The 72,089-nt window shown below is 35.3% G+C and overlaps 1 pseudogene; it reads left to right on the plus strand.

Annotated features, from left to right (window-relative positions):
• Positions 1-27,799: 27,799 nt before the first annotated feature.
• On the plus strand, positions 27,800-27,919 carry LOC124509734 (uncharacterized; annotated as a pseudogene).
• Positions 27,920-72,089: the final 44,170 nt, after the last annotated feature.

Here is a 72,089-nt window from a genome sequence, read left to right on the forward strand (position 1 = left end):
TACTTACACATCATAAAAGCCATTTATGAAAAGCCCACAGCTAACATCATCCTCAATGGGGAAAAACTGAGAGCTTTTTCCCTGAGATCAGGAACACGACAGGGATGCCCACTCTCACCGCTGTTGTTTAACATAGTGCTGGAAGTTCTAACATCAGCAATCAGACAACAAAAGGAAATCAAAGGCATGAAAATTGGCCAAGATGAAGTTAAGCTTTCACTTTTTGCCGATGACATGATATTATACATGGAAAATCCGATAGACTCCACCAAAAGTCTTCTAGAACTGATACATGAATTCAGCAAAGTTTAGGATACAAAATCAATGGACAGAAATCAGTTGCATTCTTATACACTAACAATGAAGCAACAGAAAGACAAATAAAGAAACTGATCCCATTCACAATTGCACCAAGAAGCATAAAATACCTAGGAATAAATCTAACCAAAGATGTAAAGGATCTGTATGCTGAAAACTATAGACAGCTTATGAAGGTAATTGAAGAAGATTTAAAGAAATGGAAAGACATTCCCTGCTCATGGATTGGAAGAATAAATATTGTCAAAATGTCAATACTACCCAAAGCTATCTACACATTCAATGCAATCCCAATCAAAATTGCACCAGCATTCTTCTCGAAACTAGAACAAGCAATCCTAAAATTCATATGGAACCACAAAAGGCCCCGAATAGCCAAAGGAATTTTGAAGAAGAAGACCAAAGCAGGAGGCATCACAATCCCAGACTTTAGTCTCTACTACAAAGCTGTCATCATCAAGACAGCATGGTATTGGCACAAAAACAGACACATAGACCAATGGAATAGAATAGAAACCCCAGAACTAGACCCACAAACGTATGGCCAACTCATCTTTGACAAAGCAGGAAAGAACATCCAATGGAAAAAAGACAGCCTCTTTAACAAATGGTGCTGGGAGAACTGGACAGCAACATGCAGAAGGTTGAAACTAGACCACTTTCTCACACCATTTACAAAAATAAACTCAAAATGGATAAAGGACCTAAATGTGAGACAGGAAACCATGAAAACCTTAGAGGAGAAAGCAGGAAAAGACCTCTCTGACCTCAGCCGTAGCAATCTCTTACTCGACACATCCCCAAAGGCAAGGGAATTAAAAGCAAAAGTGAATTACTGGGACCTTATGAAGATAAAAAGCTTCTGCACAGCAAAGGAAACAACCAACAAAACTAAAAGGCAACCAACGGAATGGGAAAAGATATTTGCAAATGACATATCGGACAAAGGGCTAGTATCTAAAATCTATAAAGAGCTCACCAAACTCCACACCCGCAAAACAAATAACCCAGTGAAGAAATGGGCAGAAAACATGAATAGACACTTCTCTAAAGAAGACATCCAGATGGCCAACAGGCACATGAAAAGATGTTCAGCGTCGCTCCTTATCAGGGAAATACAAATCAAAACCACACTCAGGTATCACCTCATGCCAGTCAGAGTGGCCAAAATGAACAAATCAGGAGACTATAGATGCTGGAGAGGATGTGGAGAAACGGGAACCCTCTTGCACTGTTGGTGGGAATGTAAATTGGTGCAGCCGCTCTGGAAAGCAGTGTGGAGGTTCCTCAGAAAATTAAACATAGACCTACCCTATGACCCAGCAATAGCACTGCTAGGAATTTACCCAAGGGATACAGGAGTACCGATGCATAGGGGCACTTGTACCCCAATGTTCATAGCAGCACTCTCAACAATAGCCAAATTATGGAAAGAGCCTAAATGTCCATCAACTGATGACTGGATAAAGAAATTGTGGTTTATATACACAATGGAATACTACGTGGCAATGAGAAAGAATGAAATATGGCCTTTTGTAGCAACGTGGATGGAACTGGAGAGTGTGATGCTAAGTGAAATAAGCCATACAGAGAAAGACAGATACCATATGGTTTCACTCTTATGTGGATCCTGAGAAACTTAACAGGAACCCATGGAGGAGGGGAAGGAAAAAAAAAAAAAGAGAGGTTAGAGTGGGAGAGAGCCAAAGCATAAGAGACTGTTAAAAACTGAGAACAAACTGAGGGTTGATGGGGTTGGGAGGGAGGGGAGGGTGGGTGATGGGTATTGAGGAGGGCACCTTTTGGGATGAGCACTGGGTGTTGTATGGAAACCAATTTGTCAATAAATTTCATATATAAAAAAATAAAAAAAATAAAATAAAAATATGAGATGCAGTTACAGAAAAAAAAAATAAAAAATAAAAGTCAAAAACACGCATATAGAAGTGGTATTCTTCATTATCTGTAGCCATTCCTTGCTGTGACAAAATCTTTACAAAACAGTGGTATAAGACATTTTTATCTTTATGTTAATTTTCAAAGATTGCATAAAAAAGAAGGTAGACAGGGGCGCCTGGGTGGCTCAGAAGGTTGGGCGCCCAGCTTCGGCTCAGGTCATGATCTCGCAGTCTGTGAGTTCGAGCCCCGCATCGGGCTCTGGGCTGACAGCTCAGAGCTTGGAGCCTGTTTCAGATTCTGTGTCTCCCTGTCTCTCTGACCCTCCCCTGTTCATGCTCTGTCTCTGTCTCAAAAATAAATAAATGTTAAAAAATTTTTGAAAATAAAAAAAAATTAAAAAAAGAAGGTAGACAAAACATGCAAATTCTAGTCTTAACTTCTGTAACACTAATATAAATACCTAACATTTATTGAGTATTTGCTATTTGCAAGGCACTATTCTAAGGCGATTATATCTATTTTCTTAGTCAATCCCTACATTTTATAGATGAAGGCCTGAGGCATGAAATAATTAAATAACTTTCCTTTAACTAATAATTGGTGAAGCAGGCCTCCAAAATACATTTCAAACTAGCCAGAGTGAGAACTAACACTTATTAAAACTATACTTGTTTTGTAGTTCTGGTAAGTGGTTTATACACTTTATCTAATTTGTTTTCCATAAAACATTCTAAGATTGGTATTATTGTCCCCATTTTTTAGATTAACAGACTGAGAGATAAAAAGTGATAACTAGTATGTGATAAAACTGGAATTCAAATCAAATCTACCTATATACAACATGATACCAGATATTACATATCTCCACTAATAATGATGCATTCTTTAGGCCATGCCTTTTCCACATAACAATGGTGATATACTATTAATACAATAATGATAATAATACACTAATTCAAAAAGATATCTGTACTCTCATGTTCATTACAACGTTATTTATAGTAGCCAAGATATGGAAAAAAAAAACTAAAAGTCTATCAATGAATGAATGGCTGAAAAAATGTTGTATGTTTATGAAATGGAATATTTTTCAGCCATAAAAGAGAAAAAACTCCTAGGCCACATCAAGGAAGGACGGAGCTAAGATGAAGGCATAGTAGGAGGATTTTAGGCTCCTCTGGTAACTCAAACACAATTAGATAACTATCAAATCATTCTGAATACCCAAGAAATTGACCTAAGGACTGACAGAACAAACCACACAACTACAGAAAGAGAAGAGGACACACTGAAGCAGGTAGGAATAACAGAAATGTGGTTTGGGTGCGATAGTGATGCTGTGCAGGGGATGGAGCCCAGGTCACAGAGAAAGGTGAGAGGGAGAGAGAGAGAGAGAGAGAGAGAGAGAGAGAGAGACAAAGAGAGAGAGAGAAACACACAGGGGAAAGCACAAAGAGAACACTTCCACAAAGCCGTTGGCTGGGAAATCAAGAGGGACTGGTTTTCATGAAGTGTTGCAACCAGCAGGGCTTGACTGGAATTTTAAAGGCCTGTGGGCTTGGCTGAGATGGAGCCATGAAGGCGCTGCGATACTTCTAGAGAGGACAGGCAAACAACCCAGGGGAAGATGATGGGATCTGAGGAACAGCTAAGTCACACAATGGGTGATTTTTTGGTCTTCTCAGAGCACATTTGTGAGAGGTGGCATTCACAGAGATATGTCTCTGGGGAAGAAAGAGCCAGGGGGCACCACTTCTCTTCCCTGCCACTCATCATAGACATAGAGCCACATGCAAAGGACACCTCAGCCTGATACTGGCTGCCTAGTCTGCTTGCTCCAAGTCCCATGTCTCTGCACTGTGGTGCAACTGCTGTTCTCAGACAAACCTCAATCAGTCCCAGCAGAGTGAGACCCTCCCTGTGAAGACCAGTGTAATCCCTTTTAACCATTTTTTTCATGGTCACACACACACACACACACACACACACACACACACAATTTTAAATACTGTTTAATGTGTTTATGGATATCCCCAGAAGCCCATCAATTGGTACACACTAGTAAGAGACCTGAGAGAAGCTAGGACAAAGACAATGAAATTGTGCCACTGAAAAAGCATTGTGGACTTTTTCAAAAGCATGTCTCTGCTAATTCCCTTTTCTTTAATGGCTATCCATTATACATGATTTATCCAGGCAAATGTGATAATACACCACCAATTTTCTCATTATTCAATCACATGATTTGTATTAAGTTTTTAAATTTTGCTTCCAGTATAATTAACATACAGTATTACATTAGTTTCAGGTGTATAATATAGTGATTCAACAATTCCATACATCACCCAGTGCTCATCACAAGTGTACTCCTTAATCCCCACCATATATTTAACACATCCCCCGACCCACCTCCTTTCTGATAACCATCAGTTTGTTCTCTATAGTTAGGAGTCTGGTTTTGGGTTCATCTCTTTTTTCTTGGTTCATTTCATTTTTTTTAATTCCACATATGAATTAAATCATATAGTATTTATTCATCTTTCTGTGGAAGACTTATTGCACTTAGCATTATATTCTCTACATTCATTGATGTTGTTGCAAATGGCAAGATTTAATTCTTTTTCATGACTAATATTCCACTGTAATTATACATAACATTTCTTCATCTATTCATCTATGGATGGACAGTTGGGATGCTTACATAATTTGGCTATTGTAAATAATGCTACAATAAACAGATGGGTGCATATATTCTTTTGAATTAGTGTTTTTCTATTCTTTGCATAAATACCCAGTGATTACTGGATCATAGGGTATTTATAACTAACTTTTTAAAGAATCTTCCATATTGTTTTCCACAGTAATTGCACCCGTTTGTATTCCCACCAACAGTGCAGGAGGATTCCTTTTTCTCCACATCCTCACCAATACTTGCTGTTTCTTGTATTGTTGATTTTTGCCATTCTGAAAGATATGAGGTGATATTTCATTGTAGTTTTGATTTGTATTTCCCTGATGATGAGTGACACTGAGCATATTTTCATGTATCTGTTGGCCATATGTATGTTGTCTTTGGGGAAAAGTTTGTTCATGTTTCCCTGCCCAATTTTAAATGGATTATTTGTTATTTTGATGTTGATTTTTATCAATTCTTTACATATGTTTTGGAAACTAACCCTTTATTTAATACGTTTGTTTGCAAATATCTTCTCCCATTCAGTAGGTTATCTTTTAGTTTTGTTGTTTCCTTCATTGTTCACAAGCCTTTTACTGTAAGTCCCAATAGTTTGTTTTTGCTTTTATTCCCCTTGCCTAGGGAGACATATCTAGAAAAATGTTGCTATGGCTGATGTCAGAGAAATTATTGCCTTGTTTTTTTTCTAAGATTTGTATGGTTTCAGCTCTCACATTTAGGTGCTTATTCCATTTTTCAGTTCATTTTTGTGCATGGTATAAGAAAGTGGTCCAGTTTCATTCTTTTGCATGTAGCTGCCTAGTTTTCCCAACACCATTTGTTGAAGAGACTGTATTTTTCACACTAGATATTCAAGCTTCTTTTGTTGAAAATTAATTGACCATGCAACTATGGGTTAGTGTCTGGGTTTTCTATTCTGTTCCATTGATCTATGTGTCTATTTTTGTGACTGTATCATACTGTCTTGATCACTACAGCTTTGTAATATTATTTGAAGTCAAGAATTGTGATGCATCCAGCTTTACTTTTATCTTTTTAATGTTGTTTTGCCTACTCAGGGTCTTTTGTGGCTCCATAAAAATTTTAGATTGTCCTAATTCTGTGAAAAATGCTTTTGGTATTTTGGTAGGAATTTCATTAAATTAAATTTCATTAAATCTCTACATTGCTTTAGGTAGTATGGACATTTTACAATATTTATTCTTCCAATCCATTAGCATAGAATATATTTTCATTTGTTTGCTTCATCTTCAATTTTTTCTTTAATACTTTACAGTTTTTAGAGTACAGATCTTTCACCTATTGATTAAGTTTATTCCTAGGTATTTTATTATTTTTTGTGAAGTTGTAAACAGGATTGCTCTCTTAATTTATCTTTATGTAGTTTCATTAGTGTATAAGAAATGCAATTGATTGATTTCTGTATATGATTTTGTATTCTGTGACCTTAATGATTTCATTCATCAGTTTTATAGGTTTTTGTTGGTGGAGTCGTTAGGGTATATATCATCATGTCATTTGCAATAATGAAAGTTTTACTTGTTTCTTACCAATTTAGATGACATTTTTATCATGAATGGATGCTGTACTTTGTCAAATACTTTTTTCTGCATCCTTTAAAAAATATATGATTTTTATCTTTTTTCTTATTGATGTGTTGTATCACATTGATTGATTTGTGAATATTGAACCATGCTTGAATCCCAGGAATAAATCCCACTGATTGTGGTGAACGATTTTTAAAATACATTTTGGGAGTCAGTTTGATAATATTTGTTGAAGATTTTCTAATCTATGCTCATCAGAGATACGGGCCTGTAGTTCCTTTTTTCAATTCATTTTTGGTTTTGGCATCAGGGTAATGCTGGCCTCATAGAATGAACTTGAACATTTTCCTTCCTCTTCTTTTTTTCTGACATATTTTGAGAAGAATGGGTATTAACTTTTCTTTAACTTTTTAACTTATTTAACTTTTCTTTCTTTTCTTTATCAAACACTTTAAGTGTTTGATAGAATTCATCTGTGGAGTTATCTGATCCAGGACTTGAGATTGGGAGTTGTTTGATTACTGATATGATTTTGTTTCTGGCAATTGGTCTGTTCAAATTTTTCTATTTTTTTCTGATTCAATTTGAGAGGTTATATTTTTCTAGAAATTTATTCATCTCTTCATGATCATCCAAACAGAAAATCAACAAGGAAACAATGGCTCTGAGTGACACATTAGACTAGATGGATTTAACAGATATATTCAGAGCATTGTATCCTAAAACATCAGAATACACATTATTTTCAGGTCCAAATGTATCATTCTCTAGAAAAGATCACACATTAGGCCACTAAAAAAGTATCAACAATCAAAAAGACTGAATTCATTCTATGCATCATTTCTGACCACAATGCTAAGAAACTAGAAAACCATAAAAAAAATTGGAAAGACCATCAATACATGGATGTTAAATAACATGCTACTAATCAATGAATGAGTAAGCCAAGAAATCAGGGGAAATAAAAATATATAGATACAAATGAACACAAAAACACAACAGTCCAAATTCTTTGAGATGCAACAATATCTGTTCTAGGAAGGCAGTTTATAGCAATGCAGTCCTACCTCAAAGAGCAAGAAAAATCTCAAATAAACAACCTAACCTTACACATAAAGGAGTTAAGAAAAAAGAATAAACAAAACCAAAAAGCAGTAGAAGGAAGGAAGTAATAAAAATTAGACCAGAAATAAATTAAATAGAAAATTAAATCAAATAACCGCTTGATGAAACCAACAGCTTGTTCTTTGAAAAGAACAATAAAATTGATAAACTGTTATCTATACTTATGAAAAAGAGAGAGGGGAGGGAGGACTCAAACAAGATCAGAAATTAAAGAGGAGAAATAACAACCAACACCACAGAAGTAGGACATATAAGAGAATATTATGAAAATTCTATCACATACTTTTATACAGCTATTATGTATAAGCACTATGTTGCGCTTTGGAGATATAAATACATATTATGCAATCCTTCCCTTAAAATTGAGTGAAGAAATTAAACACACACACACACACACACACACACACACAGAGAGAGAGAGAGAGAGAGACAAAGAGGCAGAGTATACAGATAGAGAAACAGAAACAGAAGGAGGCCAAGAAAGAAGCAGGAAGAGAGTATGAGAGAAAGAGAGACAGAGAGAAACAAATTGGCTATTAAAAAAAGGTTATTACAGCTTGCTATTGAGGTCTCTAGAAGGGTGACTTTTTAACAAGCATGAGGATTTCAGCATTCATCTACAATTGAGCAGTAAATACAACTTTCACCAAATAAACAAACAAACAGACAGACAAACATGAGTAACTGGCTACATTTTATGCCACAATAACATGAAGTTGAAGAATGACATAATCAGAACCGTGTTTTACAATAATTTAATTGGCAGTATTCACAAGTTAGTTGTGTCAGGGTTAGGGCAAAGAAAACAATTAAGAGACTGTCATAATAATTAAAAAGAAAGTTAGGATCAAGTGAACTACTGCAGTAGCCATATTACTGAAAAGGAGGGGACAGATGAAAGAGGAGTAGAATCAACAGAAGTTGAATGTGGAAGGTTACAAAGATGGTGGACTCAAGATTCTTAGCTGTTGAGCCATCATGACTGAGAGGATGGTGATATTAAGGAAGCTTAGAAAAGGAGCTATATTTATGAGCTCCACTTTGGGCCTGTAGAATTTGAAATATCAGCAAGAAATACCAGATAGCAGTCAATTGCAAATGCAGTGAGTCTATGTGGGAGGTTTGTTGAATCTTCTTCTTAGAAGTGAGAACTATAGGGGTGCTTGGGTGGATTAGTTAAACATCCAACTTTGGCTCAGGTCATAATCTCACAGTTCCTGAGTTTGAGCCCTGTGTCAGGCTCTGTGTTGACAACTCAGACTTTGGAACCTGCCTGGGATTCTGTCTCCTTCTTTCTCTTCCTCTCCTCCACTCGTGCTCTCTTTCTTTCTCTCTCTCTCTCAAAGATAAATAAGCATTTAAATTTAAAAAAAAAGAACTGAGAACTATAGCCAATCATTTATCCATTTATTAAACCCAGTGATATATGAAGTACTATACAAGGCACTGAAGAAAAATGAATATGACACAACAATTTGCCTTTGAAACCTTGGAGATGTGTGGTAGCTTGTCATAATTAATTATTTCCCTTTCTATATATGTGTATAACATCCCCTCATTCAGGAGCAGTGTTCATTCCTCCCCTTCTCTTAAATGGAGGCTAACTTAAAAACTTCTTTACCAATTAAATGGGGAAGAAGTGATGTTTTAAGAGTTTTGAAGCTCAGTCATAGAAAGTCCTCCAACTTCAGCCTGGGCCTCTGGGAACACTTACTCTGCAGGAAACTAGCTGCCATATAAGAAGCATAATTACCCTGTGGCTATCATGCTGTGAGGAGCCCAAGCCTCATGCAGAAGTCCTGAAAAATGAGACCATTTGAAGAAAGAAATAGAAGTCAAGGAGCACCAACACAACAGATACTTTTGTGAAGAAGCCATTTTGTAAGTAGGTCCTCTAGCACCAGGTGCCATATCAGGAAGAATTGAACCACGATCTTGCCAAATTACTGACCCACAAATCCATAGAATATACTATTACTACTACTGCTACTATTATTTACAAATGTTGTTGTTTTAAGCCACTATAGACAATTAACTTTTGGAGTATTTTTTATGCAGCAATAAATATCCACAACAGAATGTGAGAATAAACTAGATGCCACAGTATATTTGGAGAAGCAGACATGCAGAAATTAATAATGCTGTGTGATAAATGTAATCTCTACCAAAGTGAGAACACAAAGAGAGAAAAAAGCCCAAAGACTATTTTTGAAGGACCAAAAAAAAAAAAAGACACATATTAGCAAGATATTCTAGATGTTTGTAGAATCTATAATGTTACAGAGATATATATTCACTCACTTTATTTTTTTACTTATATAGTTTCCATTCATCTTCACTTCCACAATAAAGGCAATCCGTGGTCAAAGAAAAATTACAAACTATTAGGAACATGTAAAAAGCTGAGTTGATTATGTCAATTTAGGGGTATAAATGCAATTTGTGAGTTACATTTCTAGTCAGTAACAATACAGTGGGAAGATATATAAAATTCATAGGAATTTGAAGACAAATGAGGTCTAAATAGTTTTAGCTAAGCTTATGTATATCTAACTATCATGTAATTAATCTTTATTTCTTTCATAAAATATCTTTATGAATAGGTCAGCTCTACTGTATATATGAATAGTTCAATTCTACTATATAAAACCCATTAAGGTTAGTAATATTGCCTACAAAGTGACACACAAAGTGTGATCAATAAATAGTAAATCAACACTGTATATATATATAAAAAGAACAAGGACATCTTAGTCTTTATGTTCCTTGTGTATTGTCATCTGAGTCTTAATGCAACATAAATCAGGTATCGACTTATTATTTTCCACAAGCCCATTGTTGGTTCAATCCTAAATATGAGTATTTTTATTAATTTTTTTTTTCAACGTTTATTTATTTTTGGGACAGAGAGAGACAGAGCATGAACGGGGGAGGGGCAGAGAGAGAGGGAGACACAGAATCGGAAACAGGCTCCAGGCTCTGAGCCATCAGCCCAGAGCCTGACGCGGGGCTCGAACTCACGGACCGCGAGATCGTGACCTGGCTGAAGTCGGACGCTTAACCGACTGCGCCACCCAGGCGCCCCAATATGAGTATTTTAAAATGTAAATCTTTAGCCTCCAAATTCTCTATGATTTACCTTAATAGACTAGGGCACAATTTTCTAAAGAACACAAGAGTCTAAGACAAAAAGCTTCTGATAACATAGATTTTATTTACATGAAGCAAAGAAATAAAAGCTTTGTAAATATAAATCTGCCAGGAATATTTCCTGTGTTAATAGATATTATCTTTACTTGGATGTTGAAACAAAAGTAGAGTGCTATCTTTCTTTAACAGAGAAAAGCCCTGTCTGAGAATGTCCAAGGGTTGGTTGGTAAAGTGCTTCAGCATTTCCTGGGTACTAAGGATTTAGATTAAGATACCTACTGAAATATTATTTAAGTTTATTACCATGGTTAATGATCTTGCCAAGCAATCTTTAATTTTGGATTCATTTATATACAAGGTCAAGATCTGAAATGAGTGGCAATATTATTAAGCCTATTTTTCATGAACCATCAAAGATACATGTCTAAATTGAAATTTCTCTCACCTCTATTTACTAATCTATCAACTAACTGTTTCAAGGGAATCTTTTTGGTTGATTAAGAGATTCTATTTTGTGTATATGCCAACTCTTTTTTTAATCTCAGTCATTTCTATCTCCCCAATTCCTTTCCCCCTTTGAATCCAAAAACCCATGGGGGTTTCTCTGTCAGAAACCTGAATCAAATAAATATAAGCCACATCGATAAAGGCATACTGTATTTAGTTGAAGAAAAATTAAAGACCTCTGTTTCAAAGGACAATTTAGGCAACTAAACTATGAAGCCATTTCAACTTCAGAGGCACTAAGAACATATAGCTGGCTTTCCTGCTAATCTGTGACAAGCCTATCTAGTTTAGCTATCTTGTGAATTCAGAGACCTTAATCACCACAGCATCTAGGATCTTCAATAAGGAAATGGAAAAGGAAAGAGGAAAAGGGAGTCAGATAAGGCTGATTGAGGAGAACAAATAAGCACTGTCATATGCAGAAGAAAATGCAAGAAGATAGAAAGGGAGAGGAGGGAAAGAAGATGAGAAGAGTATTTCAAGTAAAGATGTTGATAAACCTAAATAAGACAGATTTTTTAACAAGAGAATAAGTCTTAAATGTGTATATTTAGGGTGCTATAAAACCACAAATGTCAAACTTTAAGCTGCACATTTTCTACATCAATCATTAATATTCAAAAAGTTATGCCTTGTCTTATATAAAAAACATTCAATTGGTAGTGGCATCCTGAGGCATGTTATGACAGTGTAAAATAATACTGTGAAGTATGCACAAAATGACACAGGTTAAGTAAAATGAATATTATCATTTAGTATTATCATTTAATATCAGAAAATGTTGTTACTCTCTTTTTTGATAGTCCTTAATCTCTTCCAAAAAGGGACATGATACTCTGTATATATTTTAGATTGTTTTCTGATGATCATTCCCTTTGTTATATAGATTAAAAACATTAAATATGTATCTTTCAATTAATTTTTCTATATTATGGATTGTTTAAGAAACAAAATTAAATTAAATAGACTTATAGAAGTGCTCTCTGGACTGCAGAAGGGTATTAAAATAGGAAGCATGTTTTTAATAAAACATGAATTGTCCTCACACCATCTTTTACTCAGCACAAGCAATGAGCTTACATACTTAACTGTAAGTAAGTTATCTCTTAAGTCATATTTTTCAGGAAACATTTTTTATGAGTGCCTTTCTTAAACACATTAGTACAAAGAAAACATTATTATCTACTTCCCATATCTGCAAATAAAATTGAAGAGTCCATCATAAAATACATTATGGATAAAAGAGAGAGAAACTTTGGGTTCTACTACTACTTTTATCACTAACTGGCTCCTTTAAAAATGTTTATTTATTACTCGTGTGTGTCAGTAGGGGAGGGGCAGAGAGAGAGGCAGAGAGAGAATCCGAAGCAGACTCCATGCTCAGTGCAGAGTTTGGTGTGAGGCTTGATCTCATAAACTATGAGATCATGATCTGAGCAAAAATCAAGAGTTGGATGCTTAACCAACTGAGCCACCCCAGCACCCCTGTCACAAACTAGCTTCTGTGGACTTCATTTTTTTCCTCTGTAATTAGATCACCTTCAAAGTTCTTCCCAGCTCCAACATGCTATAATGAACACATTATACATTTTACAAACAGATTTGGGCATAAGCACATGATTAAAGTTGGATCATGCCACTTGGTCATGTTTACCTAATGGATTTATGTGGATGAGAACTAGGAATTTTGAGGTATCCTATTTTACTAGTTAGCAAATAAATTATCTAAGAAGTGATGGTAAGGGGATATCTGCAGGTGTTCAATTTTGCTTTTGTAAGACTTTCTCACTCCAATTTTATTTTATTTTATTTTATTTTATTTTATTTTATTTTATTTTATTTTATTAATGTTTATTTATTTTGAAAGAGAAGAGTGAGAGAGATATTGTGAGCAGATGGAGAAGAGAGAGAATCTCAAGCAAGCTCCACACTGTCAGCACAGAATCCACACAGTGCTCAATCTTACCAACCATGAGATCATGACATGAGCCAAAACCAACAGCCGAATGCACAACCGACTGAGCCACCCAGACACCCCACTCACTCCAATTTTAAAAGTGCTTATTATATTACAGCAAATGTTTAAGTAATTTTCCAAAATTAGTAAAATCTCTCTTCAATCAAAAACATTAGCAAGAGATCCATAGGTGAGTGACAGCCCTATGTTTTAGCTTCCCCCCGCCCCACCTCAATGGATTGTTTCCCATATGAAATAGGGTTGTACAACAGTGCTTATTACTAGATCTAATTTGACTAAATAAAGTAGTCAAACATCCACATTATCTGGTGCAAATTATTTTGTTTACAACATGGGAGATGCATATCCAGAGCTGGTGTTTGCAGGTTGGACTGAGGAATACAAAGGAAACAATACTATGTTTCTATTAAATGAGGTGGAATGCATGTGACCCTATTTGAACATTAACTGCCTTTTGTATTTACTGATTATACACAGTAATAAAGAGTAGTTCTGTTTCTTTGTGAGTTATATTAACAAAGAGCCATGTCTGCATGACACAAACAAAATATCTTCAGCTATAAAAACAACCACCACCACCACCACCACCCCTGGAGATAAAGTGACCCTGTAACTTAATGAAAAACCATCTCTAACCATCTCAATATATCCTCAAAAAGACATTTTTTTATATTTTCAAACCTTTACAAAATATTTTATCATGACCAGCAATCTTAGAATGGATTTTTCCTTGTTATATATATTTGCTTGTATGGCAAAGACCAGTCCAAGGATTTTTGCTGGTTGTACTTCATTTCAGGCAAACATTTCCAAATACATAGGCTGACACTTTTGCTATATTTCCCTTAAACTTTGGGAACATTCAAAATAGTGCAGTCCTCATGATCTCTCCATGTTATATCAACAAAATCACCCTGCAGTATTTCCAATTCCCAAGATTATATTTCATTGTTAAGGAAAGAACTTAGGTGCTTTCTTTCAGGCTAAGTTGGGTGAATAACATCTGGGTCTGAATCCCAATTCTGCCAGCTATGTAACCATGTGCAAGTCATGTCACCTCTCTGAACTTCTGTAGCATAATATTTAAATTGGAGATAACAATAACAATAATAATGCTTACCTCACTGGCGTGTTGTAATAATTACATAAGCTAATGTTGTAAACTTCCTGCCAGAGAATAGGAGTCAAATACAGAGTATTTATTGTTAATATTAAGTCTGAAATGTCATTCAAATTACATTTTCCCCCACTATTAAAGATGCTTTTGCAAATAGATTATTCATTTCTCACTCCCCAGTACTTCTTACCTATCAAAGATGTGGCCATATCAAATGCTATTTTTTTTTCAGTAAAGTCACACAAAATACTGCTTATTTACTAAGACATTAAATGTATACTATTGCAATTAGTGCAACAAATTGTAATATACCAGTGAAGAATTTTAATTTGTGCATATAATATACTTTTAACAAAATGTTTATTATTTATTTTTTGTGTGTGAAAGAGAAAGAGTACGAGCCAGGGAGAAGCAGAGAAAGCGAGACACAGAATCCAAAGCAGCAGATTCCAGGCTCCGAGCTGTCAGCACAGAGCCCAACTTGGGGTTCAAACTCAGGAACTGTAAGATCATGACCTGAGCCAAAGTCAGACACTCAACCGACTAAGCCACCCAGGTGCCCCTATTATATACTTTTATATGTTTCTTTTTTTTCTTCAGATAGATTCTATCTTCTCAAACTGGCCAATAAAAAATTCAGTAAATCTTTGTTTTTCCTTTTATTTTCATTCTGAATATAACACAAGTTTGCTAGACAAATGCCTTCTAACACAACTATCTGGAATAGACAATGTATTCAATGGAGATAAATGGAAAGGTACAAACACCTACATTTTAATATCATGGAATCCCTTTGAGAATAGCTTCATCTCAAGTCTGCATATGTGTGCATACATGCAGGTACAATAATTTGCCATCGACTGAGACCAGTATCTGTAGTGAAAATTTTATACAAATTGTTAATGTTTCTTGGGAAATATATATGATATGCTATTTTGTCATAAATTTGCTATTGCTCACGGTGAAACTTCTTAGTGTTTCTCTATGACTGTTAGAAAGTGTAAGCCAAGCTATTAAACTATTGTACAGGAATATGATAAAGCTTTTCTATTAAGATAAAATATTAGAAAGAGAACCTGTGTTTTAAATATGATTTTTTTCTTATAGCTAAATGGACATTTATCAAATGCTTATTAAGGCAGCTTAAGAACAAGATAAAAAATGATAAATCCTTTATGCAAAGTATTGAATTTTTTTCTTCTTTTAACAAAGTAACAATCATCATTTCATCCTTCTTCTCCTATACTCCTGTTTCCTGTTCAATTGATGCCTTTAGATTTGGATTTTTGCTTATTCATCTTATTAAGTGAGATGAATGAAATCAATACCCCTACAGGAAAAATGAGTTTACTAATATTTATATTTGTTTTATTTCTTTCTTTTCAGACTCCAATCTGTTACCATACTACATACCTTCTAAATGACTCTACAATGCTCTCTGATTAACAGTGAATCAATAAAATTTTTAGCCGTTCTTCCTTTAATGCAAATGAGATGCCTTATTAGTGACAATGTTGTAGACCAAAATGAAAACCAAATATAAGGAGTTTTGAAGAGAAATGATAGGGACAATATTAGTGAGTTATTGAAAACAAATTAGAGCAGACAGACTAGAGTTTAACAAATATTGCATGCAATGCATATATGATTGAACTTTTAAAGGTAATGCCACTGTTTCCTGAATAAATTCTTATTGTGGCAATTTATTTTCCTGACATTTTGTGGCTGCAAACAGATATATCTTTGTAAGCTTGTTTCCATTGATTTTTTTATTCCAAATTTAAATATAAATGCTTTTATATGCTTTTTTGGTTTAATATGCTATCTTAATATAAAAGGTTTCATCTAATTTTAAAACATTTCTTATGCACTTAAAACTTGAAAATAACAACAATGTTTAAAGGAAAAATGATCACATTTGGTTCTTTAATTGAATTGAACATCTTTAAGATTATAATTGTTGATATTAAAACCTCTAACAAGGAATAAATATACATTATTAATTCACATTCAACTAATAGTGCAAATGAACATAGTGATTTTGTATGGCTTTAATACTAAATTTAAAATTCCAAATTATTCTATTATTTTATCTTAAAAGAGTTTAATCAATGCCCTTTGACATTTATTTGTATTATTTAAGATATCATAGAAATGATCTTGATCTTTCCCTCTGAAAATGTTTCTTTTCTCTTAAATGCACTTAATTATGAAGTAAAAATGCCACAAAAAATGGGTCAGAGATGATTCTGACAAGGATAAATATTTTTTAAGAAGAAGAATATTAATGGAGTAACTATTTATTTATTTATTTATTTATTTATTATTTTAGAGAGAGAGTGTATATGCATGGGGAGACAGGCAGAGGGAGAGAGAGAGAAAATCTTAACCAGGCTCCAAGCTCAGTGTTTGGGCCCAATGAAGGGTTGATCCAAAATCCCTGGAATCATGACCTGAGCCAAACCAAGAGTTGGACATTTAACCAACTGAGCCACCCAGGTGGCCCTCAATAATTTTAAATACCCAACTAGCATTTAGATAGTCACTGCATAAGCATGAATCCATGCCCCCTCTTGATCCCAATGCCAAATTCATACTGACAGTGTTTTTTGTTTGGTTGATTGGTTAATTGTGTGTGTATGCATGTGTGTGTGTGTGTGTGTGTGTGTGTGTGTAAGTCCAGTGTAAAACTTTCTTTGGTCTCCCTATAATTTTTTTCTACACTGATTAACCAAATGAATGGTTTTAGTCAGGTAGCAGTATGGTTTCATACCACCCCACCCCTCCCCACCATACCAGCTCAATATTTATAAATTTTAAATAACTTTAGTTTATGATGATATAAAAGTTGCATTTAAGTCTAAATAAACAATCCTATGAAATATAAGTGTAACCAGAATTTCCTCAGGACTTCCCAACTTGCATTGCATAAAAGGTCATAACATTAATGCTCAAATCTCACTAGCTTGTTATATTAATCCACCTTACATTAGATCTCTAACCCCCACCAATTCCTTCCCCAGTATGTCTGGAAATTTCTGGGAGCCTCTCCTCTAAATATACACACATATCTATATATAGGGAAAGTCTTTTTTCTCATGTTAATTTCAGTACTTTTGTCCATGAGCACTACTAGTTAAAACCACTTGTGGATGATATGTCCTTTTTGGCAATGTTGTCTCCCTATCTTCCTTAAAGCTGCACAACAATTTGAAGTGAAAACAAGTCAATGTCCTATATTCAGGCCTCGCTACTCAGGTGTCAGATGGAGCCATAGTGTGTTCCAACCAAAAATGTAGAAAATGATTTTTTTCAACTCTGTGGCATTCTAAGGTTGGTGTTCACCTCATTCTCTGAATTCCTCTCATGAAAAGAGTTGCTTCTAACTCAGCCTATAAGTGCTCCATTAATAGGACTCCAAAGAATCCTCTCCATATTCCAAAGGGCCTCATGTCAACTGAATGCCTTTCTCTTTTAGCTAAAACAATGGATAATAGAACAAAAATGAAATTTCTCATACTGGAAGGAAACCAACATAATCATACTTGTCATTTCAATTAGCCTTGATAGGAACTACTATAAGCTATTATCCCTTATCCATAATTCCAAGATCCAGAATGCTCCAAAAACAAAGAGATTCCCCAAATTTGGTGCCCAACTTATTTGGTTCAGCAAAACCTGAAGTTAACTGAGGTTTCTATCCCATAAACCTTATGTTTCTTATTTACTGTAAATATTTGGATGAGTTGCTGCTTCAGATTCACTTGAGCCATTGCCCAATAAGTATATACTCAATATAACTTGTTTTAAATTAAAAAAAACTTCAGAATTTCAAAATATATCTGTCCCCATGAGATTTTATACCTGCATGCATATGTATTTTGAAATTATATGTGTAGTATTTATTGTAAGAAAGTATAAATGTAATACATGAAGACAGAAACAAAATTGCTGAATAAAATGATAAGAGTCTCTAGCATTTATTAATTTACTCACTTATTCATTCAGAAAACTTTTATTAAACCTCATTTTGTGGTATCTGGCCTACAAAAGGTTATAGATTCCCAAGTACCATATCTATACTCACTCACTGATGATTATCATTGTTGATACAATTGATTGCCAAACAACAGATTAACCACTGACTAGTCTATCAAAACTAGTCTCCTTATAAATACCAGAAATTTAGTTGTTTTAAATGACTATTATTTTTTGAGTTCCTAGACCTAATTCTAACATGTCTGGAGGCTTCTGCACACTCAATAGGGTGTCCAAGAATCCAATTCAATTCTGACACTATTTACGCATAGATAGTATCAGATTCCACAGGTAGAGAGCTCAGTCCCACAATACCACCCTTCACTTCAGATGCTGTTTGCAAGCCCAGGTTGTTACTTGTACTTCTGACCAACTAGCTGCAGACTGGAGGTTCCAAAAACCCCTTCCAAATCAAGATGCCAATCACAAGTCCAGATGGTTAACTGTACTTCTGACTGACTTTAAATCAGAGGTTCCCACAAACCCCTACAGGGGTCTGATTAATTTGTTAGAATGGCTCAGAGAATTCAGGAAACCCATTTACTTACTTGATTGACAATTTATTGCAAAGAATATTAAAGCATACAAATCAACACCCAGATGAAAAGATATATAGAACAAGTTCTCAAGCAAACTAACATCTGTCCTGGAGGAGCTTGGAGTCCAACAGAGTGGCACATGAAAGTGTTCTGGTTCCTGAACCTGTAAACTCTCCAAATCTTTTCCTTCTGGGTTTTTATGGAGGCTTTATTACATAGATATGGCTGATTAACTCATTGGCCATTGGTGATTGATTCAACTTATAGCCCTTCTGTGCTGAAAGTTCCAAACGTCTATTCATGGTTGGTTCCCCTGGTAATGTTAATGAGTCCCCAACCTTTCGTGCTTTCCAAAAGTCATCTTCATTAATATAAACCCAGTTGTGGTGGAAAGGAGCTTGTTATGTATAATAAAATACCCACTTTACATTTATGGCTCTGAAACAGTTTCAGGAAATGAAGACAGCAGACCAAATGTAACAAAATATGTTCTCATTGCTCTTAATGCTCAGAAAATTCCAACAGTTTGGAGAGTTATGAGCCAAGAACTGAGGAAAAACACAAAATATATACAAGAAATATTTTGGTCATCTGAATGACCATATATATATATATATATATATATATATATAATTACTTATAAATCACAATATAACAACTATTAATGAACATGTAAACAAAATACCAGCACACACATAGAAAAGCATTTTTTAAGTTTATTTATTTATTTTGAGAGAGGAAAAGAGCATGAGCTGGGGAGAGGCAGAAAGAGGGAGAGGTAGAACCCTAAGCAGGCACAACACCATCAGTGCAGAGCCCAAGGTGGAGCTCCCACACACAAACCATGAGATCATGACCTGAGCTGAGATCAAAAGTCTCACACTTAGCAACCCACGTGATTATCTTGAACTGGCCTTTGATTCATTACAAAGTATGTTTTTGAAAATTCCTTCATTTAATGACATTTTAAATTATGAGTCAGTTAAGCATCTGACTTCAGCTCAGGTCATGATCTCACAGTTCATGAGTTTGAGTCCCAAGTCAGGCTGTGTGCTGACAGCTCAGAGCCTAGAGCCTTCTTCAGATTCTGTGTCTCCCTCTCTCTGGCCCTCACCCACTCATTCTCTCTCTCTCTCTAGAATAAATAAACATTTTAAAAAATTATCCTAGATTTGGTTCTTTTACTGGTTAGATCTTATATCTCTACAGTATATAATTTTATATTCTTTTTTTAATTTTCTTAATGTTTATTCATTCTTGAAAGACAGAGAGAGACAGAGCACAAGCAGGCGTAGGGCAGAGAGAGAGGGGGACACAGAAACCGAAGCAGGCTCCAGGCTCTGAGCTGTCAGCACAGAGCCCGACATGGGGCTCAAACTCACGAACCGCGAGATCATGACCTGAGCCAAAGTCGGATGCTCAACGACTGAGCAACCCAGGCACCTCTATAATTAAATCTTCTGCTGTTAGAATTTTTAAGATACTGTTTTTAACTAAAATTAGAGATTTTAAAGCATAGAAGTAGCCTAGGAAGTGTATCTTACAAGTCGTTGGTGGGTTTATTTTTTTTTCAGCAATGGATAAATTAAATAATTCTTTCACCCTACCTCATATATGTGTCTCTGAACGTGTACTGAAGAGTAGCTGAAAAAGTTGTTGTGGAGCACACATTTCTAATTGACTAAAACAGTCCTTCCTCAAAACAATACCAGTGTAGCTTATGTCTTTTGTGTGTGTCTGTGTGTGTGTGCTTTTTAAACCTTCTTTCACATTTATATAACATTGTTTAACTTGTCAATATTCTTCCTTATCTTTTAGTTCATTTTGTAATCATTAATACAATATGAAGTAATTAAAGTAGAAATGCTTTCCCCTTTTTACAAATGAAGAAAAAACTAAAGTCAAAGTAGGGAATTTTGCCTACATACAGAAAGGCATCTGTTGCAGAGAGTAGATGGGCATGCAAAAACCATTCTCCTATACAACCCTCCTTGTCTGTTTTCTGGTGGTATTTCTATAAATCAGGTTGCAGTATAAATATAATGTTTTTAAAATTATTTTCCTACTTTCAAAACAATGACTTTTCTTCACCTTAATATTTGTGCCAAAGGACACTATTCATTACTGCAGGCATTATCTCCTAATTAACCACCAGTTATATTTTTTTCACCATTTTATGTAATGTACTTTATTACATCATTAGAATTTATTTTTATAGGGGCGCCTGGGTGGCTCAGTTGGTTGGGTGGCCGACTTCGGCTCAGGTCATGATCTCGCGGTCCGTGAGTTTGAGCCCCGTGTCGGGCTCTGTGCTGACAGCTCAGAGCCTGGAGCCTGTTTCAGATTCTGTGTCTCCCTCTCTCTGACCCTCCCCCATTCATGCTCTGTCTCTCTCTGTCTCAAAAATAAATAAACGTTAAAAAAATTAAAAAAAAGAATTTATTTTTATATTCATAATTGTTGATAAATACTGAACTTTTTAAACATGAAAGTAGAATTGACTCATTAAAAATGGATAAAATATTGAAGACAGAAAGCTAAGTAATTATTTCATTTGTAGTTTTAAGATCAATAACAGGGATCCAATTAAAATGTATATTACCTGTTATAATTTGGAAATAGATCCTGAGATAGAGAATACCTACTAGAGTTTAAGTAATGAACTGAGAGTCATGCTTGGAAGTAATACCATATCAGAAAAAAAACAGCATCTTCATTTTTAATTCTTTATAGAACTTGAGGATAATTTTTAAAAAAAGTTTTATAAAATGGGTGATTCAAAAAAAGTACTTATAAAATAATAGAATTATTATCATCCTGCAAGGACATAGTCCTCTGAAGATAGACTTTTCCATGTTATAGGGGAACAAAATTTGCCACTCTAAGATATTCCTTTTTAGTATATTCTAAGCTGTTTATTTTTTAAGAAAATGCAGACAGAATAAAATCTCTGAAAACCAAGTAGAAATTACCCTTTTGTAAGAGACATTTACAAATACTGGGAAATCTCCATCAGTAATGATGTCTCTGTCTATATGGTATAAGAGGAGAATGACTCTAAATCTCTAGAAACTCTTATCAATGGATAAGGCAAGGATTTAAATCTTCATAACCTTACCCTTGTTTATTGTACTTTTCCTGGTAATTTCCCATAACTGACTTTTCATCCCCAACATCTTCTTTTGTCTTTAGCTGGAGATGGATTTTGAGGTGATGGTTCTGGCCATTTTAGTAAGTTTATCAGTTTTCCTGAGTCTCTTCTATGCATACAGGAGGTATACATGTTATTAAACTTTGATTTTATATTTATCTGTCTCTTGTCAATTTGATTCTTAGACCAATTAGAATAACTCTCAAGAGTAAAGAAAAACTTTTTTCTCCCCAAAAATATCAGCAACATCCATACCCACTGACATTTTAAATACTTACTCCTAAGAACATCTACTTCCGTGCTTTCTAAATACTTACTCCTAAGAACATCTGTTTCCATGCTTTCTATTAGAATATGCAATAGTGATGCCATAGTTGTCATTAACACTAGCAAAAATCTGCACCCACTGTGTTGGCATCTAAAGAGTCCCAAGAATTTTTATTTGAAAGGTGGGTGTCCTAGGTATTATGCTAGTTGTTGTTTTGGATATAGAAATTAACTTCCTATTGCCTCGGCTCATGAAGAACTTATAGTCAATGGTAAAATAATGCAAAAGATGATCAATTATGTAGGAAGAATAAACACAGTAATATAAGTTTATCAGGAAAAGGATTCATAAAAGATCAGAAAGTAATGTTGAAATGAACGTTGAACAATGAGTAGAATTTCAGTAGGTAAAAATGAAGAAAAATAATGAGTAAATGCATTAAAGTGGAAAAGCAAGGAAATGACAAAAATCCACCTTGGCTACAGTATTTGTAGGAAGATATGACAAAACTTGAAAGTCATAAAGACAATAGTAGTGAAAAGTAGTCATTAAAAAATCCAAAAAAATATCACGATAAGAATTTTGTTTATTGACAAAAAAGATTTCAAGGGCATCTGAGGAATGATCAGGCAAAAATAGCAAACGGATATCTGAAAAAAAAGCCAAAATGTTAAGATATATTATAAATGTAAAATAATTTAAAATATACTAGTACAAGAAACTAAAATCAGATTAATGGTAAAATCAGTCTAACTTTGAAATAAAACCTAGCATACGTTGGTATTTAACATGTAAAGAGAGGATATGTAACAAACAAGAAGTTATGAACCAGTACCAACAAAATGCTATTATAGGAAATCAACTTATAAAAAGTTATATATTCTTATCTTACAAAAAATGAAAATAAATTGATAGATGAAAAATTAATTGTTGAAACATAAACATAAAATTCCAAAAGAATATTTAAGCTAATATTTAACTTTAGATATGGGAGGATTTTCTAAGTATAAGAACAATGAAACAAAGGATTTAAAACTTTAAATACACAAACGCTTAAATTTCTGAATAGTAGGAGCACCATAAGCAGACTCAAACGGGAAAAGGCATGTTGGGCAAATATTTACAACATTTATGACTAAGATGTGATTAATATTGGTAATCCCTCTCCTATTCTCTTCACCTGTGCAAATCTTACTCCACACTTGATCTTAGCCAAAAGGCCAAGAAGTAATTGCAAATCTTATTTACACTTTACAAACTGAATTAATTGCCACTTCCTCCATACTTCTGTTTCTAAGTATTCCAGCCCTTTTCTGTGCTCCAACACTTGCAATTGTCTATTAAACATTGTGGTACTTAATTATACATTGTCTTGTATAACTCCTAGTGGTAGATGTGTGTGTCTTCTCTGCAGGTCAGATAAGATCCTTGAGGCAAGAACTGGATTTTATAGATTTCTGCAACGTCTAGAACTCAGGTCTAAATGCTAAATGCATAGTAGGCGTGGGATAATTATTCATGTATCAGTTGACTGAGTAAATCATCCTTCCAAAATATAAAACAAGGAATTATAAGCGGGTAGAAACCCACTCTCCTCAATGGTCAAAAGAAAATCAGTTTCTACTTCTTTCAAATAGAATTGTCAAAAGTACATGAAATAAGTTACTTAAGTAATGAAGTTTGTTTGGTAAAAGTGTAAAAATCACACATTATATTTTAAGATAAAAACAAATAAAATGTAAGTATTTGCAAAACCTGATCTGACCAAAACAATTTAAAAAGCTCTGTTTAGAGCTTTTGCTTTTTTTTTCCTGCTACTTTGCCCACATGCATTTACTTACATAAACCTTCCCTTTCTTAATCATTGTATATTTAAGCTATATGTAGTGGTAGACTTGCTTGATTGCTTACTATTCGAAAGCAATGTCAAGCCAAATTTTCTCTTTATAGTCCCTAGAAATCAGCCAGGGACTGACTTTAGTTAGTCTTTCTAACTAATGCTAGCTGTTGCTCTCTCTCTCTTCTCTCTCCTGGCTGAGAATTTCTTGGTGTGTATGGAAACAGTAGTACTAGAATTCATTAATAATTAAAATAAGCAATTGTGTGTTAATATACAATGATGATTCAGGCTGATGGATCACATGCATCTCTATCACACATGTATTCCTACCACTGTGGGGAATAAGCTTAGAAATTCCCTGGGTTTACACCAATAGGTTAACAAGGCATAAAGAAATACAAAGCCATAGGATTCTCACACCCAAGTTTGGGTAAACAAGATTAGCACCCCAAGAATAGGGAGGTGTAAAGGCACCCCAGAATAAAGAGGGGATGCAAAGCTCCGAGAATAGAGAGGGGGGCAAAAGTCCCAGGATAGAGAGGATCGCAAAAGCACCCAATACAAAGATATATGAGGTAAGCAAGATTAGGCATTCAGGGCAGAAGCACCCCCCAAATTTAATAATATAGCAGAAAGCTGCCTTCACAGGAGGGACGATCCAAGTTAGGTAAACAGGTGAATTGTGTTATAGACCGCTGTGCTGCAGGTGAATCAGCCCAGAGCAGAGATGGTTAACAAAAGAAAAGTTGCCTTATTAACTCTTAGGTTATTTCCCCTGTCTTATCTCCTAGGCTAGCTAAGATAAACAGACATGACACCTCCTGTCTGCCCTTAACAACCATCTGCCGATCTGTCTGGCACCAGGATTTTGTTTTATATTGACCCAAACCCCAAACACTGTATATCTTCAAAACCCCCTTTTCCCTCACGTCCCCAAGTTAATGTTCCCACTTTCTTTGTCTCTTTGTGCATGCCCATCACATTTGTAAGCTTTCTGATCCTAATAAATATGGGACAAGGACCCTGATTCGGGGCTCTTGTCTTTTCCCGGACATTAGCCATCTCTCAGTTTTCATCCTGTGTCCTGCTCTTTTGCTGGCCAAAAGAGAACATCAGACTTAGAGTCTACTGCACACCACCATGCCCATCTTCTCCTCCCTTATTATCTTCATTTTTCCATGCTTATAATCTCTCCCACATTGGAGAATAAGCAAGTTTAGCTTTGGTTTTTATATCTGTTCCCAATGTTCAACAGTTCTATGATTCAAGTAATGAACCAGTCTAATGTTTCTAGACTATGATTTCAGTGCTTTAGATACTGTAGACTATGATTTCAGTGCTTTGGAGACTACAGTAAGGACTCTGTGAGCAAGGCATTGGATATGAGATAAACTATACTCTCCTTCTAGAGTACATAAAAACAGAACACAGTTAGCCAGAGTATAAATATAAAAAGTGCAATGGTCTGAATGTTTGTATCCCCCTAAAATCCTTATGTTGAAATGTAACCCTCAGGGTGATGGTATTAGAAAGTGGTTATTAGGCCATTAACCTGGAGGTTATTAAGCCATTAACCTGGAGTCCTCATGAATGAGGTTAGTGTTCTTATAAAAGAGGCCTGAGAAATCACCCTTTCCCCCTTCCTCTGTGTTAAGATACAGGGAGAAATCAACAATCTGCAATCTAGAAAAGAGCTCTCACCAAAACCCGACCATGAACTCCAGCATCCAGAACTGTGAGCAACAAATTTATACTATTTATAAGCCACCCAGTCTGTGATACTTTATTAGATAAACCTGAGTGTACTAATACAAAGGTCTCTAGAAAAATGTATAATGGCTCTTAAGCTGGTTATTTTCTTTTATGCTCCTCTCCACAACCACCACAATATCTATATTTACCCCTTCTATTTCTTGTTTTATTCCCTGGGAGGGTGATTTCTGTAGATTGAATTACCTGTACTCCCTTGTCAGCTGAACTTCCATGGCCCTAAGCAAATGGGAAACCCCAACAGTAAATGTTACAGTAGAAGTAAAAGATCAGAGTTCTTCTTTTCCCAAGCCTTTCTTGCTTCAGCACTTTGTTACTAGTGGTATTCAAGCTCTTCTGTGATTACACACCCTATCTGTCAGTCTACTCCATGATTTCCAATTTATTCAACTGCTATAATCCATACAGAATTAGTGATAATAACTTCTAACTGGTCCTAGTTTCTGAGTGACTCAATCTACCCATTAATTTATCTTCATTTGAAGTATCTGGAATGTACTCTTTCCTGCTGGAACACTGACCAATAACACAAAAGCCAATAGAACTTGACTATAAGTTTGTTTTTTTTTTAATCAAATCTAAGGAAAATCAGAAGGTGGTGGGGAATGGCAAGACATCGAAATGGAATAGGAGCATCACAGAGGCAAAGATTGGTAAAGTCCATATAAGCATTGTCCATGAGATAAAAGGCCTTTAATCATATAACATTTTCATATTTACAACTATTCTAGTGTGAAAATATGGGCAGGTTATTGCTGCCAACAGTCAAGAATTGGTAAGATCACTTTTATTATGACTTAGCTTGATAACATTAAAAATTCAATCTATCTAGTGTCCCTTGTTTTGATTCCATTCTCACAAAGCAACCTGACTATAACTTAGGTTCCATATAAGTGCCTACAGAGAGGGAATATGCTGGTCATACAGACTCAACTATTTCAGCAATGTTAATTTTTTTTTACTACTGTGAACTAACATATAGTAATTATGTTTTTGTTATTAAAATTTGGTCAAATTCAAGTGCTTTCTTGAGAGATTGGTTTTCCTTAGACATGTTAGTAATTGGGTTTCTGAAGGCAAGGTCCTGGGACATCTATACTTCTGCCTGAGACTTTCTTTTGCTATTTTTAAATTCCACACTCTAATATCTAATATGTTTATTCCCTCATTGTGTGCCAGAAGGAGCCAGCCTGATTGCCCAGAAAATATATGGACTCAACTTATTTTTCTAGCCACTGAATGATATTTGAAGTTCTGGTAAATAAATAAAAGTGTTTCTTCATATCATACAGAGTATTTCTGCAGTCAAAAGTTCCTTTCCCAATCTATTATACTGTCCATGACAAAGTGTAGTAATTACATATATTTTGGCCTGTTCTTTAGCTTCCTCTATGATCTTTCAGATCAGTTTCTTGCTATAAACAGCAGTATTCATCCTACATGTTATAAACATGTAAAAATCTTGTCCATTTACAATTATTTTGTTACTTAGTTTGTCATGACAGTCTGTGCCAATGTTAATAAAATACTTTTCTAGATGGATGGATGTTTCTGAGTATTCTGTGGGTGTTCAGAAAACAAAGGCAAGTAGTGTCTAATGTATAATCATCTTGCTCTCAGACATTATTTGCCTATTGAAATTCCTTCCTATGGATGGGAATACTCATTCTACAATGTCTAAAATCCTCTCTTCTACTAGGACTCCCTAAATATCTACAAATTCAGAGTTTCAAACCAAACATTTGATGTTAAATACATTTAAGAACCATAATAACTTATTTTTCCACAAGATGGACTGTATGATTATAACAATAAAAACCTTTTGAATATCAAAAGGCTTTTCCAAAATTAGTTGTGATCACTTCTCAGCCTTTTGGATAATATCAAGTTTAGTATCTGTTCTTACCAGTTTAATATCTGATATTCCCCCTATTAAAAATCAGTTGTGATGATTTAGGAATATGTAAATGATTTCCTATTAATTATTTTTTTTCCTAAACATGTGGTATATACTTTACAAGGAAAGAGAAACTGCTTGCAGAATCATGCTTTGTTTTTTTTTTTTGTTTGTTTTATAACCACAATTTTTCAAACAACTTAGAGATGTTGACATCTGGGAAATATGGAGTATGAGAAACCTAAGGTCACTGACTAAATAACATCCGCATGAATGTAAATAACCCAGAAAATGACCCAAATACTGTCATAACAAACTCTCCACAGCTAAATATAGATAAGAGGCTGCCCTGAAGAGGATAAGAAGGGTGGAAACATGATCAGAAGCTAAATAGACCCATAAAACTGTTCACAGAAGGCAGAAACACCACACACACTTAGAGTGGAGAGTAAACAGACTATTACATTGGAGAGCCCACATGGGAAAGAAAAGTGTCTGCAACATTTGGCTTTGAAAATCAGAGAGGCCAAAAATCATGAATCCTTACAATCAGCAGAACTTAAAATCTGGAACTTTAAAAATCAGCAGGCTGAGCTCTGGGACTGACAAAAGGTGAGAAGAAACTGAGTTCCCACCCTTAAAGACAGCACAACAAACAGCCCAGAGGAGGTACTGCATAGAACCAGCAGTTTGAAAAATGTCTTAGGTATATAAGAGGGAGATTTGCTTACTAATCGCAGAACACTTACTAGAGCAGCACGGATCCTTGGGAGTCTTCTCCAGGAACAAAAGACCTGGCTGGTGTCATTTCCCTTCCCCATCCACCAGAGTAAACACACAGCCATCTGCAAGAACCAATGTAGTGTTGACACTTGCTAACAGTGTGCCCAGTATACATCTACATGCTCCCTTGAAGACATGCACCCTCTATCTAGGTTTCTGTTACAAGTACCCGCTCACAGATCAATGCAAACGTCGTTAACACCTTGTGACTCACCCCTGTGCACTTCTGCAGATCTACCTCCTCCAATATGCTCTTGGCCAGAGCCCATACAAAGCAGTACCACAAGCCTGGTAGTGTGTAAGCAGCCTGGAAAGGTGTAGGCACCAACTTAACTTGCATCACTAATTTGACTCCTACCCCAGAAGGAGGGAAATATAACCATACACAACAATCAGACTGTGGCTTAGCAGTGGGCTGGGGCAGACAGTTGATCTGACTGCAGGCCCCACCCACCAACAAAGCTTCACAGGAGACAACACAGGGAAAGCAAAGTGAAGTTCTGTGCTACTGCATGTCTGGCAAATACCTGGTCTGACTGAACTTAAGTTCAAGGCAGTCCCAAACTGGCCCACTAACAGCACAGGGACCAAATGCTGCCCACAACAGGTTAAGAGATGTATTGCAAATGACTGGGCTGAAGGCAAAAGTGTTTCAGCCTCAACAGCAGGGTGCATTCAACATATATTGGAGACACCCTTCAAGTGCCAGATTCTGGGGAGCAGGGGACACTGCACTACAGGGCACTACAAAACCTCTTATTCATAAGGTCACTACTTTCAAGAGCAGGAGATGTAGCTGATATTCTTAATGCATAGAAATAAACAAGGAGAATTAGAAAAAAATGAGGACACAGAGGAATATGTCCCAAATGCAAAAACAGGACAAAATCACAGCAAGAGATGTAAATAAAATGGAGATTGATATGCCTGATAAAGAATTTAAAATAATGTTCATAAAGATACTCATGGGACATGAGAAGGAGAGGAGAACCTCAGTGAAGCCCTTTAAAAAGAGAGAGAAAACATTAAAAAAAAGATAACTCAATAAATGAAGTTAAAAATACACTAGATGGAATGAATAGTAGACTAGAAGAAGCAGAAGAGTGGATCAGCGACCCGGAGAACAGAATAATGGGAAGGAATGAAACTGAACAGGTGAAAAAAAAAGATACAAAATGAAAATAGACATAAATAACTCAGCAACACCATCAACCATAAGAATATTTATATCACAGGGATCCCAGAAGGAGAAGAGGAGACAGAAAATTTATTTGAAGAAATAAAAGCTGAACACTTTCCAAATCTGGAAAAGAAGCAAAAATCCAGACACAGGAGGCATGAAGAGACCTCCACAAAATCAACTCAAAGATATCCACACCAAGAGACATAGTAATGAAAATGGCAAATGCAGTGATAAATAATTTTAAAAGCAGCAAGACAAAGAAAACAGTTACATACAGGGGAACCCCATAAGGCTATCAGCTGATTTTTCATTAAAAACTCTGTAGGCCAGAAGGGATTGGCATAATATATCTAAGCTGTGGAGAGGAAAAAAATATGCAGCTGAGAATACTCTATCCGGAAAGTCTATCATTCATAATAGAAGGTGAGATAGAGTTTCCCAGGCAAACAAAAGTTATAGGAATTCAGGACCACTAAAATAACACTACAGTAAATGTTAAGGGGATTCTTTGAAAGAAAAGATGCTAAATAGGAGTAGGAAAAGTAGGAAGCACAACAGCAGTAAAAATGAGTATATCTTTAAAAATTAGTCAAGGGACTCACAAAAAAATGATGTATAGTAGGACATCATGAACCTAAATGTGGAGAGAGGAGAGTAAAGAAAGGCTCAAATATAAGCAAATGCCAACTTAATATAGAATGCTATGTACAGAAAATATTATATAAAAACTGAATGGTCATCACAAATACAAAAAACCAGTAATAGATATATAAAAAAACAAAGATAAATGAATCCACGTCTATCATTAAAGAATGCCAGCTAACTATGAGAGAAGAGATTAAGAGAATAAACAGAGAACTACAAAACAACCATAACATGAGTAACAAAATAACAATAAGTATATACCTATCAATAATTACTCTGAAGGTAAAAAGAATAATGCTCCAACAAAATATAGTTTCTTTAAATGTAAAAAGAATAATGTTCCAACAAAAGAGATAGGGTGACTGCATGGATGAAAAGTAAGATTCATCTATAGACTGCCTATAAGAAATTCATTTCATATCTAAACACACGATAAGATTGAAAATGAAAGTATAGAGAAGCATTTATCATGTACACGAATGTGAAAAGAAACCTTGGGTAGCAATATTTATCAAAATAGACTTTAAAACAAAGAATATCACAATGGACAAGGACACAGTATAAACCATGTGACCATTTCAATTGGTACAGAAAAAGCAATTGACAAAGTACTATGTCCATTCGTGATAAAAACCCTCAACATACTCAACATAGAAGGAATTTACCTCAACATAACAAAGGCCATATATGAAAACCCACAGCTAACAAAATACCCAGTGGTGGAAAACCAAAAGCTTTTCTCCTAAGATCAGGAACGAGAAAAGGATTTCCACTCTCACCATACTCTCAACATACTACTGGAAGTCTTAGCCACAGAGAAGAAAAAGAATACAAGTCATCCAAATTAGTAAGGGAGAAGTAAATCCTTCATTATTTGTACATGACATGATGCTATGTATAGAAAACCCTAAATACTCCACCAAAAAACTACCAGAACTGATAAATGAATTCAGTAAGGCCAGAGGATATAAAATCAGTATACAGAACCCTCTGCACCTGTTGCAGAAATAAAAATCAAGAAAACAATCTTATTTACAAATTACACTAAAAATAATTAAAATACCTAGAAATAAACTTAACCAAGGAGTGAAAGACCTGTACTCTGAAAACTATAGAACAATGATGAAGGAAATGTAAGACAATACTAATGAAAAGATATTCCATGCCCATAGTTTGGAGGAGCAACTATTGTTAAAAAATCTAAAGGTTTAATGCAATCCTTATCAAAAAAGACCCGAACAGCCAAAACAACCTTGAAAATGAAAAACAAAGCTGGAGATACCACAATCCCAGAACTAAAGTTATACTACAAAGCTATAGTGATCAAGACAGTATGGCATTGGCACAAAAATGGACACATTGATCAATAGAATAGAGTACCCAGATGTAAACCCAAAATTATATGGTCAATTAATCTTTGAGAAGGGAGACATGCAATGAGAAAAAGACAGTCTCTTCAACAAATGTTGTTGGGAAAACAGGACAGCTACATGCAAAAAAAAAAAAAAAAACAAAAATGAAACTGTTCCACTTTCTTACACCATACACAAAAATAAACTCAAAATGGATTAAGGACCAAAAGGTGGGACCTGACTGAAACAATAAAAATCCTAGAAGAGAGCACAGGCAGTAATTTTTCTGACATTAACTATAGCAATATTTTTCTAGATATGTCTCCTGTAGCAAGGGAAACAAAAGCAAAAATAAACTATTGGGACTACATCAAAGTAAAAAGGTTCTGCACAATGAAGGAAACAATCAACAGATCTAAAATGCAACTGACTGAATAGGATAATATTTTTGCAATTGAAATTCTGATAAATAATTAGTATCTAAAATACATAAAAACTTAGGTAACTCAACATAAAGTAATTCAATTTAAAAATGGGCAGAACACATAGACACTTCTCCAATGAAGACATACTGATGGCCAACAAACACATGAAAATATGCTTATGATGACTTAACATCAGGGAAATTCAACTCAAAACTATAATGAGTTATCACCGCAATGCTGTGGGAATCGCTAGAATGAAAAACACAAGAAACAAGTGTTGGTGAGGATGGGGAATAAAAGGAATCCTCTTGGATTATAGGTGAGATGTAAACTGTTGCAGCCACTTTGGAAAACAGTAGGGAGCTTCCTCAAAAAATTAAAAAGAAGGGTGCCTGGGTGGCTCAGTCAGTTAAGCATCCTACTTCAGCTCAGGCCATGATTTCACAGTCCATGAGTTTAAGCCCTGTCTCAGGCTGTGTGCTGACAGCCGAGATCCTGGAGCCTGCTTTGGATTCTGTGTCCCTCTCTCTCTACCCCTCCCCTGCTCATTCTCTCCTCTCTCTCTCTCTCTCAAAAATGAATAATCAGTAAGAATTTTTAAAAATAAAAATTAAATTACCATATGATACAGTGATTGCACTCCTTGGTATTTACCCAAAGGATACAAAAACACTAATTTGAAAGGCTATATGCACCTCTATGTTTATTGCAGCATTATTTACAGTAGCAAAATTATAGTAGTAGACACTGTGTCCATCAATACATGGAAATAAATATATATTAGATAGATATAGATATAGATATAGATATAGATATAGATATAGATATAGATATAGATAGATAGATGATAGATAGAAATGCAGATAGATAGATGATAGATAGATAGATAGGTAGATAGATAGATACCACATCTTCTTTATTCGTTCATCAGTTTTGGACATTTGGGCTTTTTCTATAATTTGGCTGTTGTTGATAGTGCTGTTAGAAACATTGAGGTACATGTGCCCCTTAAAATCAGCATTTTTATATCTTTGGATAAATACCGACTAGTGCAATTGCTGGGTTGTAGGGTAGTTGCATTTTTATTGTTTTGAGGAACCTCCAGAGTGGCTGCACCAGTTTGCATTCCCACCAACAGTGCAAAGGGTTCCCTTTCTCAAACATCTGTTGTTTCCTGAGTTATTAATTTTAGCCATTCTGACAGGTGTGAGGTGGTATTTCATTATGGTTTTGATTTGTATTTAACTGATGATGAGTGACGTTTATCGTATTTTCATGTTAGCCATCTGGATGTCTTCTTTGGAAAAGTGTCTATTCATGTCCTTTTCCCATTTATTCACTGGTATATTTGTTTTTGGGGTGTTGAGTTTGATAAGTTCTTTATAGATTTTGGATACTAACCTTTTATTGGATATGTCATTTGCAAATATCTTCTCTCATTCTGTTGGTTGCCTTTTAGTTTTTTTGATTGTTTCCTTCATTGTGCAGAAACTTTATGTCTTGATGAAGTCCCAATAGTTCATCTTTGTTTTTGTTTCTTTTGCCTCTGGAGACATGCCTAGTAAGAAGTTTTTGCAGCCAAGGTCAAAGAGTTTGTTGCCCGTTTTCTCCTCTAGGATTTTGATGGTTTCCTGTCTTACATTTAAGTTTGCATTTAAGAAGTTGTACAACCTTAGAAATATCATTTATCTTTTGTAGCTCTCTAATTTTTCAGTCATCAAATGGGGACATTAATATAACTGTTCTGCCCTTCCTTGCCCTGACTTTTCTAAAATCACAAACTCTTGGGTATCTAATAAGCTGCTGTAGGAATTCCTAGATGAATGAGAATGCTTGTCCTTCAAGTTCTCATTTGGTCCCATCCGTTACTTAACAGGAAACTAGAATATGTAATTTATACAAAAATACAAATGACTTGGTAAACAAATATTTAATGATCCTCAGCCAGTTAATGAGTATGATTTTATGACAAAAGCCTAATCATCAAGGGACACAAATTAATGGAGAATGAGAAACTGTAGCCAGGAATTTCTTGCCAACTCTCTGGGGTTTAGGCAATGAAAAACTCAAAAGGAAAAAAAAAAATCCCATCTGACATTTAGTTCAGACTTTATTAGTGAACATTTTTCACTGAAGATATTCACATGTAAATTCTAGTCTGCAGTTTCCTTTTTACTGTCAATGGATTATGATTATTTCTCAGTTGATCATTAGCAGCTGTAATAAGCCCAACACAAGTCTTCAGTAAATAGTAAATTCACCATCCTCATGTGAATTGTCATCACGGCCCTGCCAAAGTTATAAGCTGAGACACATGGTTGGCATCTTTGTCTTGTTCTGCCAAAAGTCATGTCCCCTGTGGGCAGATTTGAATCCTGGTAGATTCTTTTTTTCACTTAATATGAATACTTAATTATTGATAGTCCTCAAATTAATTTGTTGCAAAGCTACTGTAACTCTTAGAAATGGCACAAATGATAAGGTTCTCTCTTTTTTGTCCACTTGTGAAGAATCATATCCTGCATACCACATTGCTTTTCGCAGTTTTTCCATTAGTCCTCTTCTTAGACAACATTTTGACCTAAAACTATTTCAAATACTTCTACATAAACTGAGTCTGAGAAGAAGCTGACTATGCTATCTATTAGACACTGTAAAGATTACATCTCATGAAAGTAGAAACCTTTCTATGGTGATGTGGAATTACCCAAGAATGAAGAGATTCTTGTTAGAGGAGAATTAAAGACATTAGGTGTTTAAATCTAATTTTCAAAATGGAATTCCCTAACTGAAGAAATTTTTAAAATGCTTCAACTTCAATTTGTGCATCACAATCTTCTGCACTTTAAATGTGATATATTTTTGTCTTAGAGAATCTATGTCTATGTGTATAGGTGTGGAAATGTGTATGTAACTCATTGTGAGACACTAAAATTTGGTTAATTTTAGATTTACCACACAATATATTGTCTTACAAATAAAGTTGTGTTGATTTAGACCTTCATAATCCACCTTACCAATAGAAATAATTTTTTTCTAATTATTTGGCATAATTCTTTAAAGTGATTACTAAACTACATATTAAGACTTTATTAATATATGAATATACTTTAGTGACATATTGCTATTTATGTCATTCTCCTGAATATATTTTTCAGAAGTCCTATAGGTTACTATATTTCCATATTATGATGCAAAGTACATTACACAAATCAACTGCTACAGCCTTCAGATCTAAGTATTGTCATGAAGGATAGTGTGAACATATGACTCTTTGAGTTAACTCTTTTGGGTTTTTGATATTTGCATAGGAAGATTATCCCCAATGTCTCTGATCCGTATAGAGCTAATTATATACTACTCTTAAAGCAGATTGCAAGTGACACTGACAGGAAGGCCTAATGACCAGCTGCCTGGGAAAATTTCATGTTGTCACAGTGGTAATTTTACCAAGAATTTTGCATACCATTTATTTGCTATGAACATGAATACCTCAGTCTTTTTTTTTTTTAATTTATTTATTTTGAGAGAGAGAGAGAGAGAGAGAGAGACATGGAGAAAGAGACAGAGAGCAGAGGAGGGACAGAAAGAGAAGCAGAGAGAGAGAAAAATCCCAAGCAGACTTAACACTGCCAGCACAGAGCCCAACATGGGGCTCCAATTCACAAACCATGAGATCATGACCTGGGCCAAAACCAAGAGTCAGACAATCAAATGACTGAACCACCCAGGATCCCCACAGTCTTGTTTAAAAATAGACATACTCTGGGGGTACCTTCATGGCTCAGTTAGCTAAGCATCCAACTCTTGAATTTTGTTCAGGTCATGATCCTGGGGTCATGGAATTGAGCCCCACATTGGGCTGAGTGTGAGCCTATTTGGGGTTCTCTCTCTCTCTCTCTCTGACCCTCGCCCCTGCTCAAATGTCCTCTAAATATATAAATAAATAAATAAATAAATAAATAAATAAAATAACGTAGACTTAGTTTGTTAAATAATCACATTTGGAGTATTAAAGAGCCACAAAAGTAAGTGATATATTCCATATTTTGAAACTGTACTCCTTCACTATCTAAATTAATGTTAACTTTATAGATTTTGCTTTTCTCCAAACTTAGTAAAAATCTAATCTATATGAATAAGACATCTTATAATATAACCAATATCTATAAAACATTGGAAGATAAATTGATGATTCAGGGAGCAAAATCAAACCAGTAACATAATGTCTTTTAGCATTTCCTACCCCAAATTGTTTGAGGAAACATTTCATTTTACAACTAGTTGTGTCAACAAAATAATAATCTCATCATATAGTGCTTTTTTTCCTTATCTCTTAAAACTTATCTCATTTACTACTCATAAGAATTCATTGATGTAGTATTCCTAGATATCATTCTTTCCACTGATATCAGAATGCATTTAATTGGGAGAAATATACCATCTAATACCTTCTTCTTTTTCCTCAAATTTTTTAACTTTTTTTTCCCATTAATACCTTTGATAATCTCATTGCACTCTTCTTAGACATAAGGGTGACAACTGCTTCATCTTTCATTAACAATTTTACCAATATACCTGCAGCAACCATAGCTGGCATTTGAAGACTTACTATCTGCCAAACATTACTTTATACACTTTACCTTTTTCAATGTATTCAATGTTCACAAAAACTCTATAAGCTATGTACTATTATTTCAAACACGTTCTATTTTATATAAGATTTGACATATAACTGACATATAACATTGTGTAAATTTGATATGTACAACATAATGTTTAAATATATGAATATAGTGTGAAAGATGACTCTAATAAGTTTAGTTAACATCCAACACCTCACATAATAATAAATATTTTTTTCCTTTTTAAAAGTCTACTCTATTAGCAACTTTCAATATACATAACAGCAACTTTCAATATACTATAGCTACATGTTTTACATTACATCCCCAGGAGTTATTTATCTTATAACTAGAAGTTTGAACCTTCTGACCACCTTCACCTATTTCCCCCACTTGACAACCACCAATGTGATCTCTGTTTCAGTGAGCTTTTTTTTTTTTTGAGACCACATATTATTCCATTTTAGACATAAGAAAATGAAAGCATTTGTCCAAGGTCACAAGAGAAAACAACAGCAACAACAACAAATGACAAACACAAGATCTGTACTCAAGAAGTCTGTCTCCAGATATCCTAAACCCCACACTCAGTACTGCCTTGCTACTGTTACAAAGGTGTTCCATAGAGTGTCCTCCCTTGTGCCTTAAATCCCATTCCTTCTCACCTTTACAAAGACTTTATTCCTGCAATTATGTCCTGCCTCTACTAATCATTTTCTTTCTCTCTTCCTGTGAACCAAACCCATTGTCATTCAGATATGGCTTATTATCAATCACCTTAAAATCATAACAAAAAAACTTTCCATTTCTCTATTCCAATTCAATGGTAATAATTCTCTACATAATTTCCTATACTCTCTAATTCAACTTCTTAGTCTTGAAAAAAGTTCTCACCAAAGACAACACAGACATATTTTTTCCCTAGGCCATTGGTGAGATCTCTGATCTAAAGTTATTGACCCATCTGTAGCACCTGTCATTAATGAAAAGATTCTTGTTGAAGTATTGTGTAAGTGGAGTTTTTTTCCTATTTTTTTACATATGAATTTATTGTCAAATTGGTTTCCATACAACACCCAGTGCTCATCCCAACAGATGCCCTCCTCAATACCCCTCACCGAGCCTCCCTTCCCTCCCACCCCCCATCAACCCTCAGTTTGTTCTCAGTTTTTAAGAGTCTCTTATGTTTTTGCTCCCTCCCTCTCTAATCTTTTTTTTCCCTTCCCTCATGGTCTTCTGTTAAGTTTCCCAGGATCCACATAAGAGTGAAAACATATGGTATCTGTCTTTCTCTGTATGACTTATTTCACTTAGCATAACACTCTCCAGTTCCATCCACGTTGCTACAAAAGGCTATATTTCATTCTTTCTCAGTGCCACGTAGTATTCTATTGTGTATATAAAACACAATTTCTTTATCCATTCATCATTGATGGACATTTAGGCTCTTTCCATAATTTGGCTATTGTTGAGAGTGCTGCTATGAACATTGGGGTACAAGTGCCCCTATGCATCAGTACTCCTGTATCCCTTGGGTAAATTCCTAGCAGTGCTATTGCTGGGTTGTAGGGTAGATCTATTTTTAATTTTTGGGGGAACCTCCACACTGTTTTGCAGAGCGGCTGCACCAGTTTGCATTCCCAGCAACAGTGCAAGAGGGTTCCCGTGTCTCCACATCCTTGCCAGCATCTATAGTCTCCTGATTTGTTCATTTTAGCCACTCTGACTGGCGTGAGGTGATATCTCAGTTTGGTTTTCATTTGTATTTCCCTGATGAGGAGTGACGTTGAGCATCTTTTCATGTGCCAAGTGGAGGTTTTTTTTTTTTTAATTTCATTAGACACTTCTAGTACCATGAATTCAAATCTAAATACATTTCTCAAACCTAGAGCTTCATCCTAACCTGTTATTTTGAACTTCAGAAATCATATAATATATACAACTCCCTACGCCATATTGCTTCTTGAAACTCTGATAGATGTCTCAACCTTAATAGAGCCCAAATAAAACTACAGGATTTTACTTCTAAATTTGTTCTCTACCAACCCTTCTCCTTTAAAATTTTTTAAAGGTTATTCATTTTTGACACAGAGAGAGAGGAAGCATGAGGAGGGCAGGGGCAGAAAGAGAGGGAGACACAGAATCTGAAGCAAGCTCCAGGCTCTGAGCTGTCAGGACAGAGCCCAACATGGGGTTCAAACTCATGAACCATGAGGTCATGACCTGAGCCTAAGTTGGATGCTTAACCAGCTGAGCCACCCAGGTGCCCCAACCCTTCTCCTTTTAAATAAACACCCAGTTGTCGAGGCCAAAAACAAAATGTAGGAGTCATTCTTGATTCCTCTTTCCTTCAAATTTCAGATCTCATCTATCAGTAAGTCCTGCCACATCTCCAAAAACCTGTTTAAAATATGTCTATTGTTAAAATTTTTCAAATCCATCTCCACTGGATTTGAAAACTCTAGTCCAAGTCACTATTATTTCTAATGTGGTCAATTGCAATATTCCCCTAATTTGTCTCCCTGTTTCTACTAATTTCCCCATACATCCTGTACTCTTTACATCACCTAAGGTAATATAAGTGTTTTGAAAACATTAATCTGGTAATGTGCTTCACAACTTATAACCTTCCAGTGTTTCTTCATCAAACTGAAAATCCTGAGTCTTTATCCTGGATTACAAGGGTCTATATTTTGTTCCTTCTTCCTATTTCTTTATTGTTAGGCCTTTCCATCCCCTCCCTCCTTAATTTTGCTCTGGTCAGACTTGTTCTTCTTGCACAGTAAGCTTATTTCTGCTTCAGTGATTTTGAAATATATGCACTCTATTTTTCATTGTTCAAGTCTCAAGTCAAATGCTATTTCATCAGAAAGGCTTTCCCCAACCATCCTGGCTAAACTGATCACTTTGTCACCCTCCCTTAGTGTAAGATAGTTCTTTTTATTATTATTTTTGAGTACCAGAAATCTTCTCCTTTACTTTTATTTTATTGTCTGTCTGCTCCACTATAACGTAAGTTCTTTGAGAACAGAGGTACAGTTCATCTTGGATCCTTAGCATCTAAAAAGTATCTGTACCATAATAGGCACTCAAAACATATTTGTTAGCAGGCTCACTATAATACCCTATATCTATAGATGGAAATTCAAAATCAGTAATTATGAAGAGTGGTTACATAAAGTCACTGAAAGTGTAACAATAAACACCTTTGAGGACCTTATCCTAATTACAGGACTGTCTAAATTGAAAAAATCCAAAATCAAATAGATAGATAGATAGATGATAGACAGACATATATACAGACACATCATCCTGTGACTCTAGTTTTTCTGACTAATTTGATCATCTTTCTCTTTTCAAAGTAATTTTGTATCCCTAGAAGTAAGACTATAGCAGACGACTATGAAGTTCAGTTTTTCAAAGTTCTTACTAAGTGTAAAGTAGTTTTTATAGTGCAAAGAGCCTTCCCACCAACAATATATATAATAAACCACCTCTTTTTGAAAACACAATCTGGTAATATTGGTTGTACCTATTGCCAATATAATGATTATTACACTAGTTGAATTAGGCCACCTCTTTTGTTTACAGCCTTTTGAGGCATAATTGATATGCAAAAAAAAGAAAACCTGCATATATTATTTTACACAATTTAATGAATTTTTGACATATGCACACACCTGTGAAACCATCACCAGCAATCAAGGTAGTAGACATGCTCATCACCTCCAAAAGTTTCCTTGTGTCTCTTTGTTTTTGTTTGTTGACTTTTGTTGTTGTTGTCAGTGGTGGTAAGAACATTAACATGATATCTATCCTCTGAGGAATATTTTAAGTTCACAAGACAGTATTGTTAACTGTAGGGTCTAAGTTATACATTAGCTGTCTAAAACTTACTCTTAGATAACTGAAACTTTATACCCATTGAGCAATAATTTATATTCCCCCTTCCCTCTAGTTCTTGGAAACCTATTCTCTGTTTCTATGAGTTTGAATATTTTAGATATCTCATATCAATGGAATAACTGGTCTTGGTAATGATTTCTTGGATGTGATTCCAAAAGAACAGGCAAAAAAGCAAACAGAGAAAAAAAAGTAGGAGTACATGAAACTAAAGTTTCTGCACAGCACAAGAAATCATCAACAAAATGAAAAAGTAATGTACAGAATGGGAGAAAACCTTTGAAAATCATATAATTGATAAGGCGTCAATACCCAAAATAGATAAACTTCTAAAACTCAGTACCACATACAAACAAAAAATAAATAAACAAATAAGGACAAACAACCAAAAACAATCCAAATAACTCAATTTAAAAATGGGCAGGGAGGCCTGGGTGTATCAGTCGGTTAAGTGTCCCTGTGCTCTTTGTGCTCCCTCTGTGGCCCATGGCCTGTCTGCTCCCAAACCAGAGATGCCGCCTTCACAGAGCCAATGCTTTGTCTACATCATTTTGGATTGGTTGATTTTATAAGATAAAAGGTCATGATCTCATAGTTCATGACTTTGAGCCCCACGTCAGGCTCTGTGCTGACAGCTCAGTGCCTAGAGCCTGCTTCAGATTCTGTGTCTTCCTCTCTCTCTGCCCCTCCCCCACTTGCATTCTCTCTCTCTCTCTCTCTCTCTCTCTCTCTCACACACACACACACACACGAATAAATAAACATTAAAAAAAATAGAAAAAATAAAAAAATGGGCAAAGGAATTAAACATTCCTCCAAGGACATAAAAATGGCCAACAGGTATATGAAAAGCTGCTCACCATCACCAGTCTTCATGGAAATGCAAATCAAAGCCACAATGAGATTATCACTTCAAAACTGTCCTAATGGCTATTTTCAAAAATAAAATATAAGTATAGCAACTATGTGGAGAAGTTCAAACCCTTGTACACTGTTGACAGGAACATAAAATGATGCAGCTCTGGAAATAATGTAGCATTCTCATAAAATTATGAAGAGAACTACCATATGATCAAGCAATCTCACTTATGCGCATATATCAAAAAGAATTTAAATAAAAATAATGAGAAATCTGATCTCCTCTTTTTAATGCAGCATTCTGCACAATATCCAAGGTCTGAAACAATGCAAATGTCCATCAATAGATAAGTGGATCAAAAGAAGTATGGTACAGAGGAGCCAAGATGGCAGAACAGCATGGCAGTTTTTTGTGTGTCTCACTTCCATGAAATACAGCCAGACCAACACTAACCATCCTACACACGTTGAAAACTGACTGGAGGACTATCACAACAATCTGCACAATCTGAACCACAGAATTCAGAAGGTACATGGTGCAGAAAGGTGAACTTGGGGAAAGAGAAGCTAGCAGTGGGCAGGAAGCTGCCTTTGCAGGCTGAGAGAGGATGGAGACTCGGGGGTAGGGGAGGGAGAATATGGGAAAAGCACCTCTCCCCAAAAGCAGCTGGAGAGAAAGCGGAAAATTGGAAACAGACACAGGGACTAAATTAAAAAGGGAGAAAGGAGAAAGGAGAAGGTTTAAATTCCATTAAGACTGTAAACAGGGGAGCACAAAATCTGCAACTCCACAGCTCAATACCTGGCTGTGCTATGGTGGGAAGGATGAATCCCAGGAATGGAGTGGTGTCCCGGAGGTTCTCACGCCACATGGGAAAAAACAGCTCCACTTCTGGCAAGATATTTGGTAGAGACTTTTGAAGCCACCTGGTCCCAGCAGACCCCAGAAAATGGCCACATTTGCTGGTGTTAGGACAAGGTCATTAAGGGTGAAGCCTGGTGCCAGATGTGTGGTGATTTCCCATAATCCCTTAAACGCTGCTGCTACACAATCTCACAAACTTTTTCTGGGGAGGGCTGGCACCTGGCCACAGTCTCGGGGCACTTGCAGCAGGAGGGCCCCACAAGCATTCCGGGGTGCAGCCAGCATTCGGCCATTGCTTGGTAAGACCCTCCTGCAGAGGGGTGGAACAGGTCAAAGCCACCGTCCTTCAGAAATAAGGGGCCAGGGGAAATAGTCACATCTGAGACAAACCTCGGGAGAGAGGTACTGACTGGGGCTTGGTCACAGACAGTGAAGGAGTGGGGAGTGGACGAAAGCTGAAGACAGAGGGCGGGTGTGTAATTACTGATCAGGGAGAACAGAGTTCCAAAACTAGAGACTGGGTAGCTGGGTGACGCCATTTTCACCACTCCCACGCATGTGCATACCGACCCACCAGCGCTGTAACAATCCACCCCAGTAGGATAGCATCGCCATCTAGTGGAGAACGGAGCTGTTTCACTGGGCTCCACCCAATGGGCCAACCTCGCTCTTCAAGAACAGAAGTCTCATAGCCTCCTTAGTATATGGACTATAAAGCGCTTCATAGTCTGACTTCTAGGGGAAAACGAAGTAATTTCAGTCCTATTTCAATCTTTTAGCAGGTCCATTTATTCAATTTTCTTTCTTTCTTTTTCTCTTTTACACTACTTTTCTTTTTCTTGAATAAAAAAAGAGAAAAAAATTCATTTTTACTTACCAATTTTTATTAAAAATATTTTTCTTTATTATTCTTAATATATTTTTTACTTTTGTATATATTTTTTTCAAATTCTATATTACTTCCATCATTTATTTTAGTCTATTTCAGTGTATTCACCTTTTCAAATTTTTAAACGATTTCTTTTTTTCTGTTTACTTTTTCTTTTTTCTCTTTTTCATTTCTTTTCTTTTTTTGAGTGCAGAAAGATAAAAACTTCATTTGTACTTTCAATTTCTGTTAAAAGCATTTTTTAATTTTTGAACTATATTTTTTGTTTTATGTACATTTTTTTAAATTCTATTTTACTTTAATCTACTACAGTGTATTCACTTTTTCAAATTGTCAAATGATTTCTTATTTTTATCTTTTTTCTCTTTTTGTTTTTCTTTTTTATTAAATACATAAAGGATAAATTCATTTTTATTTTTATTTTTTATAAAAATTTTTCTTTAATTTTATCTACTGTATTCTTTACTTTTGTGTAATTTTTTTCAAAGTATATTTTATCCCATCATCTCATTTTAGTCTACTTCAGTGTATTCATTTTCTCATATTCTCAAACGATTTCTTTTTCTTCCCCCCCCCTTTTTTTATCTAATCTGTCAAACCACTTTCAACACCCAGACCAAAACACACCTAGGATCTAGCATCATTTATTCGATTTGTGTGTGTGTGTGTGTGTGTTTAATTTTTAATTTTAATATTTTTTATTTTAACTTTTTTAATTTCAATTTTTCTACCTCATTAATTCATTTTCTCCCTTCAAAATGACAAAACCAAGGAGTTCACCCTTAAAAGCAAGAGCATGAAGAAACGACAGCTAGGGATTTAACCAACACAGATACAAGCAAGATTTCTGAACCAGAATTTAGAATCACAAAAATAAGAATACTAGCTGGAGTCAAAAATACATTATAATCCCTTTCTGCAGAGAAAAAAGAAGTAAAAAATAGAATTAAATTAAAAATGCTATAACTGAGCTTTAGTCATGGATGGATGCAGTGGCGGCAAGGATGGACAAAGCAGAACAGAGGATCAGCTAGACAGAGGACAAACTCATAGAGAATAATGAAGCCGAATAAAAGAGGGACATGAAAGCAAAAGAGTACGATTTAAGAATAGAGAAATCAGTGACTCACTAAAAAGTAACAACATCAGAATCATAGGGGTCCCAGATGAAGAAGAGAGAGAAATAGGGGTAGAAGGGTTATGTAAGCAAATCATAGTGAAAAAAAAACCTAACCTTGGGAAAGACACAGACATCAAAATCCAGGAAGCACAGAGGACCCCCATGAGATTCAACAAAAACCGATCATCAACAAGGCATATCATTGTCAAATTCATAAAATACTCAGGCAAGGAGAGAATCATGAAAGCAGCAAGGGAAAAAAAAATCCCCAACCTACAAGGGAAGACAAATCAGGTTTGCAGCAGACATATCCACAGACACTTGGCAGGCAAGAAAGGTGTGGCAGGATATATTCAATGTGCTGAATCAGAAAAATATGCAGCCAAGAATTCTTTATCTGGCAAGGTTGTCATTCAAAATAGAAGAAGAGATAAAATGTTTCCCAAACAAAAATTAAAGAAGTTTGTGACCACTAAACCATCCCTGCAAGAAATTTTAAGGGGAACTCTCTGAGGGTAGAAAAGATGAAAAAAAAAAAAAAGATTACATAGACTACAAAGGACCAGAGAACACCACCAGAAACTCCAACTCTACAAGCATCATAATGGCAATAAATTCATATCTTTCAGCACTCACTCTAAATGTCAATGGACTCAATGCTCCAGTCAAAGGACATAGGGTAACAGAATGGATAAGAAAACAAGATCCATCTATATGCTGTTTACAAGAGACCCACTTTAAACCTAAAGACACCTTCAGATTGAAAACAAGGGGATGGAGAACCATCTATCATGCTAACGGTCCACAAAAGAAAGCCAGAGTAGCCAAACTTATATCAGACAATCTAGACTTTAAAATAAAGACTGTATCAAGAGATGAAGAAGGGCATTATATCAAAATCAAGTGGTCTATCCACCAAGAAGACCTAACAATTGTAAATAATTATGCACCAAATGTGGCAGCACCCAAATATATAAAGCTATTAATCACAAACATAAAGAAACTCATCGATAGTAATACCATAATAGTAGGAAACTTCAACACCTCACTGACAACTATGGACAGATCATCTAAGCAAAAACAAAAAAAATCATCAAGGAAACAATAGCTTTGAATGACACACTGGACCAGATGGACTTAACAGATATATTCAGAACATTTCGTCCTAAAGCAGCAGAATATAAATTTTTCTCCAGTGCACATGGAACGTTCTCCAGAAGAGACCACATACTGGGACACAAATCAGCCCTCAGTAAGTACAAAAAAATCGAGATGATACAGTGCATCTTTTCAGATCACAACGCTATGAAATTTGAAATCAACCACGAGAAAAATGTGGAAAGGTAACAAATACTTGGAGACTGAAGAACATCCTGCTAAAGAATGAATGTGCTAACCAAGAAGTTAAAGAGGAAAATAACAAGTACATGGAAGCCAATGAAAATGATAACACCACAACCCAAAACCTCCGGGATGCAGGAAAGATGGTCATAAGAGGAAAGTATATAGCAATCCAGGCCTTCCTAAAGAAGGAAGAAATCTCAGATACAGAATCTAACCTTACGCCTTAAGGAGCTGGAAAAAGAACAGCAAATAAAACCCAAAACCATCAGAAGACAGGAAACAACAAAGATTAGAGCAGAAATTAATGCTATGGAAACAAACAAACCCCACCCACCCACACACACACACAAAAACAGAACAGATCAATGAAACCAGAAGCTGGTTCCTTGAAAGAATTAACAAAATTGATAAACCACTAGCCAGTTTGATCAAAAAGAAAAAGGAACAGACCCAAATAAATAAAATAAAAAATGAAAGAGGAGAGATCACAACCAACACAGAAGAAATAAAAACAATAATAAGAGAAAATTATAAGCAATTATATGCCAATAAAATGGGCAGTATGGAAGAAATGGACAAATTCCTAGAAACATATACACTACCCAAACTGAAGCAGAAAGAAATAGAAAATTTGAACAGACCCATAACCAGTAAGGAAATTGATTTAGTAATCAAAAATCTCGCAAAAAACAAGAGTCCAGGGCAAGATGCTTTCCAGGGGAATTCTACCAAACATTTAAGGAAGAGTGAACATCTATTCTCTTGAAGCTGTTCCAAAAAAAAAAAACAGAAAAAGAAGGAAAACTTCCAAACTCTTTCTATGCAGCCAGCATTAGCTTGATTCCAAAACCAGACAGAGACCCCACTAAAAAGTAAAACTATAGACCAATTTCCCTGATGAACATGGATGCAAAAATCCTCAACAAGATATTAGCCAACCAGACCCAACAACACATTAAAAAAATTATTCACCATGCATACCCAAGTGGGATTTATACCTGGGATGCAGGGCTGGTTCAATATCCACAAAACAATTAACGTGATTCATCACATCAATAAAAGAAAGTACAAGAACCATATGATCATCTCAATAGATGCAGAGAAATTATTTGGCAAAATACAGCATCCTTTCTTCATAAAAACCCTCAAGAAGGTAGGGATAGAAGGGGCATTCCTCAAGATCATAAAAGCCATACATGAATGACTGAATGCTAATATAATCCTCAATGGGGAAAAACTGAGAGCTTTCCCCTAAGGTCAGGAATGAAACAGGGATGTCCACTCTTGCCACTGTTATTCAACATCATATTGGAAGTCTTAGCCTCTGCAATCAGACAACACAAAGAAATAAAAGGCATCCAAATTGGCTAGGAGGAGGTCAAATTTCACTCTTCCCACATGACATGATACTCTATATGGAAAACCCAAAAGATTCCACCAAAAATCTGCTAGAATTGATTCATGAATTCAGCAAAGTTGTAGGATATAAAATCAATGCACAGAAATCGGTTGCATTCCAAGACACCAACAATCAAGCTACAGAAAGAGAAATCAAGGTAGCATTCCCATTTACAGTTGCAAAAAAAAACCATAAAATACCTAGGAATAAATTTAACTAAAGAGATGAAAAATCTATACACTGAAAATTATAGAAAGCTTATGAAATGAATTGCAGAAGACACAAAAAATTGGAAAAAGATTCCATACTCTTGGATATGAAGAACAAATATTATTAAAATGTTGATACTACCCAAAGCAATCTACACATTCAATGCAATCCCTACTAAAATAACACCAGGGTTCTTCACAGAGCTAGAACATATAATCCTAACATTTGTATGGAATGAGAAAAGACCCTGAGTAGCCAAAGCAATCTTGAAAAAGAAAACCAAAGCCAGAAGTATCACAATCCCAGACTTCAAGCTATACTACAAAGCTGTAATCATCAAGACAGTATGGTACTGGCTCAAGAACACTCAGATCAATGGAACAGAATAGAGAACCCAGAAATGGACCCACAAACGTATGGCCAACTAATCTTTGACAAAGCAGGAAGGAACATGCAATGGAATAAAGACAGTCTCTTCAGCAAGTGGTGCTGGGAAAACTGGACAGTGACATGCAGAAGAATGAGCCTGGACCACTTTCTTACACCATACAGAAAAATAATCTCAAAATGGGCAAAATACCTCAATGTAAGACAGAAATCCATCAAAATCCTTGAGGAGAAAGCAGGCAAAAACCTCTTTGATCTTGGCCGCAGCAACTTCTTACTCAACACGTCTCTGGAGTAAAGGGAAGCAAAAGGAAAAAGAAACTACTGGGACCTCATCAAAAACAAAAACAACAAACAAAAAACTGCACAGAGAAGGAAATTATCAGCAAAACTAAAAGGCAACTGACAGAATCGGAGAAGACATTTGCAAATGACATATCAGATAAAGGGTTAGTATCTGAAATCTGTAAAGAACTTATCCAACTCAACACCCAAAAAACAAACAATCCAGTGAAGACATGGGCAAAAGACATGAATGTCTTCTCCAAAGAAGACATCCAGATGGCCAATGGACAAATGAAAAAATGCTCAACGTCACTCATCATCAGGGAAATACAAATCAAAATCACCATGAGATACCACCTTACACTTGTCAGAATGGCTAACATTAACAACTCAGGCAACAACAGATGTTGGCCAGGATGCGGAGAAAGAGGATCTCTTTTGCATTGCTGGTGGGAATGCAAGCTGCTGCAACCACTCTGGAAAACAGTATGGAGATTCCTCAAAAAACTAAAAATAGAACTACCCTACAACCTAGCAATTGCACTACTAGGCATTTATCCACGGGATACAGGTGTGCTGTTTCCAAGGGACACATGCACCCCCACGTTTATAGCACCACTATCAACAATAGCCAAAGTATGGAAAGAGCCCAAATGTCCATTGATGGATGAATGGATAAAGAAGAAGTGATATATATATATATATATATATATATATATATATATATATAGGAGTATTACTCCGCAATCAAAAACAATGAAATCTCACCATTTGCAACTACATGGATGGAACTAGAGGGTATTATGCTAAGTGAAATTGTCAGTCAGAGACAGACAAAAATCATATGACTTCACTCATATGAGGACTTTAAGAGACAAAACAGATGAACATAAGGGAAGGGAAACAAAAATAATATAAAAACAGGGAGGGGGACAAAATAGAAGAGACTCATCAATATGGGGAACAAACTGAGTGTTACGGTAGGGGTTGTGAGAGGGGAGATGGGCTAAATGGGTAAGGGGAACTAGGGAATCTAACTCTGAAATCGTTGCACTATATGCTAAGTAGTTTGGATGTAAATTTAATAAAAATAACGAATAAAACAATTTTTTAAAAAAATTAATGTTTATTTGTTTTTGAGACAGAGAGAGACACAGCATGAGCAGGGAAGGGGCAGAGAGAGAGGGAGACACAGAATGTGAAGCAGGCTCCAGGCTCTGAGCTGTCAGCACAGAGCCCAATGCGGGGCTCGAACTCACATACTGTGAGATCATGACCTGAGCCGAAGTCGGATGCTTAACCGACTGAGTCACCCAGGCGCCCCAACGAATAAAACAATTTAAAAATAAATTTAAAAAAATAAAATTCTATAACACATGGGAATAGGAAAAAATATTGTAGATACATACCATAGAATAATATTCAACCTCGGGGCACCTGGGTGGCTCAGATGGTTGAGCATCAGACGTTGGCTCTGGTCATGACCTCGTGGTTCATTTCAAGCACCACATCGGGTTCAATGCTGTCAGCATACAGCCTTGTTCAGATTCTCTGTCCTCCTCACTCTCTGCCTTTCCCCCACTTGTGCTCTCTTTTCAAAATAAACATCAAAAGGGATAATGTCCGTAAAGATACTTTAAAAAAAGAATATTATTTAGCCTCAAAAAAATAAGGAAAACCTGCCATTGTGACAACATGGGTGAACCTAGAGTATGTTAAATGAAATAAACCAGTCACAGAAGGTCAAATGCTATAGACATATTATCTTTAAGGAAAAATTTCTCCCTCATTTTCCTCACTTTTTCTCTTAGTATTCTTTTCCTGAATACCTTGTGTTTAGTTTGGCTGGGCTGCTGTAACAACGTACCACAAACTGAGTGGCCTAAATAACAGAAATTTATTTTCTCACTGCTTAAGAATCCAGAAGTCTGATCAAGGAGTTGGCAAAATTGGTTCCTACTGGGAGCTCTGAGACAGTATTTATCCCATGCTTTTCCTTAGCTTCTGGTGGTTGATGGCAATCCTTGGCATTCCTTGACTCATAGTTTCATCACTCTGATCTCTTCCTCTATCTTCACAAGGCTTTATTCCCTTATGTGTGTTGCTTATGAAGACCCTAGTCATTGAATTCATTCTCTAATCTAATGAGACCTCGTTTCACCTTTATTATATCTTCAAAGATTCTAATTCCAAATAAGGTCACATTACAGGTACTGGTGGTTAGGACTCATTATTCCTTTGGTGGTGTGCACAATTGAACTCATAACACTTTGACTTATATTTGTTACAGTACCTTGCAATTGATATTGTTATTATGCATATAGTACTTTGATTATCAGGTTAAAAAGGCATTAGTTTGCATTTTATAAACCTGGGCTTATAACATTATTTTTCTTTAAAAAGTATACTTCGAGTCTCCAGATAATATATGTCAAACATAGGAAATCTCAAAATTCATATTTCTGATAGAAGTATGCTATTTTGACTTGTTGTTGCTGTTGTTATTATTAACATATTGTGTAATGTTGATGTCAGGAGTAGAATTTAGTGATTTATCACTTACATATAACACCCAGTGTTCATAGCAAGTGTCCTCCTTAATACTCATCATCCATTTAGCCTATCTCCCACCCACCACCCCTCCATCAACCCTCAGTTTGTTCTTTTTCTTAATGTTATTATTTTTTATTAAATATATTTTTAAATTAATTTATTTATTTTGAGACAGAGAGAGACAGGGAAAGTGAGCTGGGAGTGGAAGAGAGAGAAGGAGAGAGAGAATCCCAAGTAGGCTCCTCACTGTCAACATGAAGCTGGATGCAGGGCTTGAACTCATGAATCGTGAGATCACTACCCAAGCCAAAACCAAGAGTTGGACGGTTAACCTACTGAGCCACCCAGGTGCCCCGGTTTTTCTCTATAGTTGAGTTTCTTATGGTTTGCCTTGCTTTCCTTTTATCCCTCTTCCAATGTGTTCGTTTTTTTTTTTTTTTTTAAGTTCCATGTATGACTGAAATCTTATGGTATTTGTCTTTCTCCAACGGACTTGTTTCACTTTGCAAAATACACTCTAGCTCCATCCACATTGTTGCAGATGGCAAGATTTCATTCTTTTTATAGCTGAGTAATAATCCATTATATATACTTTCTATATCCATTCATCAGTCAATGAAAATTTGAGCTCTTTCCATAATTTGACTATTGTTTATAATGTTGCTATAAACATTGGGGTGCACATGCCTCTTCAAATCAGTGTTTTTGTATCCTGTGGGCCAATACCTAGGAGTGCAATTGTTGGGTCATAGCATAGTTCTATTTTTCAGTTTTTGAGTAAATTGAATAATGTGATCCAGATTGCTCTGTGTACCACAGAAAAATAGAGATCATCTTTTAATTATTGTTTCATCTGGCAGTAGTACACCAGCTGTATTACCTTTATATATCAACAATTCTATTAAGTATATTTTCAGCTTCCTTTGCTTTCCTTTTCAAAAGGAAAAACAATAAGTCATCTGTTAAATTTGCAGCCTCAGTTTTCTCCTACTGATCATTCTGAGAATGAATAAATCACTCTGCTCCTTTCAGATAAGATTTTCCTCTGAGAGTTTAGAATGGCACTGAGATTCTGGATTCTGGAGCTGATTATTTTTATTTTTTCATAAAAACAATAGGCCAGAAATAGCTTAATCAATATTTATTCTTAATTGTATGAATTATTTTTATGCCACACTGGAAAATTGCCCCCATAGTGACTATTGCACTTATTTTAGTGTTAATCTTGTTAATACATGAAAACTATTTTTCTGTGTAATTTGAGGTATTTAAACTATGGAAAGAAAAAAATTATTTTAAATGTTATCTCCATTATAAATGAGGAGGAATGTTACAACAGAGTTCTCTATTGCACCTGCATTAACCAAAGTTATCAATGCAGAAATTTCATTTTAATCAGTTTTTCTTTTTTTTTTTAACTTTTTCTTTCTTTAAAATTTTTTAATGTTTATTTTTGAGAGAGAGAGAGAGAGAAAGAGAGCATGAACAGGGGAGGAGCGGAGAGAGAGGGAGACACAGAATCTGAAGCAGGCTCCAGGCTCCAAGCTATCAGCACAGAGCCCAACATGGGGCTTGAACTCACAAACCATGAGATCATGACCTGAGCTGAAGTCTTGTGCTCAACAGACTGAGCCACCCAGGTGCCCCAACTGTTTCTTTTTTTTTTTTTAATTTTTTTAACGTTTATTTTTGAGACAGAGAGAGACAGAGCATGAACGGGGGAGGGTCAGAGAAAGAGGGAGACACAGAATCTGAAACGGGCTCCAGGCTCTGAGCTGTCAGCACAGAGCCTGACACGGGGCTCGAACTCACAGACTGCGAGATCATGACCTGAGCTGAAGTTGGACGCTCAACCGACTGAGCCATCCAGGCGCCCCTGTTTCTTTTTTTTTAAATTTAAAATCAAGTTAGTTAACATACAGTGTACTCTTGGCTTTAGGAGTAGAACCCTGTAAGTAATTCATCTCTTACATGTGACACTCAGTGTTCATCTCAAAAAGTGTCCTCCTTAATGCTCATCACCCATTTAAACCATACCCCCACCCACACCCCTCCAGCAACCCTAAGTTTGTTCTATGTATTTATTGACAACTACACAATTAATCAATTAAAATTGTTTCTAACCCTTTTCTAGAAACAGTGCCTGTGTTACATTAGATATTGATTTGGTTGCTGTAACTCTGAGATCACAAATAATAGTTACCTCTACTAGACAGTTTTATTTTTCTTTCACATAAAAATCTGAGTAGACAGCTTCAAAATTAGCAAGGATCCTGGTTCTTTCAAAAATATTGATCTCATGTCATCAATATATAACTACCATATCCTTATCCAAAGTAGTGTTATAGCCTCTGCTATCATTTTTACATTTCAGCCTAAAAGAAGGATGTAAAGAATCAAAGGAAAGGGTGTTCCTTTCTTTTAAACGAATGTCCTAGATAGGGTACATTACTTATTTTTACATTCTTCTGGTCAAAACTTAGTCACATGGTTTGCCTTACATACTAAAATGGAGGCTTGAAATGTATTCTCTGACTAGGTGGTCATGTACCCAAGATAAATTTTAGTCTTATATATGAAAGGGAGAAGGAATTTTGGGAGACAATTGACAACAGTCTCTACCATTGTAAATGCCATGGAGGTGAAAAATAATAGTAAGACACTAAGTCCTTTTATTTATGTAGCACTTTTTCTGTAGCATGATTTCAATTATTTTACTTTATGCTCACTTTAAACCAATTTTTTTAATTTTTAATTTATTTGTTTAATTTACATACAAATTAGTTAGCATATAGTGCAACAATGATTTCAGGAGTACATTCCTTAGTGCCCTTACCCATTTAGCCCATCTCCCCTCCCACAACCCCTCCAGTAACCCTCTGTTTGTTCTCCATATTTAAGAGTCTCTTCTGTTTTGTCCCCTCCCTGTTTTTATATTATTTTTGTTTCCCTTCCTGTATGTTCATCTGTTTTGTCTCTTAAAGTCCTCATATGAGTGAAGTCATATGATTTTTGCCTTTCTCTGACTGACTAATTTTACTTAACATAATACCCTCTGGTTCCATCCATGTAGTTGCAAATGGCAAGATTTCATTCTTTTTGATTGCCGGGTAATACTCCATTGTGTGTGTGTGTGTGTGTGTGTGTGTGTGTGTGTGTGTGTGTGTATATATATATATATATATATACCACTTCTTCTTTATCCATTCATCCATCAATGGACATTTGGGCTCTTTCCATACTTTGGCTATTGTTGATAGTGGTGCTATAAACGTGGGGGTGCATGTGTCCCTTCAGATTAGCCAATTCTTAATGATCTACACTAGAACCTAAGAGGAGAAAAAAATCACAAATAATTGAAGTGGTAAATAATATCAGGGCGCCTGGGTTGCTCAGTGGGTTGAGTGATATCAGCTCAGGTCACAATTTCATGGTTTTTGGGTTTGAGCTCCATGTTGGGCTCTCTGCTGACAGCTCAGAGTCTGGAGGCTGTTTTGGATTCTGTGTTTCTCTCCCTCTCTGCCCTCCCCCAACCCGCTCATGCTTTGTCTGTCTCTCAAAAATGAACACATATTAAAAATTAAGTGGTAAATAATATAAACATAATTATTATTGTATTTTGCTTTGAATGTTCTGGTTCCTCGATGCCGAAATAATAAAAACCAACAATATTGTATTACCATTAAGCTTTAAATTAAATATTTTAGAATGTTTCACAACTATTGATATGCTTATGCTGCTTTTTCTGCCTGTGATGGTCTTTTCTTCTTGCTTGCCTGCCAAACATTCATCTAAATTTAAGTTTCATCTTAAGTGTTATTCCCACACCCGCAGGAAAAAACAAACAAACAAACAAAAACAAAACAAACAAACAAAAACCTCTCCCAGCAACTCAGGTAGAATAGACTATACCATCTCTGTGTTCTCACTCCAGCTTGAATAAAACATAATTTTATTGCTTTTACTGGTTCATGTATCTCTTTCCCCCATAGAAAGAAAAATTTTAAGTTACTGATGAAGCTTAATTCATCTATATCCTCAGATTGTGGCACAGAGCCTTGCATATTACAGGTATGCAATGATGTTTATAGAGTTGAATTAAAGACAATAAAATTATGATTTGAATTACTAAAGATATTACTCAGAGAATTCTGAAAAGCATGAAAGTATTACCCACCTTTTTTCACTTATTCATCACATTTCACAGAGTAAAGGGATTACCTAATGAAGTGTAGTCTGTGTTAAAGGAACTTCAATTAAATACATATAAACATGGGTTTCATGTAAGAATTCATAAGATTACCTCAATAGAGCCAGTACCAGTTTGAGGTAAAAGATGTAGAAATACCAGTAATGTCACAAAGAAAATAAAGTTCAAGGTATGCATATTTGTTACCACCATTAGAAATTAATATTTACATGAATAATCTGGCTAATTCAATAATACATTAAACATAAATATGAGTTATAAGTGTTAGAATACAAGGACACAGAATTATCAATCATTGTAGATTATACAACTAAATATACAAAAGCATTAATTTGTAAATCATTAGAAGGAACACAAGACTTCCATAAAATGGTAAGCAAAGAAAATATATAAAAATATACAAAAATAAATAAATTTTCTTGACATTGGAAATGACTTGTAAGAAAAAAGGAAAAGGTGACCTTTCCAAAGAAATCAAAACTACCTACTATGTAACATGGGACAGTCTCCAGAAAATATCACATACTAGGTCACAAATCAGGCCTCAACAAGTACAAAAAGACTGAGATAATACCATGCATCTTTTCTGACCACAACACTATGAAACTTGAAGTCAACCATAAGAAGAAATTTGGAAAAACCACAAAAACATGGAGGTTAGGGGCGCCTGGGTGGAGCAGTCGGTTAAGCGTCTGACTTCAGCCAGGTCACGATCTCGCGGTCCGTGAGTTCGAGCCCCGCGTCAGGCTCTGGGCTGATGGCTCAGAGCCTGGAGCCTGTTTCCGATTCTGTGTCTCCCTCTCTCTCTGCCCCTCCCCCGTTCATGCTCTGTCTCTCTCTGTCCCAAAAAAATAAATAAAAAACGTTGAAAAAAAAAACATGGAGGTTAAACAACAAGCTACTAAATAATGAATGAGTCAACTTGGAAATCAAAGAAGAAATTTAAAAAAATACATGGAAACAGATGAAAATGACAAAACAATTGTCCAAAACCTTTGGGATGAAACAAAGGTGGTCCTAAGAAAGAAGTATAGAGCAATACAGACTTGACTCAAGAAGCAAGAAAACTCTGAAATAAACAACCCAACCTTACACCTAAAGGAGCTAGAAAAGGAATATAAAATGAAGCCCAAAGCCAGCAGAAGAGGGAAATAATAAAGATTAGAGCAGAAATAAATGATATAGAAGCTTTAAAAATCCCAATAGAACATATCAATAAAACTAAAAGCTGGTACTTTGAAAAAATTAATAAAATTGATAAATCTCTAACCAGACTTATCAAAAAGAAAAGACAAAGGAACCAAATAAATAAAATCACAAATGAGAGAGGATAAAAAACAACCAACACCACGGAAATATTAAAAAAAAATTATAAGGGAATATTTTAAGAAACAATTTGCCCACAATTTGGACAATATGGAAGAAATGGATAAATGTCTAGAAACATATAGACTACAAAAACTGAAACAGGAAGAAATAGGAAAGGTAAACAGACTGGTAACCCGGAAAGTAATTGGATCAGTAATCAAAAATCTCCCAAGAAACAAAAGTCCAGGACCAGATGACTTCACAGAGGATTTCTACCAAACATTGAAAGAAGAGTTAATACCTATTCTTCTCAAAGTATTCCAAAAAATAGAAATGGAAGAAAACTCCCAAACTTATTCTAGGAGACCAGTGTTACCCTGATACCAAAACCAGACAAAGACTCCAGTAAAAAAGAGAACTACAAGCCAATATCTCTGATGAGCATGGATGCAAAAATTATCAATAAAATAATAGCAAATCAAATCCCACAGTCCATTAAAAGAATTATTCCGTACAATCAAATGGGATTTATACCTGACCTGCAAGTCTGGTTCATTATTCACAAATCAATCAATGTGATACACCACATTAAAAAAATATAGAGGACCATATGATCCTCTCAATAAATGCAGAAAAAAACATTTGACAAAGTACAGCATCCATTCATGATAAAAAACCCTCAACAAAGTAGGGTTAGAAGAAACATACCTCAACATAAGAAAAGCTATATACAAAAAGAAAAACAACAGCAACAGCAGCAGCAGCAACAACAACAACAACAACAAAGACAAAAACACAGCTAATATCATCCTCAGGGGAAAAACTGAGAGCTTTCCCTCTATGTTAGGTACAAGACAGGGATGACCACTCTCATCAGTTATTCCACAGTGCTGGAAGTCATAGCCATAGCAATCAGAAAACAGAAAGAAATAAAAGGCATCCAAATTGTCAAGGAAGAAGTCAAACTTTCACTATTTGCAGATGACATAATACTCTATAAAGAAAACCCAAAAGACTCCACCAAAAAATTGCTAGAACTGATACGTGAATTCAGCAAAGTTGCTGGATTAAAAAAAAAATCGGCAGATAAAAATCTGTTGCATTTCTATACACCAATAATGACACAGCAGAAAGAGAAATCGATGAATGGATCCCATTTACAATTACACCACAAACCATAAGATGTCTAGTAATAAATCTAACCAAAGTAAAAGATTTGTACTCAGAAAACTATAGAACACTTATGAAAGAAATTGAAGACGGCATAAAGAAATTGAAAGACATTCCATGCTCATTGATTGGAAGAGCAAATATTGGAGAAGAGAAGGAAAAATACAATAAAAACAGAGAGGGAGTCAAACCATAAGAGACTCTTAAATACAGACAACAAACTGAGGGTTGCTGAAGGAGTGTTAGGTGGGGGGATGGGCTAAACGGGTGATGGGTATTAAGGAAAGCACTTGTGAGGATGAGCACTGAGTGTTATATATAAGTGATCAATCACTAAATTCTATTCCTGAAACCATTATTACATTATATTCTAACTAACTTGGATTTAAATAATTTTTAAATGTCTATACTACCCAAAGTAATCTACACATCTAATAAAATCTCTATCAAAATACCACCAGCATTTTTCACAGAGCTTGAACAATCCAAAAATTTTATGATACCACAAAAGACCCTGATTAGCCAAAGCAATATTGATACAGAAAAAGTAAATCTGGTGGTCTCACAATTCCGGACTTCAAGCTATATTACAAAACTGTAGTCATCATAACAGTATGATACTGGAAATGAAACAGACATGTCGATCAATGGAACAGAAGATAAAACACAGAAATGGGCCCACAACTATATGGCCAACTAATCTTCAACAAAGAAATAAAGAGTATCCAATGTTAAAAAAACCAGTCTCTTCAACAAATGATGCTGGGAAAACTGGACAGCAACATGCAGAAGAATTTAACTGCACTACTTTCTTACACTGTACACAAAAAACACATTCAAATGGATGAAAGACCTAAATGTGAGGCCAGAAACCATCAAAATCCAGCAGGAAAACATGGCCAGCAACCTCTTTGACCTCGGCTGAAAAAACTGCTTACTAGACACATCACCAGAGGCAAGGGAAATGAAAGCAAAAGTAAACTATTGGGACTTCATCAAAATAAAAGCATCTGCACAGTGAAGGAAACAATCAACAAAACTAAAAGGTAACCTTAGGAATTGGTGAAGTATTTGCAAGTGGCATATCTGATAAAGGGTTAATATACAAAATTAGAAAGAACTTATCACCTCAACACCCATAAAACAAATAATCCTTTGAAGAAATGGGCAGAAGACATGAATAGACATTTTTTACAAAGAAGACATTCAGATAGCTAACAGACACATGAAAAGATGCTCAACATCACTCATCATCAGGGAAATACAAACAAAAACTATGATAAGCTATCAACACATACCTGTAAGAATGGTTAAAATTAACAACACAGTAAACAACAGCTGTTGTCAAGTTTGTAGAGAAAGGGAAACTTTCTTACATTGTTGGTAGGAATGCAAACTGGCACAGCCTGTCTGGAAAATCATATGGAGATTCCTCAAAAATTTAAAAATAGAACTACCTTACAATCCAGAAATTGCACTTCTAGGTATTTACCCAAGAGATACAAAAATACTGACTTGATGGGATACATGCACCCCAATGTTTATAGCAACATTACCAACAATACTCAAATTATGCAAACAGTCCAAATGTTCTATGACAGTTGAATGAAGATATATAGATATAGATAGATATAGGTATAGATATAGATATAGATATAGATATAGATATAGATATAGATATATCCACACACATGTATGTGTACATAAATACATACATACAATGGAATATTAATGAACCATAGAAATGAATGAAACCTTGCCATTTGCAACAATGTGGATGGAGCTAGGGAGTATTATGCTAAGCAAAATAAATTTGTCAGAAATACAAATACCATATGATTTCACTCATATGTGGAATTTAAGAAACAAAACAGATGAACATAAGGGAAAAAAGAGAGAGGCAAATCATAAAACACTCTTAATATAGACAACAAACTGAGGAGTGCTGGATGAGAGGTGGGAGGGGAGATGGTTTAAATGGGTGGTGGGTATTAAAGACGGCACTTGTTGGGATGAGCACTGGGTGTTTTATATTCATGATGAATCATTAAGTTCTACACCTAAAACTAATTACACTTTATATTAACTAATTGTAATTTAAATAAAAACTGGAAAAAGAAAAAAAACCTTCTTATTAATTCAACAAATATACATTAGTTGTTGTTGCTGTTGTGGTTGTTGTTGTTGTTTAATTGGCACTGTGATACAGTGACAGGCATTGGGAATACAAAAATGGCCAATGTGGTAAAAGCCCTCTGCTCTCATGGAACTTACAGTTTACTGTTAAGGAAGGGCTCAGTAGGAGAAGTGAGCTTACAAATCCAGGGTCTATGTTTGGTAGAATGTGAATGCGGACCGTCAGTGTTCACATATCCTCTCAATTTTTCAAGTTTTTATTTTCCTGGCCCTTACCTAATTCCATATTAGAGAGACATTGTGTGTATGTGTATATTTGTGTGTGTGTGTGTGTGTGTGTGTGTACCTTTAGTTTTTCCTTCCAGTATCTAACTTTATTAAGACAAATAAACCTATGAAGACCATCACATAATGCTTTTGACACTAAATAGAAAAGACAAAATAAAAGAGATCAGTTTTCTGAGCCAGCCAAGTAATGGAAGGGAAACAGATGCCTTGAAATAAAGGGAAGGAAGTTGGTCTTTGGTTCTAAATAATAATGTTTTTCTACCTCAACAACATTCAATCTCAAATCAGTATCTGCAGATAATAATGTTAAATATTAGTCTTACTATTGGTAAGATAAGAATCCATTCTGAAAATAGAGCTATAATGTAGTAAATTCACAATTAAGTAGAATTGGGGGAAATATCTAAGTTTTAATTGAGATTTAGTGAAACCAAATAGTCAAACCTAAATACACTTTGATAAAAAAAGAAAGTTCATAATTAAGTCACTGCTGTAATGACCATGTTTGCGAACAGATTGGAGCTTATCAGGATGCCTTAAAAGGGACATTTCAATGCTTTCATGTAAAAACAAACATAAACAAACAAGATTAAACAGCTCTATTTCCAAATTGCTTTTTGCTCCAGCCTCTGTGACAATTGTAGTTTTCATAAGCAGTTGGTTGATACCAATCTACATATCACTGCTATGACATTGTTCAGACTAAATAAACATTCTGAGTGTTCAACAATTAGTTTAAAAGATTTCAGAATAATTATCAATATATTGCTAGAAGTCACTTTGAACAGGCAAAATTAATAGTGGTGAAAAGATTAGTGATGCATAAGTTTTCATTTTAACGTGCAACAAACACACTCCTTAAAAAAATAAAAAAAAAAACACTTAAAATTTGAGAGGGAGTTTGGAGAGAGAGAGAAACGCAATATCTTTACAAAAAAGGACTTAATTAAAACCAGATTGATTATTCCTAACATGTACCAGGATGAACCATTTCAGCTTGCTTTCAGTAGCTTTGTTTCCTTTATATCAACAGATATTTAATGCAATATTCTTCTAGTCAGTCCTCAGTCAGAAATAGATTTCATTATATAAGAATGATTTTCTTGGTACCTACTTACATATTGTAGATGTGCAAAAAGGGAGATGTAAATTAAATTCTCAGCTCTAAAAATTGAAACCACTGCTATTATTAAAATTTTTTAACATTTAATTATAAAAAGGGTTACATTGATAAGGGATCAGCTTCCTTAAGCATCAAAGAAACATGGGAATTTCCTTCTGTCTAAATTTTGGTTGACAAGATTTTAATAAAACTTCATCCACTCACTGAATAAAATTACTTTAACATTATTTTTAAGACGTATTATACCATCAACATACATCATGTGACTGAAAGTGTTTATCACACTTCCATGAGTACTTATGTGTTATATATGATCACATAATGCACAGTCACATAATCTCACATAATATATCAAGACAGTCTAACTTTTCATTTACTTCTACTCATTTTGAACAAGTCAACTTAAATTGGTTTTATACGCACAAAATATCCGAATGTTAAATCATATAACAATGAAAAATTTTCCTGCTGCCAAAAACAATCAGAAAACAACCAAGTTTCACTGAAATGGAAGTAATGTATTCATTATTATCATTTTTGATGTCATAATAGTTGTCATTTAAAGCTCTTTTGGGGAAAATTAAGATAATTATTTACATTTTGAATAGTGCTTTACAATGTACAGTACCCTATGTATCTATTATCTCATTTAGGCTTCTTAACAATTATGTGAAGTAGACTGGACAGAGATTACCACTATAATGTAACTTCTCCCATATCACTTGATAGTAAGTGACAGAGTTGGGACCAGGACTTAGATATTTTTACAGAGAGAGAGAGAGTGTGTGTGCATGTGAGCAGGGGGAGACGGGCAGAGGGAGAGAGAGAGAGAGAGAGAGAGAGAGAGAGAGAGAGAGAATTCCAAGGAAGCTTCACGCTGAGCAGGAGCCCAACGCGGGGCGGGATCCCACACCCCTGGGATCATGGATCATGACTTGATCTGATTTTCTAATTCAAGAATAATGCTTTTTTTCTACTATGCTGTAATCATGGAGTGAAAAAAAATTACCAATAAAGGCTATTTTCTTTTTCCAATAGTTTAGCCGCATCAATACATTTTACTCTAAAAGTTTAGATGCAATGAGTGCTACTTTGTATGTTCTATAATACACAAGAAATTGATTCAGAAAAATGTGTATGACAAATTTTCAAATAATTCTACATGACGGAAAAGTTCAGGATATTGTTAAATTTATTGCCCTCCACCCCAAACAAAACCATTTGCCTACTTCAAAGCCCAATATTGGTGCCATTATCCATTTACTATGTACTATATCATGGTTGTTTTTATAAAAGTCTCAGAGAAAACACAACTAAAAGGTACATTAAAATTGGAAGCTGTAACCATAATTGTCTTATTCATAAGGGTTGCCAGATTTAGGAAATAAAAATACAGGATACCCACTTAAATTTCAATTTCATATAAATGAGGAATAATTTTTAATACATGTATGCCCTAAATAATACATGGGCCACACTTTACTAAAATCTTTATTCATCTATATGAAATTCAAATTTAACTAGGTGTCTGTTTTTCATCTAGCAACCCTTCTGAATTCAATAATTGCCATTTCACATAGACTGTATTAGCAGTTTAATCTCTTTACTTTGGTGGGTGTCTCCAGAAGCATGGCCTTCATGTCAGCCATCTTTGTAGTCCAGGCGTGTTATGGTTGGAGTTTTAGTAGTCACATTCTTCGTTGTAGAAATCTAGTAGTCTCTAGTTATCAGGAAAGTTATATGAAGTGTGTACTAGGATAGCCATTGGCTTAAATCAGACAAATTTGGATCTTATTTCTTATTTGAGTTTTTCTAAATGATAGTAATGTGAACTTGCATAAAATATTTAATTTCTCTGAGTCTCAGTTGCCTCTTCTAAAAATAAGAATTCAAATTACCCATTTCATAGCTAATAAAATAGTATAATGATTGTGTGAGACTGTGATTATAATAGTATCTGTTTTGATAAACAGATACTAATATGTAAGTTAAGATTTATCATGTCTATTTTCTCAGAGAGTAGAGTCTGAATGGAAATGAATAAGTCATTGTAAATACCAGATAACTTAAAAATTATCCATTACCATTACAGAAATCAGTACTATCAGTCTGCCATATTATTTTGCCAAGTGGTTAGATTGTTCAAAAGTCTAAGAATATTAAGATGAAAGAATTTGTATGTCATGTATCTATATCTATACCTGGAAACTTGTATATACTTTGTATGTACTATACTTTGGAAACAAAATAATAGTATGGGTGTTTTATTGCTAACAACTTTTTTAGGACAGATCTAGATCATCTACCTATATCAGGGCAACTCCTTAATTGTCAAATGTGCAGCCGTTTGATATCAGTCTATTTAAGGAGCAAAAAGAGATGAGTAGTTAATACTCTCTAAAGAATGAGATTTAAATAATTTTCATAGTGAAAACGGATGAGGGGGGAATACAGCCTTGAGGTCTAGAAGACTACCAGCAAAAAGTAGGCTGGGAAAAAGACAGGGATCATGTTTTCAGATGTTATAGCTGTCACCCTGAACAGATTCACAGCTGAAACACAGTTCTTGATCGGACAGTGAAGTGGAACTTGGGTGGGGGTTTTGCAAGTTCACCTATGTGAATAAAAGCCTTTTCATTGAGATAATTAATTCTAAGCCCTCAAGCCAACATATTGATCATTTATCTTTCACCAGACTCTAAGATATTCTATTCCTCTTGTTTTGAGAAGGATGGGGCTGAAAATGATCAGGGAGTCAATAGGTGTCCTGATTTTGGAGTCTAGGATTCTATTCAGGTTTTAATAATAGAAAAGTTAGCATGAGATTAAACAAGAAAGCTATATGAGACAGAGAAACACAAGATGAGAAACAACCACCTTTCTGCTAAAAATTTCCACTGAAAATCATTCCAGTCATGCCAAGGTTCTTCTTATTTAAGATGGTTATATAGGAGTTGAAAAGCCCTACACAAAAGCATAATTCTTTTGAATCTCCATTTTTTTAGGCCAGTTTATCCTAAAGACAGACAAGAACAAAAGAAATTTCAAAACCTTAGTTATAATTGTACAATTATATCTCCTACTGTTTTATCTCAAATGATATTTAAAATTACATGTCTCTTGTATAAAGCCTGTCATACTATCAGTAGAGAATCCTTCTAAGTTATTTTTTTCTCTTACTTCCTTGTCTATGGACTGCTTAGAAAAACAGTATGAATCCGCTGGATGTGCATGTCAAACACCATGTTTTTTGTCTCTTATATCTTCTCACAGAAGTTCTGCTTTCTCCAGATCACAGAAGTTCTGAATATCCCCTTCAAAGAGAGAACTGATTGTTACAGCAATTGTGGTCTGTAGTTCTCCTGACTCACCCAGATTAAGTGATTAGTTATCACTAAGCACCTAAGTAGAGTTCAAGAAGGATCTTTTAAGAGTTGACCAGAGGGGAAAAACATATGGCCCATGGTTTCCACTGACTGTATCATGAATTTTCCTAACTTTACCCTCAGCACTACATTTTATATTCCCTATTTCACAGTGATAAATAAAATAATAAGTGGGGAATAAATTAAAATAAGGTCAGGTACTACTCAGCAAATGAAGACATAAAACATTTTAAGAGTAATAATATCAATAAAACCCCCACAATCATATAAAGGTATAAAAAAGGTCCCAAAAAATCCTGTATTTAAACAGGGGTGTAATATTTAAAAACAGAAAGAAAAAAAACTATAAACAATTAGAGCTTCAGCTGTAGACAGGATGGAGGTTTGAGCATCTAGTCTGAGGCTTATACAAGAATTACTGCTCAGGGAAGGACTGCAGCTAAGATACCCTGGAAGTTAAATGCTGTACTCAAGTGCTCACAGGTAAATTTATCTATAATTCAAAAAATGCTTTTGCTTATGTACCCAGGAGAGCCTTGTTGCAAGAGGGCAAAACTAACTAATCAATTTGTTGGAAGTCACTCAACCTTAGGAAACTTAGTAGGTAGATTCCTGACAAGCACTTAGTTGCCTCGTCAGTAATCCCAAAAGTTCTTCAATCGATCATATTTTTACATAAATAAATCGGACCTATATGACGTGAACGTTATGTCTAATTTCTGAAGCCATGTTCTCAACTTTTAATCTGAGTATTTTTAATGTCCTTTTCAGATTACGGAATGCCTATTTCAGTAACTCAATTACAAATAAATGTATTCAGGAGAAAACAAAAATGGTATATAGGTGGTGGTTTTGCTCCTATATTAGTACTCATTCCATGGGGCCTGGATTTGGGGCAGCTGCACTCCTTATTCCTCATCACAATTTCAGACTCTCTAAGACCATACTTTCTCCTCACAAAAACACTGACTTATCTCTTGTAGTGGTCTGCAGATCCTCAGTTCACTCCCCTCATTTCTTTAGCACCTGTCTCACTGCCGCTCGCAAACACTGACTGCCATAATTCTTGGAGATGTAAACATTCACCTAGAAGATCATTCCAATAAACTGGCCTCTCAGTTCTTGGATGCCCTTTCCTCCTGTAATTTGGTCCTCCATCTTACCTCAATTACCTAATCCCATGGCCATACCTTTGAATTTAGTGTTGCAATAACTACAATCATTCCATAATTTTAATTTCAACTATTCTAATTTTTAACCACCATTTCTTATATTTCCAGCTAACTTCCTCTGCTACCGTGACTCCAACAATTCTTCCACTGAACTAAGACAGATTCACAACCCTTGATTCTAACCTTTTTAACTGGCCTTCACCTCCTCAATATCCTGCCTTCCCTCTTGATGCAATTTAAATTCCAAAGTCAAATACATAATGAATCTTGAGCATATATCTTCTTATGCCTCCCTTTTGTCTCCCCTGTCTCTTTCTCCCTTTATTTTATTCATATAGTAAGACTAAAACTTTGGTTAAATCAAATTCTCTAGCTACTTATACTTGCACCCCTGTAGCTGAACATTGCCATAGAAAGCATGCAACCATACTGAGTGGTCTCACATTTAATTCATGACCACTTACCTCAAATAGACCCTTAATGCTGAATGGCTCATGCCATATTTTCCTAATACATTCACTCTTCCACAATTCTAGCTGACTATTCTGTATTTGCTTCTTTTTTTCTTAAACTTTCAGTACCTTCTCACCCATCCTCATGCTCAGATGATGACCCTGCTATCTATTCCACTGAGAAAACTGAATAACCAGATGAAGTCTTCAAGACATTCTCACTACCATGTTTACCCACGTACCTATATCTCTATGATATTCCTCTTCCCTTCTATTTGTATTAATGGACTATTCATGCTCCTGGCCAAGGCTTCTTCCCATAAGACTCTGTTTTCCACCATTCTATCACATTGTTCCAAATATCCTTCCCCCGTATTTATCATCATTTTTTTCTTCTTTACTGAATGATTCCCACAAACTGTTTGTACACAAACTGTTATTTCCCCTGTTACACAGAGAAAAAAAATCCCTTCACCCAAGAAAAAAGACTCACAACTTTAACGTTTATTTCTTTTTGGGACAGAGAGAGACAGAGCATGAACGGGGGAGGGGCATAGAGAGAGGGAGACACAGAATCAGAAGCAGGCTCCAGGCTCTGAGCCATCAGCCCAGAGCCCGACACGGGGCTCAAACTCACGGACCGCGAGATCGTGACCTGAGCTGAAGTCGGACGCTCAACCGACTGAGCCACCCAGTCGCCCCAAGACTCACAACTTTAAACAAAATTTCAAAACCAGAAAGAACAACCATTTTAGAGAATGCTATTCTCTCACCCAGAAATCATTTTAGAGAATGCTATTTACAGTGTTTTAGAACTTGTGGATCTAGATTTTATGTCTATTAATTTTTCTCTTGTCACGTCCTTCTTTATAGAAAAAAAAATCATTGAAAGAGTTGTCTATACTCCACACTGGTTTATCTTGAGTCATTCCAATTGAATTAGCTGTCCTCAAAAACTGATCCTCTTATAGTTGCTAATGACCTAATATGCAATGATCATTTCTCTCTCCTCTTCTTATTTGGCCTAGCAGCAGCATTTGTCAGAGTTTATCACTCTCTCTTCCTCAAGACACTCTTTCACTTTACTAAAGATTACTATACTCATTTGGTGTTCTTCATATTTTTTGTGATTGTTCCTTATTAATATATTTTGCTTGTTTTTAAAATCTTAGTCTAAAAACATTGTGTTACCCTAGAACTTAGTCTTCTTTTCTAGCTATGCTTACATCCTTGATGACCACATATAGTCTAAAGGCTTTAATTATAATCTACCTCCTGATGACTCAAAAATGTTATTCCTGACTCAGACCTCTTCTCTGAACTCCAGACATCTATACTCAATTGTTTATTGGACATCTTCACTTTTATGTCTAATAGTCACTGAAGCTTAACACGTTCAAATTCAGTTTCCAATATTCTTCCTTCAAAGCTTTTTTTCTCCTGAAGTATTACCCAACTGAGTTAATTTCAGTTACTTTCATCAAAACTCTTAACTTCACCCATGATTCTCCACACTCTCTCACACCTCATCTCTGTTCCATCAGCAAATCCTGATGGCACTAACTTAAAAGTATATTCAGAATTTGACATTTCTAATACTTCACTGCCATTACCTTGGTCCAAGCCACCATCATCTCTTTCCTGAATTAATAAAGTAACATTTTAATTAACCATCCTGCTTTCATTCTTAATCTCTTGTAGACTTTCCTCCACACAGCACAAACATAGATCCTGTTAAAACCTGTCAGATAATGTCACTCCTCCTCTCAAAAGCTTTCAACTGCTTTCCATTGTAAGTCAAAGTTCACAGAAACTACACAAGCCATCCTTCCTTTCCTCTGACATTATCTCTTACTATTCTTCTTTGGTTCTCTCCAGTGTCTATTCCTGCTGTTCCTTGAGCATATCTGGTATGTTTTTAACTCAAGGGCCTTCATTCTTATAATTACTTCTATTTGGGATGATGCTGTTTCTCCAGACACCAGCGTGGTTTATTTCCTCACTTTGCCTCGATGTAAATATGTCTCTGGGTAGTGAGGTCTTATTTTGCCATCACATCCAACATGAAAAATCTACCCCACTGTTTCAAAGTCTTTTTTTATTATTTTTTTCTAATTCCGTATCATACTATAACACATTATACTTTATTTATTCATCCTGTTTAGTATAGGTTTTTCCAAGCTGAATGTAAGCTCCACAAATGCAGACATTTTCTCTGCTTTTGTTTTTGTTTTTGTTTTTGTTTTTGTTTTTGTTTTTGTTTTGTTTCCTAGGTCTAGAAAAGTTTTTGAGACATAGTGGGCTCCAATATATTGAATAAAGAAATTAATGTGTATATTATTTTATTACCCTTTATTTTCTTTTCTCCACCCTCTCTACTTCATTTTAAAGAATGCTATTTATAGTGTTTTAGAACTTGTGTGTCTAGGTTTTATGTCTATTAATTTTTTCTCTTTTGTTCCAATGGACTGCATTCAAGAATTTCCTGCTTCAAGCTTCTGGTTCACTGATGCACTGATTTACTCTTGATCCCCTATTTAGCAAGTTCTTTTTTGATAAAAATTAAAAAAAAAACCCTTAAATCCTGTATTTGTGAGGTGCTTTGCTCTTATTGTTTTCCAGGAATTATAGACCATCATAGAAACTTTGTTTTATAAGTTCTACTTCTGATTACAGGATATTTCAAATTAGACTATTGAAAAGCAAAGAAAAACAAATATAAACTCTTTTAAGCTAAACTATCCCATTAATTAATATTGAAGAATGAGTCTTCTTTTAACAATAATGCACTTTCTGTGAGAGAAGATGAATACTTAAGGGTCGGGGACATGGAAATGCCACCTTTGAATAAAGAGATTCAAGACTCATTTTAACTTTCCTCAAACACAAAGAGAAACTATTTCAGACAGAAGAAGGTTTTAGTTGATATTATTTCCTCTAAAGAGGAATAGGGAATAAAATAAATTTGTATCTTTAAAAATTTTGGACGTTGGTGTTCTCTTGGGGTTTAGATGAACCTAAGATCAGAAATGAAAAAGATTGAGGTCAATGGTTTCTCCTGTTAAAAGAATTCTAATCTTAAAGTTACAAGGTTCTAGAAATAAAAGTTAGTTCCATTATAAAAGCTAGAAGGAAAATGAAAAGCATCACATCTATGACAGCATAGGTCAAGAAAAAAGACTCACAACCTTAAACAAAATTTCAAAACCAGAAAGAAAATATTTGGGTTTCAAGTCTAGAATTAATCTGACAATTGATATCAATGGGGAGGATAAAACATTTCTACCCAGTTGGATATTTTATTATATTCCTATAAAATAAACTCACTTATACTTTATTTTTTTAATAGTAAAATGTTTCTATTTTTTATTTTTTTTCAATATATGAAATTTATTGTCAAATTGGTTTCCATACAACACCCAGTGCTCATCCCAAAAGGTGCCCGCCTCAATACCCATCACCCACCCTCCCCTCCTTCCCACCCCCATCAACCCTTAGTTTGTTCTCAGTTTTTAACAGTCTCTTATGCTTTGGCTCTCTCCCATTCTAACCTCTTTTTTTTTCCTTCCCCTCCCCCATGGGTTCTGTTAAGTTTCTCAAGATCCACATAAGAGTGAAACCATGTGGTATCTGTCTTTCTCTGTATGGCTTATTTCACTTAGCATCACACTCTCCAGTTCCATCCACGTTGCTACAAAAGCACTTATACTTTAAATATACTCTAAAATGATTTAGTTCCCAAAACTTTTACTGTGATAATTTATCTTCTTATATAGCCTCAAAGGGGAGACTGGAGTTAATATTAACTTTGTATATTAGATATGCATATCCCAAGTTTGTTAATTTTCTATATTTCCTTACTGAGATAATCATTCATTTCCTCATCTATGAATCATAAGAGATTGTAATAAACACATGTAGATGTCAAGTTGCGTTCTGTATTAACATATGCAAGATTGAAAAAGACCATGAAAGTTTGTGTAATTAGGTCAATTCATCTTGTTCTAAATTATACACAACTGATATTCTCCATAGCAAATATATTCAAATATAGCAAATATATTCAATAATTTTAATTTAATGATTATCTGTAGTAAGTGGAGTTTTTCCTCCTACATTTGTTTCCCTTTTCTCTGTTTCTCTATGACTTTCTTTTTTTTAATGTTTATTTTTGAGAGAGACAGACAGACAGAGTATTAGTGGGAGAGGGGCAGAAAGAGAGCGAGACACAGAATCTGAAGCAGGCTCCAAGCTCCGAGCTGTCAGCACAGAGCCCAACACGGGGCTCGAACTCACGAAATGTGAGATCATGACCTGAGCTGAAGTTGGGCACTTAACCGGCTGAGCCACCCAGGCGCCCCTCTATGACTTTCTATAATAGATCATCATAGTTGTCCCTGCTTGAAAAAGAACATTACAAGAAAATATTGCAAAAAAATTCTAAGAAATAACTCATTCAACAAAACGCATTTCCTGGGGCACCTGAGTGGCTCAGTCAGTTAAGTGTCCAACTCTTGATTTCGGCTCAGGTCGTGATCTCATGGTTTGTGAGTTCAAGCCTCACATCGGGCTCTGTGCTGACAGTACAGAGCTTGCTTGTGATTCTCTCTCTCTCCCTGTCTCTCTGCCCTTCCTGTGTGCTCTCTCTCTCTCAAAATAAGTAAAATAAACTTAAAAATGCCTTTCTTGAAAAAAAGAAAAGGATTTACTTATAAAAAAACAATTCTAATTGACCCACTTTACACAAAAATACTGAGCTACCCACAACCACTTTGGCCATGAAATATCAGTGGTGTAAGAAATCACTTCAGAAAGTTGGTTTATAACCTTGACATAAACCTGTTTGCTTTAAAAAGGGGAGTAAGCAAATGCCAATCAGAGAGTTAGCAGAACAGGGAAAAGAGAAAAAGCATAAGCATTCTAATTTTATCTCTTTTTAAACTGTAAAGCATTTTATTACATAAATAACTGTGATGAACTGGGACAAATAATACTAAAATTTTCATGGAACCACAAAAGACCCCAAACAGCCAAAGCAATGTGAGAAAGAAGAATAAAGCTGGAAGTATCACAATTCTAGATTTCAAGATATACTACAAAGTTGTAGTAATCAACACACTATAGATCTTTTCCCTTTCCTTTTTTGATATGTCTGGTGAGAGACTAATCAATTTTATTAATTTGTTCAAAGAACCACCTCCTGGTTTCATTGATCTGTTCTATAGTGGTTTTAGTTTCTATATCATTTACTTCTGCTCTAATCATTATTTCCTTCCTTCTGATTGGTTTGGACTTTGTTGTTCTTTTTCTAGCTGCTTTAGGTGTACAGTTAGGTTCTTTATTTAAGAGGTTTCTTGCTTCTTGAGGTAGGCCTGTATTGCTATATACTTCCTTCTTAGGACTGTGCTTGCTGTAACCCAAATATTTTAGACCATGGTGTTTTCATTTCCATTTGTTTCCATGTATTTTTTTTAAATTTCTTTGATTTAAAGGCTGACCCACTCATTGTTTAGTAGCATGTTGTTTAACTTCCGTATATTTCTGGTCTTTCCAGGGTTTATCTTGTGATTGACTTCTAGGTTCATGGCATTGTGATCAGAAAAGTTGCATGCTATGACTTCAATCATTTGTATTTGTTGAGGCCTGTTTTTATGACCTAGTATGTGATCTATTCCATGTTCTTTTGAAAAGGATATGTTTTCTGCTGATTTAGGATGGAATATTCTGAACATATCTGTTATGTCCGTCTGGTCTAGTATGTCATTGAAATCCACTGTCTTTTTCATTTTCTGTTTAAATGATCTGTCCATTGATGTAAGTGGGGTGTTAAAGTTTCCTATTATTGTAATTTTATCAATCAGTTGTTTTATGCCTGGAACTAATTGTTTTATGTACTTGAGTGCTACTGTATTGGGAGCATAAATATTTGCAATATTTTCTTCTTGGATTGTCCCTTTAATGATTATATAGTGCCCACCTTTGTCTCTTGTTACAGACTTTGTTTTAGAGTCAGTTTGTCCTAGGGTGCTTGGGTGGTTCATTTGGTTAAGCGTCCAGCTCTTGATTTCAACTCAGGTCACGATCTTACGATTTGTGAGTTTGAGCACCATATCAGGCTCTGCACTGACAGCCTGATTGGAATTCTCTCTCATCTCTCTCTCTGCCTCTGCCTTGTTCAC

The sequence above is a fragment of the Lynx rufus genome, unplaced genomic scaffold (genome assembly GCF_022079265.1).
Source record: "Lynx rufus isolate CCGP_SWC_20201006 ecotype Redwood Valley unplaced genomic scaffold, mLynRuf1.p SCAF_14, whole genome shotgun sequence".
Taxonomy (NCBI): domain Eukaryota; kingdom Metazoa; phylum Chordata; class Mammalia; order Carnivora; family Felidae; genus Lynx; species Lynx rufus.